The sequence below is a fragment of the Egretta garzetta genome, unplaced genomic scaffold (genome assembly GCF_000687185.1).
Source record: "Egretta garzetta isolate BGI_Z169 unplaced genomic scaffold, ASM68718v1 scaffold11, whole genome shotgun sequence".
In the NCBI taxonomy this organism is placed as follows: Eukaryota; Metazoa; Chordata; class Aves; order Pelecaniformes; family Ardeidae; genus Egretta; species Egretta garzetta.
The window spans coordinates 2,212,316-2,282,920 of record NW_009258621.1 but is presented as its reverse complement, the minus strand read 5'-3'; the positions used below and the strand labels follow the sequence as shown (position 1 = coordinate 2,282,920).

The following is a 70,605-nucleotide window of genomic DNA, read 5'->3' as shown; positions in this document are numbered from 1 at the left end:
TGTCTATAAATGGAGCTGTTGCAACTAAATACCACCCTCTTTGTAAAGTGAATAAATATACATCTCCTTTACCAAATACCTGTCCTGTGGTGTTTGTTGAGAGAGACCTTAGGTAGCTAAGGGTGGTGGTGAAGGTTGAAATGCTATTTGTAAAAAGCAGATTTTTAGTGGCGGAAGCCAACCTAAAGGGTTACGGGGTTCTGCAAAGCATGTACTGTTACCATTTCTTAGCTCCCTATGTTTCAGTCCTAACCACTGTTTGGGGATTGCATTGGGGTTGCAGCATTGTCTGGAAGCATAGGGGATTGTTGCTGACAAAGCTGGAAGAGACATGTTCTGCCTTCAGAGAGCTTGGAGGTAGAAGAGCAGCAGTTGGAGGCTTCCAGTCTTGGAGGGTTTTAACTGACAAGTCAATTGGTGTCTTAATAATATGTAAAGCTGGGCTTTTACTTCATTTCTGAGATGTTGTGAAAATAAATGCCAACACTTGTGCACTGTCACCAAATTAGGCTGAACTAATGTGGGTAAGTTTTTAACCAGTACCGATATTAGTCCGTGCAGGCAGGCTTCAGATAGGGCAAAAGAGGGATGTCAACAAAGGTCTGTTGCATCTCGGGTGAGTGCTGCTCTGCTGAGCTTTTGGGGTGTGGAGTAACAAAAAGAGCAGCTGTGTTGAGGTCATGCAAGGTCCTATGTGTCAGCGTTCCCAGGAGTCAAAGCAGGAGTCAGAGCAGGCCGAGTATCTTGCTGGCACTGTTTGGGTATGGCGAGTGGTAGCATTGGAAACTTGCCACCGCTCCCCATTGCACCGGTAAGGTAGGCGTTACCTGTGTCCATCCTTTCTGTGCAGCAGAAACCTGTCACAGGAGTGGAGCTGCGGGAGAACCTGGCAGCAGCAAGAGGAGGGGGATTTCAAGAATGTTTTGTTCATTTTTTCCATCTCGCCAACACTGAGATTCTGTAAATATGTTTCAATATTGGACAGCAAGCTGGCAGCAGGGGTACAAGTTCTGGTCTCCTACTCTGGTGTTACAACAGCTGGGCTGTACTGTCCTCAGAGCCCTCTGTGGGTATCATCTTCCAGCATCTGTTCTGTGTGAAAACGTTTGGGTATGGCAGCTGCAAGCAATTGGGCTGGTGGCTCTGAAAATTTCCCTTGCCTTAGAGCTGATAACTGACAGCTGTGCACTTTCTAATCCTTACAACTATTTATCTGCAAAGCCAAGGTCTCAGCCAGCTGATGACTAAACTGTTTGTGCCTTCGTCATTCAGAGATGGAGCATCATCCAGAGAAGAGGCTGGAAATGGGGTAGGTCCTCTCTTGCAGCCCTAACTTTGGTGGGTTTGGAGCAATGAAGAGATGAAGAGAGTAAGGAGGACAGACTGGCTGCTCGTTTGGAGCAGCAGAGGCTGGATGAGGGCTTCTGTAAAGAGTGCAAGGTGTGTCCAGAGCAAGCCTCTGTGGTTAAGCAGCCAACAAATCAACGGGGTGGAAACTGAGGGTGTACTTTTGTTTTTATATGCTTAACTGGTATAGTGTCCCATTTATAGGTGTGTATTTAACTTTTGTACAGGCACCACTGCACAGCATAAGGGATTTTTGTTTGCTGTTTTTCATGTAGTAGAGGCCTTATTTCCAGGTTGTAGAAGTAAATAAACTTTGCCATGTGATAAGGCGCAATACCATAGATGGCCAGGGGGTGTCACGCCAGCTCCACAAAAATTCCTCGGATTATTGGGCACCAAGAGCAGCCTGTGACTTGTGCCTTTGAGGATGGCGTGATCACATTGCTGCTGAATGCATCCTGCTGCACGATGGCTCCCATTCTCGCCTCTTGTTACGGTCCTGCTTCCAAAGGGATCAGTACTACATCAGGACTTGGTGCAAGAGGTGCTTGTTGCCTCTCTTGCTAAATATTTCAGTGTTCCATCTGATTCTCAGAAGCTTGGTAGGGGAATAAGAGCTGCCTGTGTGGGAAGTGCACCTGTGTCTGTTAAAGGTTCTGCTGTGTAAGGACTTGGAGTATGGATGTTTTGCTTTTGGTCTCCCATCATGCTATGGGAAGTGGTTTAATTGGTTTTAAAAATACAAAACTTTTTTTGGTTCATCCTCTAAATTGCCTTTCCTAATGGCTTCTCTGTCCCAAAATAACTAACTCGCTGACATTGGTTAAGAAGAAGCAAATAAAAGCAAAACATGCTGTTGGAGACAGGGTAGAGGAGGAGGAGGATGTGGCATGGGAGAAAAGAAGGAAAGATTTAGGACACATAGCTAGTTCTTAGCTGGGAACATCAGCATGTAGACATGTGAAAACTGCACATGAAAATTACGGAGGTGGCATATAGCTTGATAGCTTATAGTTTGTCCTGTGATGACACGAGGGCTTGGTACTGTATTCACCCTTCTTTGCATGGGAGGGAACCATTTGGTGATAAGGAAAACTCATTCTGTGCACAGTTTTGCCCTTTGCCCCTTTAACCTGTGCATAGACTGAGCTTAAGTCTCCTAGAAACTCATCTGTGGCCTTTGAGATGTTGGTTCCCTGCTCCCTGGGAGGAGGGGGCTAGAGAGAGATGATTATGGCAGACACTCTTCTTTCCTTGCAGGTGTGTCCAAACTCGCAGCTGTGGGATCTCGATGAACCATCCAGGAGACTCGCTGTTTCCCTGGTTTGTAGGAAAGCCAGGTATTCTGTGAATTAATTTATGGTGGAGATCCACTTCCTGTTGGGGTTGCAGAAATAACGTGTGGGAAGCCAGTGCCCTTGAGCAGAGGAAATAACTTGCCAAAATGTGTTTGGTTATTGCCAGCACAATTGTTTTTGACTCAACCGCTACCTAAAACATAGTCTCTCTCTTGGGTCTTTTCTCCAGAACTACCTTATACCCAGCCCTTGCAAAATCAAGAAGATCATAAAGAAGATCCTGCTTGGAAGAGAGCCTGGGCCTCAGCATGAAGAAAATTTTGTTCAAGTGTCTTCATCTCTGCTTCTGCTTTGGCAGGAAGATAGAAAATTGCTCAGCAAGGAGGTACGAGAGATAAATAAGATTTGTGTGAGTGAATCTCACGTTATCTAGGAGGGGAAGTGAGTCATGGTCAGACCTGGAGCCTATCCAAAGCTCTTCTAATCATGGAGATGGGGTTAACTAGGTTATTTCAAATACCTTGGCTCAGTAATGAGCACTCTAAGTTATTTAGGAATAACTTAAGGAATTAATGGTGCATTTTGTCCTTGGGAAGAAAATATTACCCTTAAGTTCCACGGGGCTTGGAGGGGAGGGCGTTGTCTCTAGGTTCCTCCCATGATGGTGACTGCACGCACAAGCTTAGGACCCCCTTGATCTCTGCATCTGTGAATTGGAGGACTGTTTGCTTTCATCCAGATCAGACAGCAGTTGTCTGTTGGTTGTTTTAGTGACTTCCCAAAGCCTCTGCAATAAAACAGTCAACAGTATTTTGGTGCCTGATGGCACGTTTCAGATGGAGTGGGCTTGTGCATTTGTCATGCTCTCTTGCACATAGTAAACTCATTCTTTATATTCAGCTGTTGGCCGATGGGGGGCAATAAATGATTTATAACCACGGCAACAGTTGCTGTGGGAAACTGGCATCAACAAGAATCTTTTTCATGTCCACATCAATGAAAGTATTAAAAATCTTCCCACTCTGAATCGGGTGAGACCATTTGTGACACTTCCCAAAAAGGTGGTGTAGAGGTAAGTCAGACTGAAATGATACAACACAGACTGTCTGGCACAGGAACCGATGACCCTTTCAGCTGCCTCAAGTTGGAAGTTCTTGTAATCAGATCAAAGAAATGTTTTCTGCCCTCAGCTGAATCTGGGTGTTCTGGGAAGGGGGGTTGGCGGCACAGGTTGGTAGAATCTGCTTTTGCTGGAGTTGCGCTGTGATTTCCTTAATGCAAAAAAATCTCATGGTGTGAACTCAGGGAACACGGGCATTTGTAGTTGCTGTTTCAGCTGACTGGCTTCCGGTACTTGTAGCTTGGAAGGAGCTTGGGTCTTCTCCAAACCTGCAGTTCTCTGAAGCTTTATCGTGTGTTCGGGCTCCTCAAAGCAAGGTGTATATCTGAAATTGAGCTTGTAGATACAATTAAGGTTCGGAAAAGGGGTACATTTAGTGAAGGAAACTAATAGAGTGAAGGGAATGCTGTTCTGGAAAATATGAACTCTGGTGGATGCTTCTAACTAAATGACTTTATCTTTAAATAAAGGGATTTTCAAAGTGACAATTCCTTTTCTACAGTCTTCTCGTTTCCAGGAGGAGGGGTTTTCCCCTCTATGTAAATAAATTTCTAACTATGGTAATGCCACAGAGGATTCCCTCTGTAAGGCACTGAAACCTGCACTAGCTGCTGCTTCATGAAGGCGTTTGATAACAATTTTGGAGCTTGATTGGTGCTTCCAGGAGTTATTGCATGTGTTGTTGTCATCGTCCCCCCCAGTTCCGTCAGTCTAACTTAGTTTGCCAATCTTTGCTTCTTGTAGATGATTTTTTCTAATGTGTATTAGTGCCATGATGACCACTGCTAGAAACTGCAAGCAGAAGAAATGCAACCGTCTGCTTGGCACCCACTGTGCTTGTGAGTGAGCAGGAGGCTTTGGCTGCACACCCCTGGATCTTCCAAAGGCTGGAGTGGTGGTAAGCCAGCCTGATGCAAGATGTGTTAAACCCGTAAAAGATGGGAAAAATTAGCATTTGCCTTTCCATATAATTAAAGACTGAGTGGAACAGCACTAGGTGGCATCCGGGTCCTTCTCAGTGCTTCCAAAATGTTGCAAGTAGGAAGCCACACTGCACATGCTGGTGGGCTGATTAACATCCTCCTCCTGCATCCCAGGCAAGGCCACCCTTGCCTCCACACCACGGGTCAGAACCGTGGTCCTCGCTGATCTTCATGGATGGTCTCCTTTCAGTCTGATTGTCTTTTAGGAAAAGTGTATATTGTTACGGACCTAAGATTGCTTTCAGTTCAGAAGTGGTGTCTTGAATACTTTGCTTTTCTGGAAGCTTGAAGTTTGAAATGAGATTTCAGTTCAATGGGGAAATGGTATATTTGCAGAAGAAAAAATGAATTTTGAGCAGACTAATAGTTTGATGCACTAAAAAGGGAGAGGGTGAAGTGAATGATAAGGGAGGGAAAAATTGAAGAGAAAATTTGAAGTTTTTTGGCTGTTTTTATCGTGGAGACGCTGAAGAATTTTATTTCAGTATTCTAACAGAACTGCTGACTTTCTTTGGAAATGATTGTTATTAAACCGACTAATATTTTCGTTTAATCTCCTTTAGGTACTCCTAAACCAATCTCCAGTTACGTCAGTGGGGTTTTTTTCTGTGTTTTTGTTGGGTTTTTTTGTTTGTCTTTGTTTTTAATTCAAGTTCATTGAATTAATCCATCTTAAATTCAGATTTCAACCTGAAAATTTTGTTTCTCACTCGATCCTGGCGAGGAGAGCTGAGGTGCAGTGCAGTGGGCAGCAGTGCAAGTGAAATCCTGCTCCAGAGCCACTCACCAGATGCAATGCTCTCAGTTCTTCATTGTTCAGAACTGCTCTGGGAAGCATTGGTGTTCCTGGGACTAGTCATAGTCCAGCATTTAAAAATGCATGTGTTGATAGCGGTGTTGTAATCCAAATTATTTTGGAAAGAGGACCAAATGTCAGATTGCCTCTCTTGCTGGACCAGGCAGTGAAACAACCTAAAATACCCTCAGAAGGAAGAATGTAGCTTTTGGGGATTGGAAAGGATGAAATAACCATCTAGGCAGGTTTTTGTTCTTGTCTTCCAGTCTGCAGCTCCAAACTGTTGATTGCTTTGGAAAATGGTGGTGAAAATGCAGCTAACTCAAAACTGCTGTAGTACTCCACCTTCCTCTGTGCTGCCTGGGATCTGTCCCCAGCCTTTGTGGTCTATCACGCAGGCAAGATTCAGCGTGCGCCCCTTTGAACGTGACTTTTGGCTCTTTGCCTCATACTGCATCCGTCTGTCTTCTCTGTGGGGAAGGCTGTTGCAATGTTCTTAAAATGTTGGAATGACAGAAAAAAAAAGAAGGAACTTGGTGATCACTTTTTAAGTAAAGCAGTAATAGCACATTTGGAAATATGCAGAACTTAAGTGCACTCAGGGACCATAAAGGATGCCAATCCAGCCCTTGTGAGAAGATATCTATAGAAAAGGGAGTTAAATAAGCATGGTCTATGTGTCCAAATTAATTTGCACAGTATGTTTCTCTGGTGCATGAAGCTTTGCTAGTGTGCACAGAATCTCAGCTGTCATTGATTTTTAAGTGTACTTTTAGTTCCCATGGCTTCAAAAAGCACCTCCCAAGAGAACCAAGCCTAATTTATTGGTGAACAGGCTGAATGCGCAGGTGGTCTGAAACAGCAAGTCCCTGTTCTTCACTGGCTGGCGTGCCAGTCCTAAAACCTTGTGACGTTGCTTTGTTGTCCACACTTAGCCCTTTCCCTGCTGGTAGGGGCCAGTGTGAAAAGGGGAGGGGATCAGAGCAAAATGCTGAGGTTAAGGCAGGGATAGCCATATTTCTGGCCAGTCATTGTGTTCCTTACATGCTTGCTGCAAAAAACCTATTCTAAATCAATGCCTCCATTAGTTCCTCTGTAAAGGCCATATTTCCCCCTTGAACTCTCCACAAATCTGTTGAAGGCAGTAAAGGTTGCAGCGTGGCATTCGCCACAGTTGAAACTTCTGCACTAGATTGAAGTATGGTGTTAAATACATTGCAGAGGCTGCCCTTTTGAGATGGTCTGATACTGAGATGTCACTGACGTGCTGGGAGAAGCAGCTGGTGGAGAGAGTAGCCATGGTGCCAGAGATGCAGGGGAGTCGTAGGTGTCGTGCTGAGGCTGTTGGAGAGCTAGCAAACTGCTGGAGGGAGTTCAGCATACAATGCTGAAGCCAGGTACAGAAGCCAATGTCACTGTGTCACTCAGGAGAGGAAATGACTGATTAGACAAGGCCGCTAACTTTGAGGCCCGAGATTTATTTTTTCCCAAGGATTTAAGATTAGGCCTTAATTGCATCTGCTAAGAAATGCCCTGAACGTCAAAAATCGGGCTTGCGGAGTGGGGCTGCAAGTGTCATCGCATTATGGCTGTTGAAGGATTAGGTTAGAGTAGATTCTCCTGTGCAAATCTTCCTTCCATTAACCTCCCCAGTCAGCTCAACGCTTTCAGTTGCTGGATTAGTATCTCCTAAGAGCTCCTGCTCTTGTTCCTCTCTGCATCCTTCCGTTTGTCAGTCCTTCCTTTGGTTAACACTTCTCACTTGCCAGGGCCAAATAAACAGTGCCATTTAAAAACCAGCATTTAACACGGTTTTCTATGATAGTACTGTAGTATCTTGAAGAGAGGAGAAGCTTGGGGGTCTCATCTGCTCCAGCTATCTTAACCGCAGCATTCTGCATTTCTGTATTCTAAAAAAGTTTAAAGTATGATTTCAGAGGGAACAATTCCAGCTCAGTATGTGAAGAGAGGAAAGGCTGACAGAGCAGAAGGGAAGTGTATGTGTGTGCAAGAAATCCTCGTTCATTAGAGGCGGGGGGGAAACAAAAATGAGTGACTGTGCAAGTTCACCTCTGATGCGTGCCTTGAGGGAAGAACTCGAGTGCTGCCCTGTAATTTCCTTTTAGAAATATGAATACAGCTGCAAGCGATGCGAAGTCTTAAAACAGCTGCAGATACCTTCCCTTGCTTTCCTGGCCTTGCCAAAGGGGGCCTCTAGGAGTTATCATGGTGTTTTATACTGGTACCTCTTGCCTTTGTATCTGAGCCATCTCGTAGCAATTAGAGTAGGTTTTGTGGAGTCTGGTCACCCCATGTTTCCCTTGGAGCTTACATGGAGATCCTACGTTTTTCATCTCCTCTTGTCACTACAGTGCCAGTGCAGCAATGTCACCTGTGGTGGGTTGACCTTGGCCAGCTGCCAGACTCCCACCCGGCCACTGTTTCACTCCCCCCTCCTCAGTGGGACGGTGGGGGAGAAAGTAAGATGGAAAAAACCTCATGGGCTGAGATAAAGACAGGGAGATCACGTACCAATTGCAATCATGGGCAAAAACAGCTTTCTTCCGAAATACCTACCTCCTCCGGTGTGGGGTCCTCCACAGGCTGAGTGTGAATACCTGCTCCACCGTGGTCTCCTCTCTGGGGGCTGCAGGGATTCTGCTCCCATGCCTGCAGCACCTCCTCCCTGCCTCCTCTGACCTTGGTGCTTGCAGGGCCATTTCTTTCACTTTTTTTCCTCACACCTCTCTGTCTTTGTGGTATTTCGCCCTTCCGTAAGCACATTTTCCCCGCCGGTGCCACCACCAGGGCTGAGGGCCTGGGCTGGGCCCTGACTGGCATGGCGCAGCCCTGGCCTCTCCTCACAGAGCCTGCCCTGCAGCCCCTTGCTCCCAATGCCTCCCCACGGGCACCCAATACCTCACCAAAGCCTATGTGCTAAATGGGTGCTATTACCTCGGGAAAATTCAGGAACCACTTCAGTTTTGCTTCGTCTCACTCTTCAGAGAGTTTCCAGCCTCATTTTACGACGCTGGTTCCCACAGCTGGTTTGGGGTGTGGGTGCCTGACTGGGTAACAGGCTGATGGAGGTGAAGAACTCCCCTTTTTTTGGTGAGCACCAAACTGCTCTCATATAGTGAGTAAGGTATTGGGAGAATAGGGGTTGGGTGTGGAGCTGAGGGTCGATGATCTGACTGAAAAGAAGAAACTGCCTCCTTGACAGGGGTCCTCTCCCCTTACCTTGTGGTTTCGTGCTTACTCCTCCTTCCCCAGTTAGCCCTCAGATAGCCTCTGGGGGTGATAGTGCTTGCATCCGAACCCAAAACCTTTGCCTCTGAAAACACCTTAGCTGTATATTACTGAATTTGCTTTGCTAAGGATGGCACAGACAGGAAGGCCTGTCCACGTTGCTCTGCCTTTGGAGTGTGTACCTGATTTTTGGAGCTGTGATGACCCCCTGCCAGCACTGTGTATGAAGCTTGGGAAGGTATTTACAAATAAGCTATTCATTACGTGGCTGCAAAGGGCTGTGAAATTAGCTAGTTGAAAATTAGGCAGAGGTTAGCAAGAGGAATCAAGCTGCGGCTAACTTAACTGGCCTGTTTCACAAAGGTGAGAGATGAGGTGTGCTTATGTGGTGAATGAAGAGGTGGGATGGGGCTTAGATCACCTGTCTTGTCCAGAGTCCTGTCTCTGGCAGTCCTGGGCTTGGTATTTTAGAGCAAGGCGAGAGCCCTGCTGTGGGCAGATATAGTATTTCATCCTAATGGAGGGCATAAACCCAGACCTGATCTCTGCTTCAGAGTGCTTGATGTGTGCTGTTGGGAAATTTATGAATTAAACAAGGACTGAAGATCCCCAAGGGATCTGGTTTCCAGTCACACCTCTGTTCAGGTCCTTTGCACTTCCTAGGACCCCTCCTTGAAACTTCAGCTATTTGAGGAAACAAAGCAAATGAACCCAACTCTGACCTGTCAAGGCTCTTTTACCTCACTCTCAGTGGAGTCATCCAGAGTGCAGACTCTCTTTAAATCAACTTTATTTAAGCTCTTAATTACACAGCTTAAAAAAAATGAAGTGATGGCCAGATGTGAAAGATGTGTAAGACATTGACTCCTATTCAGAAAGAGTAGGTAGGAGGTTGTGCATGGAAATATATTTAACTATTTAAGTGCCATGCAGGAGTCTGCAGACTTTGCAGTTGTTGGTCAGGAGACTGCGGATATGTTAGACGTGTTGGAAAGATTTTGTGTGATGAACAGGCAAACCATGATGCAGCCTGGTGGCTCTTCCCCTTCTCCCACACCCTTCCCCAAAATATAATGGGTCAGTCATGTGATGCTGCTGCCTTGTGTTCAGGATCCTATCTATCTTCATGTAACCCTTCTGATGTGTCAAAGCAAAACCCAAATAATGCCATGATGGGCTGAAAGTGGTTACTGCTGCTTTCCAGCTCCATACAGTTTGCACTCACACAGCTGTCCTTCAGGAGAGGCATGTGCGATGCTTCAGTGGGGTGAAACAAGGACTGGGCTGCTAATGGACAGGCATCATTTTACTCCTTCAGCTCTACTGCTGAGATAGGCAGCTGTTTGGGGCTTGTGTGCCCTGACCTGGCCATGAGCAGAACAGTTTCCCTGTGGGGAGGTAGCAGGGGGTGGACTGGGTGCCAGGGGAAGCTTGCAGGGATTTGGGGCTGTGGAACTGTGTGGTCTCGTGTCCTTCCAGATGCTGGGGGCAGGAGAACAGAAATGCTTTCTCCAGTGTTATCCAAGCAGTTGCAGAGCCCCCGAATATCTGTCTACTAGGACATACTCATAAAAACATTTACTTTGATACAGCTATACCCTCTTTTGCAGCAATGGACTGCTTTGTCCAGAGCATCAGCCTCACTGGGAGTCCTATGATGAAAAACTAATACAGCAGGCTGAATGAGTTGAAGAAAGGTTGGTTTATATTTTTGTGAATAAAACGCATGATCACATTGTGATATCTTCCAGGAAAAGCTGCATTATGGTTGCTATTGCAGGAGGTTTTTTGCCTGGCTACTGGTTAGTTCAATGAAATATTCAGATATTGCAAAGATTCAAGGGTTTTAGTACATATAATTGCTTGCTCAAAATTCAAACTGAAAAGCAGCTGTAATTTAGGGTTCATCTTGTTTCTGTTTTTTTGCCCGCTTCGATTACTTAGGAAGCAGAAACAATGCCATATGGCTTGGGCACCCACTTGCTCATGTACCACGAGTGCAGAGGCAGCAGTGTGGCGAATTGTTCCAAGAATAATTACTCAGCTGAATGTTGCTTCTGTGAGCTCTTTGGAAAATATTTGCTAATAATCAGTTTCTGCATAAAAGTCAGTATTGGTTTGTAGATAGCAAAATGAACTATATTTGTCAGCTAATTTATTCACAAATATTTCAAGCAAAGCTTGTTTTTCTAAACAAAGAAAATATCTGTGTCAATAGGTACTGTTTTGCTTTACAACTCGAGGGCTTTATCAGCCATTATCTGGACCAGCAGCTAAGTCAAAACTTTAGCAAAGCACCTTATCTCTTTAAATATTCAGTGCTAGAATTAAATAGGTGTTGAGAGAAACAGAAGATTTTTAAAATAAAATGAGGAAATTATTAGTAGCTGTTCTGAAGTCTGGTTGCCTTGCTTTCTTTGGTGGCAGTCTCGGTAGCCTTTTCCTGGAGAAGTGGCACATGAGGACTTCCCATCCGTAAGTGCAAAGCCTAGATGAGAAATGGGAATTACTCTATTTCAGTCAGACGGTTGTGGTGGCAGGCTGTGCAGACTGCTTGGATATTGGAGGAAGGAATAAGCGCTGAGCTGCATGTGTGGTGTTGTTTTCTTGCTGGGTTCTCCAGAACCATGAGGCCGGCATTTGTGTTTATTACAGAAAAATAATCAAGAGCATTAGCTCTAGTAAGTTAAAGTAACTTGGAGAGGAGGTTAAGCACCACTATGTGCCTGCCTGTTCTTTACTTTTCATCCAGCGCCTACTGCAGCCCGCTGCAGGGGACAGCCATGGGCAAGGCAGACCCTTGGTCTGACCACTCCTACAGCCACTCTTGTTCCACGCAGGGAACTGCTGCGTTACCCTCCACCCTATAGGTGCTTTGCAGTCACATTGCAGTGAAGAATGGCAACGCACGTGGTGGGTGGCCCAAGGGAAATTTAGTTGAGCAGAATACAAATAGCTATATCCTATTTGATCAGACAACATGGATAACATTCCTATATTTAAGTATAGGTATACTTAATGTATAGGCAATACTGGTGTGGATTTTACTGATTTCTCCCCCTACCAAGGAAGGCATATTTTGCATTCATACATGAAATGTATTACTAGACTGTTCACATAGTAGTGTTTCCTAGAAGCGTGTTTCTTATGGAATCGTGTGTCCTGTGTCCTGTTGCACTTAAGGATTCTCCTCCAAGTATCTTTCCAGCCTGGTCCTGTTTAATTCGTGAGGTCTAATGAGGTCATAGCCCAAGGTTAAAGTAGTACGGTCAAGCTGCCTGCACAAGTCAAATATATGCCAATCATAATGTACTCAAGTGTCCTGCAAAACTGTAACTCTACTGATTTACGGGGCCAATAGCTATATTTATCAGTAATGAAACGTGAGTCTCCGGGAAGGACAGATGTTGGAGTCTCGCCACCTGTGACAGCTGGTCCATGTTGTGGGACGTGACAGAATTAACAGTGAAGATATGTGCCTGACACCAGCAACTGTCTCCCTTTGCACTGCTTTGGTTTGGTGGCCTCATCACTTAGGCTGTCTTACTAGGCTGGAAGAGCAGTTAATGATAAAGGTTGCAAGTCAGTACAACTGCAGAGCCAGCAGACACGTGCTCATGGATGATGAGAATTTTCCCTCAAGGTTAACCTAGAGGTGGTCTGTGTCATTCAGTCCACATGCAAGGCACAGCTAGTCCTTTGAGATTTGTTTGGGTCATGATAGTGCCACATTGTTTTTACAGTTGAAATGTCCTGTGTGCTGTGACACGTATGGAAACAGCATCATCTCTCCAGAAGGCAGAAGTAACTGATACCACCTGCTGTCTTGAAGCAAGCAGTAGGTTGTAAATTCTTCTAGTGAGGCTTTGTGGAGCTGGTACTTTCTTTCCCTCTGTTTAAGCAAGAACACTGGCAAGCTGCCTGCCCTCCCCTGAGAGCCTCATCCTCCAGGTTTGTTTGCACACTGCTTGCCAAACGCCTAAAAAAAGGAACCAATCAGATTGCATTTGCTTAATGCATTAATGAATCTGCTTAGGTGTCATCAAGTTTAATTTCTTAGTGAGCTGTGACAGCTTAATGCCTTGGGACTGAATTGCTGAGGAGAAGTTGCAGGGTGATGGATGGCCAGAGGAGTGCTGAAACCCGAGGACTTGACTATGCCCAGAGTTAAACTTCCCTGGGTACCAATGGAAGCATGTAAACAAAAAACAAAGATGAAGGTAGGTCTCCCTTCTTGTCATTTTTGCAGCAAACATGTTATTTGCTTTGTGGTTAATGCACTTTGCCAAAGGAAATTGAACTCCTTGGCTAGTTGCATGGGAGTAGATTTTACTTACTAGCGTTTGAGTCACAGTTTCAAAAAAAATTTTTTTAAAGGATCATTTGGGAATGCAGGATTATAATAGCCTTTGTTATTCCTAGCAAAATGCATGTGAAAACCAGATTCAACGCATGCTAGCTCCTTTCCTGTCTCCTGTGGTGATGCTCCGATGGCTCTGTAGCAGATATGTTTTATGTGTAAGGGCTGGTACACAAATTCTGACACTTCTGAAAATGCAGCCTGTAGCCAGTGGCACTGATCCTCAAAGAAACAGTGTCCTGCCTGTCTCTTCACACCAGAAAGGCCTCTCAGATGCTGAAATGACGGTGGTTGGCCTTTTGACTAGTATGAGGAGGATGCCTGGATCCATCCATGCAAGGGTCCACCAGAGCTTTTGGGGTGAACCTTAGCAGATGTTTGGTCCAAATAGCCTGTGTTAGAGCTCCAAGGAACGGGTCTGTGGTTTTCCTTCATGACACACAGTTAGGCTTGCCTTAAATGCCCCGTGTAACAGGCTTCAGGGCTCTGCAGCCAGCATATGTGTTCACTCCTTTGCTGGCTGAACCAGTGGCACATTTCGGTCTATCCCAGGCAAGGCTCTGTTGCTGAACGCTGTGCTGATCTGGATTGCAGGAGTGTGTGCAAGTCTTGTGTGTACCACGCCCCTTCCACTGCTCCTCTGGGACTCTCCTTAGGGCTTCTCTGGGGACCAGTGAGATCCCAGTGGGCCATTCCTTTGCTTTAGGAAAAAAATTGGCTGAGAACTTCCTCTCAGAAGCTATAGCTTCTCTGGGAAATTTCTACAACTTTAAACTTCCCACAAAAGCACTAGGCATATTAGACAAACTAGAATTATTTTATTTTTTTTTTAGTGGAAACTTAACAAGGCAAGAATTTGACATAAAGATGAGAGCTTTTTTTGTTTCAGATGTTTGCACGGCTTTGTCAAATGTTTCTGAACATGTCAACTACTGTTTAGCTGAAAATTGTTTTGATCTTTTTACCTGTTCTGTGGAAAATAAAAGATCACAACCAAACTATGTGTTTGGAGAAAATTTGTACTTTTATTGAAGAATAAATTTCCAGTGAAGGTTTTTATTGCATCTTTTAAAAAATGCACAGACAACAGGCTACATAAAGAAGCTTTATTCCGTCTTTTAGTCTGCATGCTGAAGGTTTTTTCCCTGACATTTAAAATCAGTTACAGGTTTGCTATTAGCACTGATGGAAATGAAATAAGACATAAACTGTCATCTCTTCTCATGGTTTCCTGTGGTTCATATGGTTAAAAAAAAAAAAAACCCAAAACACACCCAAACCCCAAAAACTTGAGCAGCCAGAATCAATCAGTCCTAGGGCTTATTATAATTTTATGGTCCACGTTTGCCCCACAGACCCAGAGATATTTGACAGCTGTAGAGAGGAAAATGACCCTGCCTGAGCCTCCAGCTGAGCCTGTCACAGTGTTAAGCTTGCCATTAGACCCAGATTTCAAGGACACTTCTTTGTTTGGGCGCTTATCTTGCTACTCATAGGTACAAACAATGGAACCCCTTACTGTTTTTCAGTAACTGCTCAGAAATCATCAAATGTGGCGTTAAGACATGCGCATGTTGATACGGAGCAGCACTTGATGCCCCACAGCAGAGCACAAAGCTATTCCCTGCGGGAAGCTCAGCTTTTAGTCCTCTCGTTTCTTGAGAGGCAACATGTCTTATAAAAAGCCTTGCTAAATTTTCTGAAAACATTGTGTACTAGATGATGGAGTTTTATGTTTGAGAAAGATGGTGAAGTCCTGGCTTTGCTTTAAGGTAATGGTGAAACCGCCAATATAATTGCTCTCACTGAGATGAGGAATTGAATGACACAGCGTGAGTAAGGTGTATGGAAAGAGATTTGTTTCCTTAGCAGCTGAAGCTATCACAGTGGTATCCAAAGTATCCCAGGACTGAGCGATGGTAAACCAGGGACCATCAAGGCTTAAAACTTGTATTTCCAAGCTCTGTGCCTCAGTTTCCCCATCTGTAAAGAAGGGATAATTCTACTTGGCTAGTTTAGCAAAATGCTTTCTTATTTGTGGCTGAATGCCTAGAGTTTCTTGCAGAAAAATGCGTGGTGGAGGCAAAGCACGTGCTGCTGAACTTCCCTTGTTCCTGAGGAAAACACCGCAGAAAGGATCTCCAGCCTGAGCAAGCTTGCAAGTGTAGCTGGGCAAGACTGTCAACAAGATGCTGTGAAGAACATACTGTTGCAGTTGGAGTGCAGAGAGGATATGAGAAGGTATATATGCACTGCAGAACACAGCACCCAGTTTTGCAGCTGACCCTTGCTCTTTGTGAGGCCATGTGGGATCTACTTTGCAGGGCCTTGAGGAGTGGCTGGCTTGGGATCCACAAACTGGTTAGCAGTCACCTCTACCTAGGCGCTAGATCCGCATGAAGTTTTTCTTCCTGCCTCCAAATTCTTTTTTTGGTACTCATGTGGTCTCTTCTAGGTATACTGATGTTTCAATTACCTGCCTGCCTCTAGGTGCAGTCATGAGGCCTAATTTTGCATGGAGGCTTGAATTGCCTCAAGCTCTGCCAACATGGGATTTATGGCATTTCAATACGCTCGTTGTTTGCCTCTTTTCGTGAGCAAACTCTGCTTCACACAAAACGCTCATTGCACAGCTACCAGCTTGATGAAAAAGGGCTGTCTGCTAAATGAGCTGTTCCTACCGTGCTGCCACCGCCTTGGAGCAGGCAGGGGCAATGCCGTTCCTCCTCAGTTCTCCTACTGATGCGCTGTGCCCGCAGAATTCCCCCATAGTTCATTTCTGGCATCTAGTGTAAATGATAGCTTGGCTATTTTTCATTTGTTATTATTGTCTGCTGCGGGCTAGTGACTGGAAATAATTTTCTCCCCAAGACTGACAGGGATAACGCGATTCAGAAGAGGAGACGTTTCTCAAAACGTCCACGGGCTGGGCACGGCAGCTGTTTGATTTCAGCAGGGTCAGGCTTGGTCCTCTAATTCCTACTATTTCCCCCCCCAGCAGGTTCAATGAAGGGAAAAGGAGGCAGAACTAACTGCACCCTACACAATTTCATTTCAGCAGCAGCTATATAAATGAAACAAACAAAAAAACCCCAAACCCGCCACCCCTTTCACACAAGTTAAATTCAAGGTAGCCATACAACTATTTTTTTCTCCACCAGCACAGGTGGTGTTTTTGTTTAAAATAGTGAAGTTTTTGTTTAAAATAGTGAAGATGAAAAGAGGAATATATCCATCTACCACTGCAGTCTTCTCCATTATTTCATCATGGTCTGTAAATACCTCGAGTTTGGTGTGGTGGTTTTTTTTTTTTTTTTTTTTTTTTTTGAGAAAAATCCACCAGCCCATGACTATTTTTCTTTTCTGTAGTGCTCAGGCAGCTAATTTCTGGAGCCGTAGAGGATTTGAATGGAAAGCCGTTAACAAGGAAATGGAGTGCTTCCTCATCGCATCTCGTCTCTGTGTTTATTTTGTCACGACGTCCTCCAGTACAGGAGAGTGAGGAAGAAGCTCTTACGTCACCATCTGTGTGAGAGAGGCTGTTACCTGCCTGTGAGTCTGGGTATCCTCCAGCTCGTGGTATGCACTTTGCCAAGCTCTTATCAGGGATTGATGGAAGCTGAAAGTGTTTTTCAGGACGTCTTCAAAGTTGATGGCAGGTAAAATGAGTTGCAGGCCTAATTTCGCTTGTCTCTATCACTAATTCAAGTCTCCATCATCTTTATTACATGGATGCTCAGTAGCCTGAACAAATCTTTTCATCTGCTAGCACTTTTATTTTTCCATCCAAATGATCATACTTTTTCCTCTTTCAGAAGCAAGATCTTTTCCAGCTGTTTGTAAGACTTAAAGCAAAGAAACAGCTCTGCTTCTCTGTGTCACTTTCCCATTGAATTCAAGGCTGGCTGCTGTCTGACCCATGCTGCGCTATGGGAGAACCCGAGAGCGTTTAGCAGGTCCAGCATCCCAAATGCGGTTTGGTGGCTGCCACCTGGTAAAACATGTGGAAAAACATGAGCTTCTAAACATGCCTACCCTGCACCTTCATCCTTCATGTCCATGGTGGCCTGTCTCTGTTACCATGAACGTACCTGTTGTTTTACAGGTTCTGACATTGTGTGTTCCCTGCTTGTAATCTTCGTGAGCCCTTCAAATCAGAAATGCAGTCCTGAAGCCTCAGCCCCACACCCCAAACCGTGCCAACGGATTTTTCTGCTCAGCAGATGAGTGGTGTTCAGGGGAAAAATGCAGTTCTTGGGACAAGCGCAACTAACCTTTCTGTAGGAGCAGAGGGATTTTAAAGTCTGAGGACTGAACTCTGCATCACTGGGGCTCCATTCGTGGTTCTTGCCTTGGCTTTAATGTGGTGGTGTGGGAAAGTGTTTTATTTTTTGTGCAGCTTTGATGTTGTGCAGCTGCCTCGCTGTGTACAGTAGCTCACTGAAGCACTTAAAAGCAAGTCATGAGGGCCTGTAACCCCTGCAGTTGCACTTCAAGGCAGCAGAGTGGGTGTAGCAGGGCTGCAGTTAGCACCGCGTGTTGCTCTGTAATCGTGCTCCACGGTGCAGTGTTGGTTGAGCTAATGGACTTTGCCTACCCCCTCAGAGGTGCACCAGCTCAGGTCTGCCTCCAACAGACAGGTATCCATGTTGATGTTTAGGAGACTGAACATTCAGTAAAAACCATAGCATCTGGGTTCGGTTTTCAAAATTATTTGGGCTAAATTCTGATAAACTTGATGAGAAGACTTTGGCCTTTTGAGTCATATCTAACCCTCAGGAACATGAGAACTCGTGTATTTGCATACACTGGGTTAGCAAACTGCCTCACTGGCAGGGTCTTTTTTTTTTGTTGGTTTTTTTTGTTTGTTTGTTTTTCCTGTGCCCATCTGCCCCCAGACTTTGTGTTTGCAAAGGGGGTCCTGAGGTAATGATTGGCTTTTGGTTTTGTTATGTGTCGTGTCCCCCCCCCGCCACCCCCTCCATTATATAATAGTAGCTCTTTTATGGTAAAGCAAATGAAACTCAGACTTGCACTAGACAGCAGGCGCTAGCAGCTGGTTTCTCGGCGTCCCCAGATGAGGTACAGGCTGCTGACTCTTCAGGTAGCCAGAGCAAACAGACGGCAAGATACTGCACTTGGCAGAAAGTTAAAACCTGCAATTAGCTAATATGCAGTTAACTAGATTAGCAACATGGGGAACCAAGCAGCCTTAGTTTAGAACCACATGACCCTGAATGAATTAGGTAGCAAAGCCCAGTGCGTATACAGTGCCCTGGATCACAAGAGGGTGTTAGAGGGGCTCTGGGGAACCTTAAGCTGGGCTGGTTTTCTGCTGCTTCATGGAGGCCTCTGTTCCAGTTTGTGGGTCCTCTTTGGGGACTGGCGCTATGATGTGCTTGAGTATTTGGGACACCTTGTCCTTGTCCTCTAGGGCACACTTGCAGCTCAAAGTTTCTTAGCCTGCATCCCTTTGTATCATGAGTGTCCAGGTAGCATCCTGAAGTCCTTTTATCAACCCTTATAGAAGTTAAAATATTCTCTATGACTTCCCAGGCATACAGCAATTTCTATTCCACTGCTATATTGAAGAAGCACTGGAAATAGGCTCTTGTCTCATCAGGGCCTGATCTGGAAATGTGTCTGAGGTAGGTGGTAGGTAGGTTTTCATTGCGTAGAATTAGGGTTACTCAGAATGGAGATAACTTTATAATTTCATGGAAGAATTTGAGAAAAAAATATCAGATGTTCAGGTCTAAAACTTACTTTTTCACAGAAACAGTTGAAACAAGCATGTTTTCACAGATCACATCAATTTTGTGGAATCATTGTGTTCTCCATCAAAAAAATTTGGCAAACTGTAGTCAGGATACTCTATCCATCAGTCTGAAAGCCCTTGGTCCCCACATGTAAAGCTCTGACAATGCTTAGCTGGCAGCTCTTAATAAATAATAGAAGAAAATAAAATAAATAAAACTCTGTAAATGAGAATAGTGCCCTTAAGCCCTACACTGTTTTAGACTGCTTTTTGAAACACCTCAAGAATTTTTCCCCCAAATGACCCAATCCCAATTGTTACCCTGCCACAAAAAGTTGTCACTAGATTGATCAAGAAAAGCTGTGTTTTGCTGGTCTCACTCCAATTTGTTTACTCCAAGGCCCTAAGTGATATTTGGACCTCTTTTGCCTGCCTCAGTTTCCCAGTGTATTTTAACACTGCTTGAGTCACCTCATGAAGGGGTGTTAAGTGCCACTGTGGCAATGCAAACTGCTCTGGGCTCATCAGAGGGAAGCTGCAATATAATTGTGAATCCAAAGTGTTATTGTCATAATTTTCCCTGATCTTAGTGTTTCTGAGTCTGTGTGTTTATGCTTCAAGGTGTAAAGTTGTCATTTCATTTCCCATTTTCTTCCATGAGCTTTGTTCACATCTCCTCTAAGGAAACAGAAGCACTGTTTTTCTGAGATTTTTGTTTCAGGCATTGGCCTCAGTATGCAGTGGTGTGGAAGTCTTCCACTGCAGCAGAGATTTCTGAAAACATAGATGCTGAAGCCGCAGGTTGGGGGTTTTTTTGTATCTTAACAGTTCCTCTCTGCTTGCCTTTCACGGCATTGAGGTGCATGCCCTGCACAATTCTCTTGTCACTTCTTGGATAATTTGATTTATTCTTTATGACAATACTTGGTGGAGGAAGGGTTGTAGAAGGTGGTATATCCCTCCCAAAGCCCTCAGGACCCTGCTGATTAGGGGACAGTGTCTAATGAATAACGAAAAGCCAGGGAGGTCTCGATGTTCCTCAGGGCTGGGCAAAACAGGCAGATGGAGAAAGGCAGGTACAGCAGCATCTGTACTTTTTTCTGTCTTTTCCTACTGCTGTGAATTCAGGATTGATAAAAATGAACATTTTTTAAAGGTCTGTATAAGCTCACCAGCTCCAGACTGTCTGCTGGGCTCTAATTAACATTTACTCTCTGCGCTTGAGCAGTTTCCCTCGCAGGCTTGGATGCCACACAGTATCAATCACCCTTGCCCAACACACATCGAGGTTACCATGGGGAAAGCCCAAGGGCTCCCAGTCCGGCAGAGGTTCCTGTGAACAAGGAGGCTGCCACGAAGGGCCGTGCTGCTCAGCAAGCATGCCATGTGAAAGAAAATGAGCTGAGAGGAACAGCTGAGCAGGTTCCTGGATACAAGCATGTAAAGTGGCATAATTTCCATCCCTGCAGAGGAAGGGGGGAAAAGCCCTGCTCAGCCCTGCACTCCTGCCTGTGGTGCCCTGAGGCTTCAAAGCAGAGTGCGGAGATTTAGCCAAATAAGTCCAAGGTGTGTTTGTTGAAATAGAGAGGCCATGCTTTATGTCTAGAGAAAGAGGATTTCAAGGCAATTTTTTTGTTAACTTGTGAGGGATGATTGGACTGTTCTGTCAGGGGGACTGGTGGAGGTGCTTGGGGTGCTATGGATGGATGAGAGAGAGGGTTTGACCTCCTAGCAAGGTTTATCCCATGGCTGTCTCAAGGAATCGTGTGATAGCCATCACCAGGTTCATTTCCAGGATGCATATGAGCACATGGACACAGCTCCTTCCCCGTGTAATGTAATGCATCACTACAGGGTGTGCAGGTGACATAAGAGCATGGCCACATGGGTGACGCTGCTGGAGCTGAAGTGGGTCTGACACAAGTTAGGCTCAGGAAGGAAGGTACTTTGTCCCCCAATTATGGTTGCGTTTTTTTCCCTCCTTTTAGAAAAGATGAAATAAAACTTTGGCTTACTGTTTTTAAGGCTAAGCATGTAGGCTTTCAAGTTTTTCTTTGGTTGAATCTGTCCCATCAGCCAAAGCTGGTATTACTGAGCCAAAAGAAAAGAGAGTATGAGCAGGCGCTTACAGAGGGAGACTGGACATTAGATGCTCCCGGGTGGTCTAGGTCTGACCAGCTGACCATCTTTACTTATGTCACTTTTGGTGATTTAACAAGGTTCACACTGTTCAGTGCTGTTAATGCTGTTTCCCTATAGAAGTGCTCATTTTTTGACATGCAGGAGCATAACTTTTTCACTAGGGCTGAGCTGGTAGCTTGTTGCTGGCCCCTTCATTAAAGGGAACAACTGAACACTGTATCAGGGAAAGCCCTTTGAAGAGCTATTGCCACCACTATTTTATGGTAACGTCCCTAGCTGACAGTTGGACCAGCTCTCTTAGATGATGCTCACACATGTAGGTAGGGACAACTCCCTACCTTAGAGGGTTTATTGCCTTAAAATATGGAGAAAGGTGAACAAGCAGCATTTCTGCTATGCTTGTTTTGCAGGCAGGAGCTGGAGCAGATTAGTCTTCCCTGAAGCCTGCAACACGGCTGAGGCAGAATTTTCCTTGTGTCTCCTAAGGTCTAAAGCAGTGCTGGAATCTGAGGGCAGTCCTCTGCCTCTTGTTCGTAGCAAAAGGGAGAAGCTTTTGGGGAGAGTCCTCCTGTTTCACGCAGGGGATGTGAGATTTGGAGACCCATTTGCTGCAGTCAGCTCATTTTCTGCCATTCTGCGATATACAGGGTTGTTATTTTCTCACATATCTGATTACTCAGCCTTGGAGAAGCTGAGAGAAGAATTGCGTGGTTTGAGGTGACTCACTGAAAGGCTGAATCCTTTACTCCTACAGCGCCAGTACCAACGGGGTGGCTCAGCAGTGATAGAAAGATGCTTCCCTTTGGCTTTGCAGCTGCTTTTACCAAGTGAGGTGACAGTCACCTCCCCAAATCACAACAGGGTGCATGTGCTGCCTTGGCTAGTTGGAGAAGGATTGCTAATTCCTGCAGATGGTTTTCTGTGGGTTTTTTTCCCTGTAGGAGCTGAATTATTGCATATTTTTACAGCTAAAGACCCCCTTCCCAGTTATCTGTTGGCTTGCAGGTTGGGTACAGTGGCTCAGGGCGCACTGCTTAGTGTCTGAATTCCTTTTCTCGTAGCACTCATGTGGACACTCTTCATCCAAATCATTGTACAAACAGATTGACCTGCTGTTCCTCATGGTTAACAGAGAACCTCATGTGAGCCCTTCCACTGCTGCACAGCATTTCTCTCTCTTTTTGTGTACACGAGTGTTTATTAAAACAGCCATCAGTGACCTTGTTATGGAAGATTTCCAAACTAGACATGGAAACGGTGAAAATATTATTATTTTTATATTTGAAAGTAGCCTTTGAGCATAACAACAACAAAACACATGCAGTAGCAAAGCTAAATTTCTGCTCTGCATTGCATATTACATAATTATCCACAGCACAGGGAAAAGGTATAAAATATTTGTAATGGGGGTGGTGGAGAATTCCAGTTTGGCATCATTTAGTGGAGAGTGCAGCAACTGTGGCTACGCTACACTGGAGAGGGCCAGGCTGAAGGAATTAGTTCTTTTCCTAATCTTGCCTGAGCGTGGCGCTTTCTGTAGGGCTGGTATGGATTTACACTGATCTAACTGAGAGGGGCTCCAAGCTCTGCTAGCTAAGCAATTTAACATGCAGAGATGTCATCAAATCCTACAGTGAAGGGGGTGGAAACTTTCCCCTCCCTTTTATAAGTTTCCAGTGTTTGCTTGCACGTTGTGCACAGCTTTAGGGACAATTCTCATGCAGTGGTCACGAGCAGGCAGGGAGGGACTGGGAGCATGTTGCTGTTCAGAGTGTGTCCCTGCCTGAAGGTCTGGGTGCTGCTGAGGTCCCTCTGGTGCTTGTGGCGACAGCACCCAGGGAGCTGCCTGCCAGCCCTGCAGGCAAAAGATATCCCTTCTATCTCGTGCTCAAGATTTCTTCAGAGAAGTGGTTGCTATGCAGCCTTGTTTATTCCTGGTATGTGACACTGTTTGCTTGCTGAGTTCGTACACCTGGAAAGGGGAGCCTGCTGTCTTCCTGGAGAAGGGGTCCAGCTTGAAAAATGGTTGTCCCTGCTTCCGGTTTTGGAAACAGAGGGTCTGGAGCAGAAGAAATCCTTGTTCCCTTGTGGCAGGCAACCCACAGCAGGGCTTTACTGCTCCTGGGGGAATTACAAGCTTAACAACGTGGAGCTAGATTTCCAAAGTGAAGGACACGCGTGCTTGTGAAGGAGGTTGGTGGATAGCCCTGTCTTGTGTGCTGTTGCGTTGTCAGCAAGGTGGTGCTCCAGTGGGGGCTGGCAAGGGCCAGGCAGAGGGGTTGCTTTTACCGTGCTTTGGTGGAGGTTGCTTGGTGCAAGCATTTCTTCCAGAAGCCGATAAAATCTGGGAGAAAGATTTGATGATTTTTCCTTTTATTTTTCTCTTTACAAAAAGTTGTTCTGAAAAGTCTTAAAGCCATGCAAGGGAAGCTTCTGCTGGGTGACTCCAACTGTGTGCAGGAGTGTGTGGATGTCATTTAAAAGAGACACATTCCTGGGAGGTGTGGAAGAGCAATGCTTTGGGTGGAAGGTGGGGAGAGAAGGACAGGCAGGAGCTGCAGAGCAGACGGGGTAGTTTGTTGACAGGGAAGCTCCTCTACATAAGAAGAGTGACAGCCTGGCCTCTGCCATGCCACGGGAGGCAGAGTGAGAGCTCCCACCTTGGCTCGGGTGCTGCCCTCAGGCTCCCAGGGCTCCCTTTGCTGCTGTGTGTGGGCAAACAGACAAGTCCCCGCTCAGCTCCTGCTCAAATTCCTCTTGCACTGACTGGGGCTAAAAACCAAATACTGCACCTTTGGTCCTTCCTGGGCTCACACTGTTATTTTCCAGGTAGAATCAAGGAAGGTCAAACTTGAATCAACTTTCTGAATCTGCCCCTGCTGAGGTTAGGGTCAGTGTTATAATGGCTCATGGGGGTGCTGGTTCATCCCTGCAGGATAGTAACCGAGTCTGCTCTTGCCAATGGTTTAAATTGCTGTGTTTCGCTGAGTTTAACCTTGGCACCTCACTCCAAAGGATGTGGGGGAAAAGTGGAATCATTTTACTCGAAGCAAAGAGAGGAGAAGCAAACTTCAGTGAGCTCACAGACTCTCTGATATGTAAATGCCTAGTCCCAAAGCAGTATCACTCTGACAAACAAACCTGCCTCCAGGTTAGCCTCTGTTTTCAAAGGGGTTTATTACTAGAAGTACGTATCTCTGAAAATTGGATCTGGGAAAGATGTAGGAGGATGAGGAGGGAAGATCCACAGTCTAACGCATCTTGAATTTATTTCGGGGTGCAGAGATGCTGGCCTGCTACAGCAGCAGCAGGAGGACAAACCAAACTCTCTGAAGGATTGAGATACAGGGACTTTGCTCATTATCAGAGGTGTTTGCTGGTTACTTTTCCCCTCTGTTTCTCTCTCTGCAGAGAATGCCTTTGCTTCACTTTTTTTCTTTCCCTTTCTTCATGATAATATCCATGCTCCCTCACCCCTAACAATTTAGCAAGCTGGGGCTCTGCTGCAGAGACAGCTGCTGTAATGGCAATGGTAACCACTCATATTTGTGTAATATCCATCACCCCAGGGCCTTTGAGAGCTTTGCAAAGCTTCCAAGCATCACTTACATTTTTCAGTTGGAGATATTGACCTGTAAGAAACTAAAGTTGATTTATTCAAAATCTGTGGCCTGCAGAGGTCACGTTTATATGCTCCTAACTTTTTTCTGGCCTTTTATAACTTTTAAAGTTTTATATTTCTGGCCTTAAGGTTTATATTTCTATTTCTCTGCAGGCCAGGCAATGAATTGGCAGCAGATATAGCCCTGCTTCTGCAGTCTTCCACTTCTCACACCGTTCTTCAGCTTTGTTCACTTTTGGACGCTGGAAGTGATGGCAGCTGGGAAACGTGGTGTTTGCTGTCAGGTCAGTGAGCCAAATCATTGCAAGGTTTTGTCAGGCAGCTCTATGTGTTCTGTGTTCATGTCCGGCAGCTGTTTTTTGTCCCCTTCCCTGTAAGCATTGCAGTTTGTTGCAGAGACAACCTATTACTGCTTTACCTCTTAGTGGCCTCTAGCTCACCCAAGGTAGATGCTGCCAGCTGGTAGGGATTGGAAAATAGGCTTTTGTCCACCTTGACTGAAGATCCTGTGCTGGGCCCTCTGAGCACCATGGTGTGGGGTTCTGAGCAGCAGGTCATATGGAAGACAGCTCTTGTCTTCAGCAGGCATCAGCCCATGGACACTTGGGCACTCTAGGGATTTAAATGCTCGTGGAGTTAGGTGATACCTTGTAGGTTAGGTGAATGGAGGCTTTAAATATTTCAGTGATGCTTGAATGGTGGACTTAAGCCCTGAACAAAACAGAGGTGCTTAAATACTGTAAAGACCAGGGAATAAATTCTGAGCAGTGGGAACTGTTGTATTTCAAGGTTCACACAGCACTAAGAACAGTACTGGGACTTCAGTGGAACAGATATAAGGGTAATAAAATGGACAATTAAACTGGTCTTGTTAGAGGATGTGCTCCTGCTTTCTCATGTCAGCCCTGTACCTTGTGCTCCCAATGCTTGTTACTCATAATGAAAAATTTCAATATGAAACTTGGATCCCATGTTGCAGCTGAATGAAGTTGGTTCAGATCATTGAGAATTTCCCTGCCTGATGATTACACAGGAACAGGACAGAGCCCTTAGGATGCTCACTTGGAGTTGGATTTATGCAGCTGTTTGTGGAAATCTGCTATAGTCAAGAGTGCTTGAAGTTGGTTTGTGCCTTTATGAAAGATGTGTGGAACAGTATGCAGGGCCCTACCAGGAGAAAGCTACTGGTCAGGGAATGTATTTTAGTAGCCCTTTGGGATGGCTTCACACAGGGGTATGGGGTGGGACAACCCTCTCCCTGAGCCGCTGAGAGGAAGGCACCAAGGAAGATGAGCCCAATATTTTTGAGGAAAATGCTTTTACAAGAAACTGCCATGAGCCGACAAACAGCCGGCCTAACATTTTAACACATGGGCTACTGGTTGGACTTAACTTGAGGGTATGTTAGTTCAAGGTGCTGATTGTGACTGCTTCTGTACCCAAGCCTTGAGTGTTGGGCATCTAGAGCCTTTCGTAGAGCCCTTCATGGCAAAAATCCTATGTGCCATGAAGACCTGCTCTCAGAAGAGAAGCAGCAGATGATAGTTGCATGCTTTTTCTAGCGCTAGCCCCCACAGCATTACTGTTGTCAGCTAATTTATGTTCATACAGCATTAGCACCGGGGGACCGCTCAGGGCGAGGACCTCTCTGCACGAGGTGCTCTGCAAACACCTGCATGGGCTCAGGATCTCACAGGTTCAGGGTCTTCTTCAAAGTGCCTCGATAAGGAGGGGAAACCTGTCAACGCTTTTGGTCCAGGCTGGGTTATGCTCAAGGCAAAGGTGCCTCAGTGTACTTGGCTCTTTCTTGTCTTACTGTGTCCAGCAGTCACAGGAACCCGCAGAGCAATCGATCACCCACCTTTGGGGAACGACTGCCCTTAACCACAGCTCCAATGGAGACCGTTGCAGTGCTCAGTGGGAGCATACTTGTGTACAGTACTCAAATAGCTGTGGTGTCCAGCACAACACCTCATTAGAGCTGGAATGAGGGATTGTTCAAGTGCTTTTTGAAGGAGCTAATGAGGCTTGGCATTCAGATCAGCTTATTCCTAACTCTTGATTTGCTGCCCTGGGTAAGCTGCTGCTTGTGGTAACTCTTGTTTCATGGTTGAGCTGTCCCGCTCTGCTGAGAAGCAGCCATTGCAGGAACTTTTGATAGGGGCATTGAACTTTTAAGATCTTCCAAATGAAAGCTGAGGGCAGAACTTGTAAAAAGAGCGTCACGTGGGTGATGCTTTTCACGTTATATCTTTTGTCTGTGTTCCCTGCCATGCACAGTAAATATTTGAGGAAGCAAGTTTGTTGGTTCAGAAATTCCTCAAAACAGTAAGTTCAGTGGTAAGAGAAAACAGATGTTGGATGTGTAATGTCACTTGGGTCGCTGTGCAGAAAGATACAGGAGCAATGTGTGTGAGCTGTGTGTCTAACCTGAACAGCTTTGACACCAAGAACGTAGAAAAGTGAGGAGAAATGCAATTAGTAGCACGTGGATCTGCCTTGTGATTCTCCCACAGGCCTGGGGAAACTGCCCAGTTCTACTGGGTGATGGCTTTTTACTTTACATAAAAACTTCATGCTACAGAAGCATTATGGCCTAGTAAGCTGAAATCCACTGGCCAAAAAAACCCCCAAACAACTGTCATCACTCCAATTTCTTTTTAGCTTCCCAACAAGCTTTTGGCTGGTGAGATATTGGGTTCAATCTCCACAGCAGCTCCAGTCCTGATGGGCTCTGTAGGGTTGCCGGCATCAGCATGTTTCACATGAAGATACTGTATGTTTGCTGTGCTGGGAAGCCACCAGAGAAATAGCTTGTTAGTTGGGAAAGAAAGTTATGATAGCATTAAATAATATCTGTTTTCATTTACTGGGTGTTAATGATCCAAAGAAGCTGAAAATCCCAGAGGATGCATTTCCTTTTGATTAACCCAGCAGAAAGATGACAAGGAGTACAGTTACTATCTAGTAAAACATCACTGGGGCCTGGAGATGTTCAAATGCAGCTGTGTTCCATTTTTTCCTCTTCAGAAAGCCATTTTCTAACACTTTTTTTTCACTCAGCAGTGAACCACTGCCACTGTTCTTCTCTGTACACAAAATTGTTTTCCATGTTCCTATCTAAAGTGGCAAAAGATGAATCCTGCACATCCAGCACTTCCCCCAGGCTGCAGGCAAATTGCTCTGCCATTACTGGTCTGGTTATAGTGGTTTCAGAGCAAGGGAGAAAGGGGTGGCCCTACACAGATGTATATTTGGGTGTTTCCGTATCATGTAGCTGGCCTGAATTAGGAACTATGTCCTGAATTCAAGCAATTAAAACTTTGGGGGCTGTGGAGGTACCATAAGTAATGCTCTTCCTAATTACCATTTATAGCTTGCTAGCATTTAGGTAGGACAGCCTGGCAGAGGAACAAAAATGAGGCATGGAGAGCCTGGCTTTTGTTACAGGGTGAGTCAGTGGTAGGAGGCAGCCTTCTAGCCTAGCTACAGGATACACTCATTTCTGGTACTGCTTTGTCTTGGGCATTTTTAATACCTTAAGCAATGGGTCATGCTCAGCTTCATTTAGGAGGTGATCTTAACCAGCCAAAATTGCCACTGGCGTATTTCTTAGATATTCATCCCATGCAATGAGACCAAAGAAAATATACGTTAATTGCTGCTTTATGCCTAGTCCCACTCACATTGATGCTTTCATTCCTTGTTTTAAAGTACACAGTCCAAATAGACCTACATTCGTATTTTTAAGAGTATTTAGTGCCTGACTTTCATTGAAAGTAATGGGAATTAGGCTCTAAAAACCCTCTAAGCACCTTCATTCCTTGACCTTAAGCTGTCTCTGTGAATTTATCTAGATTAACAAAAAGGGTGAAAGCCAGAAGTGGGTTAACTCTCAGCTAACTCCAGCCTTTCTGAAATCACTTGCTTTACTCCAGATGAATGATTTGACAGCTTTTGAACAGAGTTAAATCTCTTGGGTAGGGGGTGGAGCAGTGCAGGGCCTTGCTGCAGTATGAACAATTTCTATTGAAATTTGCTTGAGGATACCATTTTATCTGATTGTAAGTTTGATTGATAGTAGGGCACCCAAAGTCCTTGTACCGGCATTCTTTGTTACTTGCTTTCAGCTTACAGAACACATTAATAGGGACATGCCTTTGCTTCTTCCACTGAGTGCAGAGGCATTTTTCCTTCAGTAATAATTTAGCTGAACTGTGTCTGTGATTGATCCTTCTGGCCGCATTTAGCTACCATGTGATAGTCGTCTGTTTGCAGAGCTTTAGAGGCACCTATGAGTTGATTTTCAAAAGCAGTTGACATTGGCATCCCTCTGTACTCACTGACATTTATAGGAATTTTGCTGCTGGCTTACCATCCTGACCTCTTACCCTAAGGTATGCTCTGCAAAATCCCCTCTTACCTGCTTACTTAGGCCATAAGAAAAGGGCTAACATGTTTAAGGAACCCCCCATTTTTTTTTGGTTGTATGATACTACAGCTCTTTGTTATCAAATATGTGAAACAATGCTCCTACTGCAGTGGCAGCGCTGAGTTCAATGGGAACAACTCCAGCATGCTGCGCTGGGTCCAACAGCAGTGGGCGCGGTGGGAGACTTGCCTCTGCTGCCGTGCTCATTCAGCCATGGGGAGAGCAGCTGCAGAGGTGGAGTTACGGCAGTCTTCCTCCAGCATTTAGACTTTCTGGCCATGATTTTGACAGAATGTGGAAATGCGTAGCTTGAATATATTTTTATGTTATTTTAACACCACCTGACTCGAACAGTTTCATACACAGGAACCCCTGTAGGCAGGGCAATGCCAGGGATCGGTGGCTGTCACTGGCACTAGCAGTGTTATTTTTCCATGCAGGCTCCTGATGCTGCGGGGGACCCCCCTGGCATCTGTGTCAGGCCCAGCGACCAGCAGCACATCAAGTAGACTCTCATCTGCAAAGAGCTCATTGCCCTCCCTCCACCATGGCAACACAAGATGATTTCGCAGCAGGTAAAGGGCTGCGGCAGACTGGAGACTTCTTCAGCCAGGGCTTGTTGCAATCCTGTTCCTGCAGCCTTTGCCTGGAGGATGTTCGTCTGCAACAGCAGTGCTGGTGCCGAGGAATGCTGCCCGGCTCAGGGAGGCAGAGTGTGTACAAAAGCTGCATTCAAAGCACTGATCACGAGACCCTGGAGATGCTGGCAAGTGCAGCAGCTATTCTTCATGCTGTACAAGTGAGAGCCCAGCCTTAGAGACAGGGTAATGGGGAAGATATTGGCCAGGACAAGGGGCAGGGAAACACGCTGTGTATAATTTTGAATTTTCAGGAACTGCCAAGATCAGAATTTTTTTGAGGCAGGTCACGTTTATGTTGGTTTTGGGTGTCTCTGCAGTAAAGAAAGCAGGGAATAAACCCCTGTAACAGTGAAGCAGAACAAAGGAGGATGTTTGGATGGACAATTTGCATCCTACAGATATAGTAATAAAATAAGCCCACTGAATATCGGGGACATCTAATACAGAGTGCAAACCTTCTTTTAGTTACAAGACCTGGTGATTAATTGTTTGTGTCCTCATACTTTCTCTTTCTTGTGAAGAGAAATAAAAAACCCAACAAAATCCAACCCAAAATTGAGTGGGAATTACAGAAACAAAGGACTTTCAAAATAGCTTTGGAAAACATCTACTTACTAGGCATTGTCAAATTCTAGGGACCATTGTGGGTTGCCTACCCTTTGAAAGGAGAGGAAAGAAATCCTGTAGTCATGGATGGGCAACTAGCAAAACACATGCAAATTTGTAGAATGTTCAGCTGTCAAAGTTCTGGAATGCAAGCGCCTCACCAAGCGGAATCGTGTGAGGTCAGGCAGACCTGTGCAGGAGCCAGGACTGCAGGTCACTACTGGTGTGATACTCTTCTGTGGAGAAGGGATGTTTGTTTTTTCCTCTCCATATCAAATGCTGTAAATTTGAGTCATTTGCACTGTCCTTATTTTAAAGCTAAGTACCATGCCCCAGTTGCTGTCTACTGTGGGAGCATTCCCAAATTCAAACCCCGATACACAGCTCTGCGAGGTGGAAGCATTGATTCGAACTTGCAGTTTTGTGGCAGCAGCTGGACCGCTGAAGAAGAAGGTGAGGATGGAAAGGGGTTGAATATGCAATGGTGGCCTCAGCCAAGTGAAAAAACCAAACCCCTGATTTCAGGGAGAAATGGTCCTTGGAGGTCAGTCCTCATGTGCTGGCTCTGTGTCAGAGTAGGTGGTTGACAGAGAGCTGCAGATGATCCTGCCCTCCTCCAGTGGTGCACAGGGCATCACATCTCTCTATCATTAGTTCATTGTGCTTTCTCCTTTATCAACAGTAGCTAAATCACTACTACTGCCAGCCAGGACAGGGACTGTGGCCTACCTGGCCATAAATTGGGCATGGTAATGAGATGTTTCTGTTCTGTTTCTATCCTTGCTATCAGTGTGTGATCTCACCATAGGTAAATTCCCAGTTCTTCCTCTGCTTGTCCATCAGATCTGACCTTGAGGATGGGATGGTGCTGTAGAAACACTGGCAAGGTTTGCCTGCTTGATGAGACGTCTTTCTGCTTTCCAGAAATACCAGTAGCACTGTGTGGGTCTTTACTGGTAGTCTTTACAAAACCCAAGTCCTGAAATGGGAATCTTTTTTCCCCTCTTAGCAGTGGGGCCTTCAACCTCTCTCTCCTGGCTTGCTAGTTCAATGCTGTTCAGAAGAATTAAACTCATGCTAGTTTTATGAAAAATAAAACCAAAGTGAATTGAATGATCTTCTGAATGATTAAAAAAAACTTTGAATGACTCAATAGATGGGTTGGTCATAAAGGTGTGAGGTCAACTAACACACTTCTTCACTTTTGCCTGATCTACAGCTTCTTTTCAGTCCATATTAACAATGCATTTGAAGAAGCAGACGAGTTTATGGGATGGGGATGGAGATAGGAGATCTCCATCCCCAAGGGACACCTCTCCCTCAGATGGCTGGGCCACCAAGGCTAGTGTGCATGACCTCAGCACTAGGGATGGAGGTGATCTCTCCCACCTTTCTCGTCGAGCCTTGACCCGGGACCCTCGAGAAAGGGAGGTGAGGTTTGCTGCCCCGGAAATCATTCCGATCAAGGACAAGCTGAAGACAAGGAGGATGTCTGAGGGGCTGCTAACCTCACAGAGAGGTAAGGTGGGAGCCTGCTCACTCTCCTGAGGGAAGAAGGGTCTTTTCCCAGACTAGAGTGCTAGCACACATTCCCAGTGAATATTCTCCCCTACATCTGCTCCCCTGCGCTAACCTGCCCTGCTCTTAGTTCCTTCCATAGCCTTCCTGTTGTAGGGGTGTATAACTGTGGGGTGGGGGGAGGAGCAGGAGGGTGTATGTGCAGGCAATTTATTCTGGGTAAGCACAGGTCTGTGGGCTCCCTGTTGCCTGATGGGAGCTCAGAGCACCAGGGTGTGCTTGTCCACTGCTTCAAGTGGCTGCCAGCATGAGCATGTTTCCCCATGCAGTTATTTAGAAGTTTCCAAGAGATCTCTCCAAAGAAATATCTAGCTTTAGGTGCTTTGGGTTTGCAGTGCTGTTTCTATTATGGTTTATGTCTCTGCTTTGCAGGTCTGACTGACTGCGGTGACCCTAAGGGGGTTACCCTGAAGACAGTATTTTCCAGCTCAGCTTCCCAGAGGCTCCTGGTAACCTCCAGGCCTGTGCCTCCCATCCAGAACAGCCTTCCTTCCTCAGAGCCCAGCAGGATGAGCAACGGAGAGCAGGAGCATGGGGAAAACAGCATAGGCTGTGTTGACAGTGATGGGAATAACAAGGAGCTGATGTCAGAGGTAAAAGGATATAAAATAAGGAAAGCAAGCCAAATCATGTGTGGTGGATCCTCAGTTTATTTCCTGTAGGCAGAGCTCTGACATCTTCTTTCCCTGTGGTATGAGCCCAGGGAAGCAGCTGAGCCAAGGAAGAGTTCAGCTGGACATTGCCCTTCAGGCTGTCTTTGCAACATGCGTACTGCAGACTTCATGTCCTCAGCAAATATCAGTAGGAGAAGAGGTCTTTAAATAGTTTCTGTGCTCTCTGGTGGCTCCTGCTGTGTTTTATGACTGAGAAAACAACAGCAACCAGTCAGAGCAACTAAACGTGTCTAATCTGGTCAAGCTTATCCTTCTGCAGTTAGTAAAATACATGTATCTGTGAATCATCTGTACGTTGTGGTTACTGTTGCAGACACACCAGTGTCTTGGTGGCTTTTTATATCAGCTCTATGGTTTAGATGGAAAAAGGTGTTTGATGGAGCAGGCGGTCCTGCAAACTCAACTTCGCTTTTGAATTGTACAGCCATGTCCTTCAGCACAGTTATCTCTAATAATATTCCTAGACTTCAGCAGCCCCTGTGCAGCTTCATCTGGCAATTCTGGCCATGGGGAATGGAGTCCAGACCCCATCCACTTGATTGCTTTTGTAGGTGCAACAGAAGCTGCAGTTGTTTTGGTTTTGCTATGGTGGGTAAGAGAAGACAGATGAATAATAGCTTTTGCAAACAGGATAACCAATAAAAGGCTACCGTACTTGATTTCTGCCTTGCAGATACAGGGTCAAATGTATCCCTGACATTAACTCTGTTGGTTTGATTGGAATTTGAACAGGTCCTGATTTGGCTCTTTAGTTGTGACAAGAACGATAGGATACTAAAGAAGGGTGTGCATCTGCCCCCACTCCGTCCATCCCCCTTCCTAGACATAGCATGGGGAGCCTTAGTCATTTCAGCAGGCAAAGAGATCTTACACAGAACAGCAGGATAGGGAGCTCTGCTGAACTTGATAAATGACAGTAAGCCTGAGATGATGAATTGTGTAGGAGCTGGAGAGCACCGAGCATCCAGAGAGCACATTAGCATCTGGGCCGAAAGGCTGGTGGGGGACCGTAGGAAGGGCAGAAGCAGAAAAAATTATGGGCTTGAGAAAAGCAGGTTTTTTCAGTGTGCAAAATGGCTTTGTGGGGACTTGGAGCTCAGTAGTGGCTGGTAGGCGCTTTAGGGGCAGTGAGAGGACAGTGACCTAAGAGGTTCCTGTACTATCAGAAAGGCTAACAGAGGCAGCAACACCCCAGAACACCCTTATGCCAAGCAGATGGATGCCAGGTGGGAGTGCAGCCACTGTCAGAGAGGTGAACGAGGGAAGAGAGCTGGCAACAGTGTACGACAGTCTCTCCCTCACCACTTCCCTTTCCATTGCCCATCCTAGGCCAAGATGCTCCATCAGTTTGACTTTTCCTGCCAAGTTGTAGCTAAGAGCATGGCTAAACTTCTTGTGGCACCAAAGGGGGAAGGCTGGATGCTTGAGCTGAGCACTGTGTTCTACTATTTCCAGGCTTCCGAGCTGCCCTTGTATTGCAGTGGTGGGGATGGGAAGAAGTCACTGGGAGTAGCTTTGCTTCCTCCTATCCCCAAGTCAGCCAGACCATCTGATCGGGATCCTGGTAGCGCTGCAGTGCCTCTCCCAAGTGCTCAGCACCTGGTTTTCCACGAGACCCTGGAGATGAGGTAAGCCAAAGTGTCTGCTTCTCCAATGTGCCATTCACCTCGCATTTCTTGTCTTGTGAGGTTATTTTCCACAGGCAGCTCTCCAATATATTTATGCAAACTTCTGTTCATTCACCATTTTGCATATCCATGATGATCCAGCACAATGTCAAAACCAACATCATACACTCTAAAAGCAGGGGTGGCTGGGGGGGAGGAGGAGGCAGGACTTAAAATGACCTTAAAAGCAGGTCTGCTGCTGGACACTGATATCGACTAATTCTGTAATCTTTGCGGTGCCATTTGGGAACTGTATTGCATGGATCTGAATAGAGCATCTGGTTTTGTGTGTGACCTTTGACTGCCAATTTCTGTACCTGCAAGAATATGTTAGGGCAAATATTGGCTATTGTATAGCTATCTGCAAATTCAGATGCTGCTTCTGTCAATGTTGGTTGTAACTTCTCTGTGTCTGGGCCTTCACTGTGAAATGAAGCCCAGATAAATCTCGATTTGTAGATGTATCATCCTATAGATGTTTAATATTTACATATGGTTTTAAGATCAAAGGGGGCAAGGTGCTAGAGAACAGTTATAGGGCTGTAACTGAGGAAAGATATTTGCTTGGATATGCATGGGGAAATCTAGCTGTCAACCTTATCCTAGTTATAACAATAAATAAGGAGTCATAGAAATATAGTTCCAACTTAAAAGCTTCAGCATGGCTTTTAAAGTGCAATCTGAATATACCTACCTACCAGCTGAGGTGGAAAAACCCTTTTTCTTCTTGAAAGAGCAGGGAGGTATAATATTCTCAGGAGACAGCAGTGGTCTGTTACCATGTGTAACAAGATACTGTCATCTGTTGAAGTCACCACCAGGCGAAGTTAGGCTTCTGCAGCAGTGTAAACGTAGCTGCCCTCAATACAGACTTATGACTGGCTTAACAACTCTTGCTGATTCAGAAAGGATGTATGTAACAGTGAGAGCCACTTAGGTCCAAATGGAGAGACAGCAGAATTGGATAGTTAAGGCCAAAATTGAAGAATGACTCCTGTGTTTCAGCTGGAGCTCGATGAGCTCTGTGTGACTCCAGCAACTGAAAGTTTAATGGCAATTAATCAGCTTTGCATATTGTTGGGTTTATGGGTTGCATTTCCTCCTTCATCACAATGACCATGCTAAGAAAGTTTGCCTCCTTTAATGCTACCCTCCCTTCTCTTTTTATCTCCTCATATATTCTTTTATCCTCACTTTTCTTAAGGCCAAGAAGACCAAGCAGCAGAAGTGAAGAGAAGACCCTTAAAAATCTAGGTAGGTACAGGGCATGGCTGTCCTAAAATGACCACAGGAATCCTGACCCATGGGTGGCAATATGAAAGTTTGGTTGAAAACCATCCTGTAACTTTTTTTCAGTTCCTTGATGTGCTCAGATGGCTCCCTCAGAGCCCAGTCACTGTGAAATGTGGTCTGGTGAAAATGACTCCATCATGGGGTTATGAACCAGCAGGAGCTGGAGGGGTACGCTGGGGCCCCAGAAATGCATAGCAGGAAAAGAAAACATTCCTCTGCCTCATGCTCATACCTTTTATCTCCCTGCATGCTCTCTAATGTCACAAAGATTAGAGAAAAATGAGGCATTTTTTATGAAGTGAGAAATGTTCCCACTCCTTCCTCCTACACTTGAAGGAGAAAACCTTCCCTTGGAGCAGTTTCTGAACCGAACCCTTTGAGATCCTAAGTAGGTTCATCAACATTGCCTATTTTTGCACTGGGAGAAATAGTGAAACCTTGTGTGGTAGGAAGTCCTTGTGAATTTTCTATTTACAGGGAAATTTTTTAACAGGAAAAAAGATTTAAAAAAGGATCCAGCCTATGCAGGATCTGAGCTTTCCATCCTCTTAAAGCACAAGCCTAAATTAAATGCTGTAAAGTGAAAAGTAAAGTGAGTTTTCCTTTGTGCAACTCATTTACCTCAAACCAGATATGCTAGGTTTATGATTACAAATCATTCCCCTGCTCTATCTGCTATGTTAGTATTGCCAACTGAGGCTGGGGTAGGAGTTGCCTACTGGCTTCTCTCCCCTCCCCACCTTGCATTATCACTAGCAATAAGAGTTCTGCAAGACAAAACGCGGTGTCTGGTGTATCTGTCTCAGCCAATACTTTTAAGTTGTAAACCTCAATGACACCGTTGCTGTCCCTTTGCCATCTGTGGGTTTGTAATGATAGGAGAGATTAAAATCTAACAAATAATTCTGCTCATGCAGAAAAAGGGGTAAGATCCACTGGTCCCTCAGCTCAGTGTTAGTTCTGCCAAATGATGGGCGCACCCCATAGGAATGATTCCTTTATTGATGGTATGCAGCTAGTATGCTGAATGCAACTAGAGAGAAGTATTGCTGAGTAAGTAAGGTGACATTTTTGCTGGATACATTCTGAACTAGAAATGAGCTATACCGTTAAACAATCTCTGTCTCTATTATTGACCTGACCATTCTGCAGGGAAAAAAATCCCGATTTAAGAAAGTTATTCTTTTTTTACTGCTTTGCTGTTGCATGATTTTATCATCTGTGAAGCCATGTAAGGAATGATTAGCTCTCTGAGTTTTAACAGCTCTATTGAAGAGTATTTCAGAATGAGCTGCACTATGCTATTCCCGTTAAGAAAATCAGCCTTTAGCCAGGCTGCCCAGAAAGTGGGCTGGTCTGCTACAATTTAGAATGCAACTCCTTGGGGAAAATGAATTATCTAGGTTCAAGAACACAATTCTGGTTTTGGTAACACTCTAGCCATCCTAAGCTTTTCTTTAAATGCCCTCTAAAATATTCCAGGAGGAAATGTTGATTCTTACCTCTACAAAGGTATATAGCTATGAAAAAGCAGGAGTTCTAGTAACTGGAGAAAAGAGGATGTTTATTAACATCAAAATGGATAGGAACACATAAGAATCTTTCTGGCAAGGGCAATCTCCATCTCTGTGCTCTTCTCTGTCAAACATAGCTGCTCACCAGAAGCCAAGGGCTGAGACCTTTATCATGCAGTAGGTTTGAGACTGATGGCTGACAGAGTAATGTAATTTCTGCTGCCAGTGCAATATGCTATACCCCATCTGTTTGGAGAGGTATTATGTTCCTTGCTGTTCTCATACACAATCTATATCCATGTCTTATCAGAGCTCCAGACTCTGGAACCTGTCTTGCCTGCTCTCCAGCATCGTGTTGTTGATGGCACAAAGTCTGCTGGACATTTATGTGAACCTATGCCCCTGTTAAATGGCCTCCCACTCAGCCAGGCCAAGGAGATGGATCATCTCGTGAACCCTTGCTTTCTCAGTGATGATGACTTGAAGGACAGCAATGGAAGGGTAAGGGCTAAGGACAAGGGTGAGCTGGCTTCCTTTTCAGTGACTGTTCAGTGATTAGCACAAAATGTCACTGAAAATCATAATCTTCCTCTCTTGGGAAGCGGATTCTCTTGGGAATACATTTGACAGCTACAGAGCAATTGCTTGAGTATTTTTACTGGTACAGAAGTCACTGGTTGGGAGATGGTGCTAAGGTTACAAAAGAAGCATTCTTTATGTACGAAGGCCAATTTAGAGCAGAACTGAATGGCAGAGCAAGTTACACATCAGTGAACACATGCAAGTGCATGCTTGGAAGCACAGAAGCAAAGATTATAATGCTGAGTGTAAGCAAGGCTACAAAATAAAATGGGAGAGCTTGCTTTTCCTCAGTTACCTGTCTTGCTGTATTTCACAGCCTTCTCATTCTCAATTTTTCCATTCATTAAGACCAATGTTTCTCGAACTTGTCTTCACATGACTCCTTTTTTGGACTCCTGTGTTCTCAGAGAGCATGTGAGTCCTTCAGAAGCGAGGAAGTGAGAAGCAGCTGCAATTACTGGCCATGAGTATTAAGAAACAGCAAATTACCACCCATTGCTGGTTATTGCAGATGCTTTTTATTCCCCTGCCTTGGCCTGTAGGAACCGAATTGCCTGTTCACTGGTAATGTGAGCTCTTCATATGTCTTGGAGCACTCCTATGACTCTCTTGGTTCAAGCAGGGCTTCCTGACATAGAATGAGGCACAGTATCTTAGACCAGTGGAAGGTTATGGCAACGAAGTGTTATACATCACTGGGTGTAACTGTATGCCGAGGCAAGGAAAGGAGTAATTCTTCCAAAATTCTTGGGATGTATATGGAGCTGCATTAAAGATGATGACACTCCAGCACTCTGTTCCTGATGAGGTGTTGTGTATGGTTTATGTATCTCTCTTTATGCTTCATGATGTATTTCCATTGCAACTAGATCCATGTTATCTTGTCCAAGTCAGCTCAGAAGAAAATAAAGCAGGAGCGAATGAGACACATGGAGCTTTTACGTAGAGAGGAGAAACAAAAGGGAAAATCCTTGCAGCTCCTTGAACAAAGTGGTGACCTTGGGGATGCAGCCAAAGAAAGTAAGTGGTTGCTATAGTTGTGTGCCTTTTTGTTTACTTACTTGCTATTTGCATGGTGTTGCAAATGCCTGTGAAATCAGACTGGAAGGCTGTTACACTTGCATCGGAGTGGAAGTTAGAATAGGATTTATTTCCATTTTCCAAAGAAAAATACGAAGGCATAAAGTGCCTTGCCCGTGGTCCACTCTGAATCAGTCACAGAATGTCACCTTTCCCCCTTCTTCTATAAAGTCTTTCACACTGGATAATTCTTGTCTTGCAAGCTACATTGGGGCTTCAGACTCTCTAATTGAGAGTAGCCTCCAGGAAAGGTGAATGGGTGAGTCCAAAAGAATGCTTTTCAACTAAGGTGCAACCTGGAAGAAACAATCAAACTGTTTCTAATTAAAACACAAAAGATCTTGCTTGGGTGATGGGACAGATTATTCTGCTCGCTCCCTGCTGAGGAGCTCACATCGAAGAGCTGTACTGGAGCCCTTAGCCAGTGCTTATGCTTTACCCACAGGAGCCAGCAGCTACTGACTTAATTGCAGCTGACGGGCTCTGATTGTATTGCTGCATGCGCTACCATGAGTGCAGCAGCAGGGAACTTAAGAGTCAGCACTCAGCCCAAGGGCATCAGACAAGGTTATCTGCTCTTCTTGCTATTGTTTAGTGAAGTACTGGTGAGGAGTGCTGAGGTGGGAGCCCCAGAAATGTAACTTCCCTATCCAGCCTCTGAAACAGGAAAGCAAAAGAAAAGTAGTACTGAGTTTTCCTCATTTCTTAGGGAAAGCATCACTGTATTAGGTTTTAAGCTAAAACAGGGTATATTTAGGCTAGATATAAGGAAAAAATTTTTTATGATGAGGATGGTGAAACACTTGAACAGGTTTCCCAAAGAAGTTGTCAATGCCCCTTCATTGGAGGTGTTCAAGGTCAGGTTGGACAGGACTCTGAGCAACCTGATCTAGTTGAAGATGTCCCCCTGTTCATTGCAGGGGGTTTGTACTAGATGACCTTTAAAGGTCCCTTCTAACCCAAACTGTTCTATGATTCTGTGATCACTGCCCCATGTTAGTGTGCAACTGTTATGCTTTGAGTTGTTTGGGACAACAAAAGGATGTTACCCAGCTCCAGCAAGATTTCTAGCCCTTTCCAAGCACATAGCCAGCTTGTTCAGCACTCTCCGCTTACAAGGTCCTTTCTGGTCTCTGCAGCCTTTGGTCCACCGCCTGTCAATGGGGCAGCTTCCATTTCCGCCAGCGTGAGCAATGCACGCAAAGACACCACTGGTACTGCCTTGAGGAAGCGGGTCAACAGGCCCTCACTGCCCAGCATCCCCGTTGTCAGCAAGGGTGGCAACTTCCCACGCAAATCCTCAGGTGAGCCCGCTCCGCTGCAGTCCCTGCACCAGCTCTTTCTTTTCAGGAGGAGCACAAACTCTCACATTCCTCAGCCACAGGTAGGATCTCAGGTCCAAAGTCTGTTCTGAAGGATTGAAAGCAAACCTGCTTTGGGTCCACTCCAGCTTGGTGATACTGGAGCAGCTGGTACTTACAGATCTGTTGGAAAGCTGAGCTGAATAAAGTAGTGGTAAAGCTTTAAGCTCTAGCTTTTGCCCATACTGATAGTCCAAAATATAACACTGGCACCAGGATGCAGCTGTAACTGCAGGGCTGAGCTTCAGTACAGTCTGGCAGGGTATGCTCACTGTGCACATATGCGTACCACCATGATCAATTAGCCACTCACCGTCTTGACCCCCTGCCTATGCTGCTGTCTGGCTCTCCAGCCAGCTTTTCTACTTTTGCAGCAAGGGTTGTCTCTGCAGGGAAATTAGTGACTTGGTACAATCATGCTGTTGCACCTAGAAGTGCTTAACGGCTCCCAGCCTCTCTCATCTGTGAGGCCTGCAGTGCAAACTGAGAATAAGCAGTCACCCCACCTAAATATGGTGGCTGTGTGTAGCAGATGATGTACAGGAGAGGCTGCCTGGTGCTCCCAGGCTGTGATAAATATACAGCAGATAGTGAGTCCATAGTGATTCTCATCTCCTTTGCAGGCAGCCTACCTTGTGTTACAATCCTGAGTAGTGTGAGTTAAGAAAAGGGAGTTAGGAATGATACTTTGAATGCTGTTTTCTAGTGATGCTACTCTGATTTTCAAAATTGACCAGAACTAGCCTGATGTGGCTCTCCATTCATATTGAATGTAGATGTGTATATGTACATACTCATGCAGTGACATCAGTGATGTTAATGACTGATATTGGTGACATCCAAATTAGTCCCCATCTGAATATTTTTGATTTTACATTTTCTCCATCCTCCATACTTTGTAGAACATGCAAGGTAGCATAAAACCCCTACAGAGTCCATAGCAGTTCGTCTAGATTCTGTGCAATATTTATAGTCAATACTTTTAGACAGCTCAGGTGTTTTCATCTACACTTTAGAAAATGAGCTTTTGAGTGCAAGACATGAGATTTTTGACCTACAGTGCTTTTGATGAAAAAGAGGTTTCATAACAAATGCATTTGTCATCTGAATTTTCTTATACCTCGTATATTTATCATCAAGAGAGTGTGTTTGCCAACAATTTGCATCTATATTTACATATTTCTATTCTCAGTTCACATTTGGAAGGCTTTTTTGTCACAACTACCTAGACTAGAAATTGCATTTTTCCACAAGAGAAAGCTTAGGCATTGCACAGTTTGCAAACAAGTACATTTGATGACAAATAAATTTCACCTCAGCATCTTCAAAATACAGCTAGTAGTACCTCTGAAATAGTAAATATTCATAACGCTTGGAAAATGGCAAAATCCATAAACTACTACTTTCCCAATAGTACGCTAAAATGTATGTGGACTCAGTTGCCTGCTGTCTAGAATACTTGAAGTAAATGGAAACAGAGGCATTGTCAGATTTAGGGGGTCAGGTATCACTGTTCCCTGGTGGTTCCTCCTTGGGAATTCGCCCGAGCCCAGCAGGACTCGGTTGTTCAGGCTTGGTGCTCACTGGGGGCAGCTGGAGATGTTGCCTCAGAAAGTTAGAGGGTGCCTATGGCCCCAGTGCTCCAGGTAAGAGGGAGGTGATATGGGAGGTATGTGCACATCTCAGGAGCTTACTCCTGGGGTATCAAGTCTTGCTGGGTGGCACTGGATCCCAGTGAGCATGAGCTCTGTGGCACTATGAATCTGCAAGCTGGCTGTAGTACCTACATAGACTTGGGAGTTGGCTCTGTGTGCGCAGTTTTCAGGTTTACACAAGGAACTGTTGCCCGACTGGGGGTGACTGCGAGATGGTTGGGTGCTGGGGAAAGCAATGAACCAGACAGCAGGGAAGTCTCTGAACCAATGCCAGTTTGCATCCATATGTAATCTTGGCTGGAGATTGGGTTGCAGTCTGCTTGGTGGTGGGGTGCCTTGCCCTGGTGTATGCAATGCTGATACCTGACCCTCTCCTTACAGTGAACTCGCTGCCGGCTATTGCTCTGGACTCCATGGAGCAGACAAAGGAGCCAGGGTGTAGGGATGCCCGGGAAGCCATCCCCTTCCCTCACCCACAGCAGGAGCTGCTCAATGTGCTCACATGGCTCAGCAGTGACGACTGGTAAGAAAGTGCCCTCTTCACTCTTTTTCCCTCTCAGTGTAGGGGTAAGTTAGAAATGTTTTTTTCTAGTGCCTCTGAGCCCAGACAGCCCAGGTATCCAAAAGGAACTAGTGAAGCTACTCCAAAGCAGTCACAGTATAAAGATGTGAGAGCAGCCTTTTATTTGCCTTGGCTGTAGCAGTGCTATAGACACAGCCAGTCTGTGCTGTTTCCTAGCTTTGCCTTCTGTTCCATGTAGCTGCAAATGAAATCTTCAGGGAAGAGAGTAAGTTGTGGAACAAAATTATTTACTGGCTGAAGGCAGAAGCAGGATGGAAGTGGTCTTGAGTTTAGAGATTTGGGGGCCTTGGGTCACTGGCCCAGGTGAGACTGAGTAAGGATTTATCTCTGGTCCTGCTGCTGGCAGCAGCAGCAGGAGACAGGGCCTCCCTCTGACCTCCTGCACTTGAGTCCCAGGAACTCCCCACAGGTGCTGCTATTTCTGAGAAATGGACTGAGACATGGTGCAGAGTTGCTCAGCCTCTCAGTTCTCCTGAAGGGCTCATGGCAGAAGACAAGGAAAAAGAAAAAAAAATCCTTTAGGAATCTTGCACTTCTAGAATGAAACTTTTTCCTTCTTACTGCTTAATATGGGCCAAAGATGTTTTACTCCTAATCACAGTGTGTCCTGAAATTAGACACAGACAGGAGGAGACTCTACAAATTTCAGGTGATACTAGTTGTCTTGTTGATTTCTAGGTCAGCATACACTCACAAGGGCTCCATTCACACTGGGATAACCTTGAAAAATCTTCCATGATGCATCTCCTTGTGTGATCACTTTGTTTTGCCCCTCTCTCCTTTCTCTTCCCTGTTACTCTTTTTGGTGCCCTGTGAGGTGCAGAGAGCTGCTGCAGGTTTGGGGGGTCTAGGCTACACATGGGGACCCCAGTGGGGATGGGTCCCCAGTCCTGCCCTGCAGCCCTATTGAACCAGCGACAGCATCATGTGCCTTCACGTAGCTCAGGTCCTTTACAAAGAAAGTGCTGAAAGATGATGGGGTTTATTACTTTTAAATAAAATGTTGCTGTTATGGGTGTTATTTTAAGTAAGGATATTCTGGAAAATCCAGCATTTTGACTGTTCTTGCCCAGGTGTGGTATCTTTTAGGACATACTGCTTTTTTTTGGGTGGGAGGGGGGAAGCGGGAGATGACTAGAGTGTAGAGTGCAAACTCAGCTATGGAGTGGCAGTGCAGACTTTCACTCCTGAACTGCCCTCTGGGGATGGTGAGGAGGGACAATGCCCCAGTAACAGCCAGGCAGGACTGTATCTCAGGGACGGGGTCCAGAGAAGGTGCAAGAAACAGAAACATGGCACAGCCTCCCAGCTTCTAGGAAGCAGCAAAACAGGGACTTTGTGTGCCAAGGATTTTGGAAAGGCTGTCTTGTTTAATGGCCACAAATTAACCCATCCGCTCTGAAACCACCTATTTGCCTTTTGGTTTTATGTATGCTTTTGACTGCCACAGCATCCTGTGGCAAGGAGTTCCAACATTTAATTAAGTGCTGTATGAGAAGCACCTCCCTTTGTTTGTTTGAGTGGACACCCTGGGTAATTTCAGCGGGTGCTGCCTAGTTCTTGGGGGGTGAAAAAAATAAATCTTTTTGGTAATTGCTTTTCAGGGAGCAGAAGGCGAAGGCACTCTTCAGTGTCAAACGCCTGGCTATCTGCCACTCTGAAGTGCTTCTTGATAGACTTCATGATGTTTCCTTGGCTGTTACCAAAGAGGTAAGAACATCGTGTTTAACAGTGTCCCACATACCTCATACATGGGGCATAGAGTAGATACATTCTTACTAATTTACATATGTGCTCAGTGTCTGCCTTCGTTACTATTTTTAGACCTCATTTTTCTAATAGCTATGTCACCTACCTATATGATCTGTCTGTACATGTAGCTATATTTACTGGTATGTAGGGCATCTGTCTCCTCTTGGAGCTAGGTGTCATTATAATGCAATATATAAAAGCAGAAAATGAGACACTAATCAGGTGATTTGCCACAGCCCAAATCTCTGCCCAAGCTGTAAACACTGCAGCTTTTGCCTCCCAGCTTCCTCCCACTTCCCCCTCCTCCTCACTGTCCTGGGGGATTCACTGCAGGTATTTATTTTCCAGTGTTTCCAGATCATGTCTTCTCCTTCCTCCTTTCTGCATGCTTTTTGGTAATTTGCCCTTTCCATTGATCTGTTGCCTCTGTGCACCAGTGGAATTTTGCACTGCAGCTGCTGGGTGTTTGGAGTGGCCTGGCTGTGGCGTTTGCAGGGCATTCGCACACAGCTTCACTATCTCATTTCTCATTTAACAGAGAGGTCTCAACCTAAGCTCCTTAAAATCTGTGGCTATATTTCTAACTTGGGACTTGTCTGTGGCCTGAACCAGCTTCCTTATACCCTTACCACACAATTGCCATATATGTTAAATTTTCCTTTGCTTGCAGAAAACAGTAAGACTTAGCTCATTTCCATGAAAATCAGTCCTTCTATCCAATATTTAATTATGTTGGAGGCTTGAATGCCTCTCATGTTGCTGAACTCTTCAAACCTTTCTTTTTAGATATGCAGGACTCAGATTCTCCCACTCTGAGATCAGGGTTAGGAGAAAAAGTCCTTTTAGCTTAGCTCATCTGATTTTTATATAGCATTTATAGTTCTGAGGAAATTTCTTCCTCTTTGTTCTACACACTCATGTGCAGAGACATCTTTCACCTTTCATTTCACTCAAGTCCCAGATTTTGCTTTCACAAGCACTTCTAGCACTTATGTTGTTCATTTTTATTAACAGGCACAACTAAGTCTGGCAGAAAGAACCACTGGTCTGTCCTTCAAAGTATCTTTCAAATGAAGCACATGACTCTCAGGTGCTTCTTCCTTACCCTTGTGGGGAGAGCCTTTTGGAAGCAGGGATCACTCCAGAGCAGCATTGAATGCTGTAAACCCCTGCTGATCGCAGCTGTAGTTGCATGTGATCTCCAGGATCCCTGAGTCCAAAAGCTAGGGTTCTCGTTAGTAGGCAGAGCAGCAGATGGACTCAAGTCCCTGCTGCAAATTAGTCTGTAGATTTGAGCCCATATTTTCTGTTTCCTGGTTGAGTGCTCAAACTGCCAGCACTGCATTTTTTGACAGGAGGAAAATACTACATTTCCTCTATCTTGTCTTTATAAATTGTGGCTTTATACTTTAAAAAGCAGAAATTGCTTTAATTTTTTTTGTTTGTTTTTAATAGAAGGGCCTCAAATCAAAGCAGTGTACATTATGGGCTAAGTAGCACACTTTGTTCTAGGTGAAACAATACTTTTTAGGCCTGCAGTCTCATTAAAATTGTGTGAGTGGGCCTGAGGCCAGAGAAGAAGTTGGTATGAGAATGTGTTTCTGTGCTTGTGTTCTTCTGCTCTTACCATGCTCTTATGTTCCTCCTGGACACAGCGACAAGTCTTGTTTCCTGGGACTTCTGTTTCCTGGGAACTGATTTGCTTTACAAGGTGATTCTTATGTTTCCTCTCACGACTTCTCCAGGTGAACAATCTCCGCTCAAAGGTGTCTCGCTTTGCAATCAGCACTCTTGGAGAGCTCTTCAGGACCATGAAGAAGCACATGGACCACGAGGTGGATGAGGTTGCTCGGGTCTTGCTCCAGAGGATGGGGGACACCAGCGAGTTCATTCAGAAAGCAGCCAGTCAGTCCCTGGGGATCATGGTGGGGAATGTGACTCCTGCACGAGCAATGACTGCTCTCATGGCTAGTGGAATCCAGTATGTCATTCTGTTCTTACTGATATCCTTCACCTTCAATTGTGTGGGTAGGGGGAAGGGACAGGAGGCAGAAGGGGAATGATGGGAGGGAAGGGTCCTTTCTCCGGCATCTTCTGTGAACTCTGTGATTAGAGTCTCTGATCAACTTCGCTCCCTTCCTCTTGTCATCTGCTTCTGCCCTACTGCAGCCTATTTATTCTCATAGTCTGTCAACATTGGCTAGACGTGGTGAATGATGGGGAAGTGAAAGTCCCTGCAAAGGGTGGAGATACAGCCTTGTGGCTTTGCAGGAAGTGGGACAATGGCAATTCCAGCAGTGAGCACCCTTTGATATTTCACAACACTAACCACAGAGGCACTGGGAAAAACCATGCATCATCATTATGCCATTAACTTGAAAAACAAGCAGGTTAATTGCTGGGACACAGAGCACGAAGGGGAGAACCTGCTCAGCAGGCACAGTTCCTGCCGAGAGGAGTCTGTCTGACCGTAGTGTCTTTAGAGCTCCACTTTCTATTCAAATTGATGCTGCTTGTTAGCCTTGAGATGTTGAGTCACTTTACGGGTGCCTTCACAGGCTGACTCCCATGGGATAGCTGAAGAAAATGCTGCCTTAAAATATTAGTGCTGTGCCTGATAGTTTCAAATAGGCACGCTCTAGAAAGGACAACCTGGCTAAAATGACTGCTACCCTTTCCTCAGCTTTTGAAAAGGGTAAAACATTCAAATGTACCTCTTGCCAAGCATCAAAGAACAAACTAGCTGCATTGCTGGATATTCTGCAGCTTCGCATCCCACACGGTTTTTCCCCCCATTTGATTTTTTCAAGGGTCTGCAGATTTGGAGCCAAATAGGTGGAATAAGCCCCAATCCTGCTCCAGCTCTGTCTGCACAGGGGAGCCCTCTGATGAGTCAGCGTGAATTGTCTTTAATTTCCCTCTTTTTCAGGGTCAATTTAATGAAAAAAATGGGAGTATCGAATAGTCCAGAGAGATCAAATTCCTCCCTTTTCCTTGCAGGTAGCCCCTCTATACAATGCCAACCTTGTGTTTATCTGAGGACAGAATCTTCTACAGGTGGCTAAAATTGCAGTGAGGACACATGTCTCCTTCCCCCAGAAATGACAAGGGAGCATGCTACAACTGAGGCCTGTGCTTCTGGCCCTCCTTTTCTCTCTGCCCCAGTGTTTGTTCTCCTGTTTCCAGGCACCGCAACGTCCTGGTGCGGAAGTGTGCGGCTGAACACCTACTGACTGTGATGGAGCAAATCGGAGCCGAGAAGCTCCTGTCAGGCACACGTGACAGTACCGACCTGCTGGTGCACACGCTGGTGAAGCTTGCTCAGGACTCTCATCAGGACACAAGGTGATGATCTTCATTTCACCTCCTAAAATTTGAAAACTGTTTGATGCCTGGCTATAAATGATAAAACCACAAAAGAGTGGAAGACAAAGTAAATATTAAGAAAGTTACTTCAGAGTATCAGTAATGTTGTCTAGGGAAATGACTGTACTGGGTAACATGAGGTTGTCTGGCAAGAAGGACCATTGCCAAATTACTGTGACTTAAATGATTCTTTATTCAGATCAGTTGTACTCAGATTAGTCAGTCAAACAATTTTGTTTGGTCTTGTATGTGTAATGCAAAGCTCAAGTGTGGGCCACTGTTCATCACTGAAGGATCCCAAGCATTTATTTCTGGTAAGGTTAAGACTGTCCTAGAAAAATTCCATCTGTCTTTAACCAATGGATGCAGTCTTTCTTAAACCTCTTCTGCAGATTTAGTTGCCTATGATAGTAAAAAATTTTTCTTCCCAATCATTGTGGTTTGTGGCTGAATGACCTCCAGATTTCCTCTTGAAGATAGTTGTAGTTTCATAGTAGCAAAACCAAACCAAAAAACAAAAAAAAAAAAACCCCTGACTTTGATTATTAATTTAAATTCCCATTAAGAGATGGCAAGAACACATGAGCAACTAGCTGCCTGTGTGCATACATGTAGTATAGAATAATAAATAGTAAGCATGAGGTGATTTGTCCTAGCTTCTCTGCCAGTTAAAGAAAGGTAAATTATTGTGCAATGGCAGCAAGACAATGCAAACAAGCCACAACAGCAAATCAGGAGATGTGCTTCGCTTGTCCCATGGGATCCTGCAGTCCCACAGAAGCATACCCCTAATTTCAGAGTGAAATTGTATTTTCCTGTTGCCCTGGGTTCTCCTTTTGCCTCTTGTGCTCAGCTGGCAGCATTGTGCAGTGGCAATAAGTGGAGGTAAATATCTCTGCTGAATAGGTAATAACCTTCATGATGAGTTTAAATTCTTTAACACTTTTCCTTCGTTTATTTAAAAGGGTAGGGAGAAAAGACGGTAATAGTCTGTAGGAAAAACGGTAATTCATTTCTCTCTTTCCTATGTCAGGTGTTATGGACGGAAGATGCTGAGTATATTGATGGGTCATCGAAAATTTGATAAGTATTTGAAAAAGTCTGTCCCCTCACGTGACTTGGAAGATGTTATGGCAATAATTAAGCAGAAAGTAAGTGCTTGGCATGAGAAATGTCTCCTTTATGCAAGTACTGAGATTGCTAATATGAGATTAAACATACCTAATCTTTCTTTATCTCATTCTTCTTCTGCTGAATCATTTTGGTCCTGGGAATGAACTGTTGTTCCTTAGCCTGTTTATCTGCAGACAGCGAAGGAACTAGTACGGTTAGAAATAAAGTGGGTGTATTTTGAATATCAGCCTGAATTACAGAAAAGGGAAGTAGGAGAAAATGGCTTCACCTTCAAGCACAAAACCTCCCGCAATACCACCCCTCACCACTCCCAATAAGGCAAGGAAGTGAGAATAGTGCTTCTGAAGGTAATACGGTCTTTGCAACAGACAAAGGAAGTAGTAGTGCCAAAAAAATGTCCAAATATACAGAAGATGCACAAGGCAATCACAATTAATACATCTATTGTCTGTATTCCGGGAATACTGCCCTGATGTCATGCACTGTGGAGCTGGAAGAAGCTTTGTGAATTCAGCATCCAGTGGAAAATCATCCCTATTTTTTTTTTCATTCCTCTCGATTTACATTCTAGAAAGGAATGTGCCTTTCTGGAGGAGTAGGGAGAGTGAGTGTGAACCAAATCAACTCCCAACACAATCAGCCAACCTGCACAGAGTCCAAAAGTTTCCCACTATTCCATTTAAGAAGGCTTGTTCCCTACCAGTTTGCATTATTCCCGTTTGTGCTCAAGACTAATGAATTCAGGATTTTATGCTGCTGCCCATAATGGTAGCACCTATAACCTGCCTTGGGTTATTGGAAACAAATAGTAGACAATATGCTGAATCTCTGGCCTGTCTCCCTCTCTAAGTTATGAAGTGTTTTCCTAAGCCTTTCTTGGCAGCAGTGATCCTGGTTATAACTTGTGTTTTAAACAAGTAATTTCCTCTTTTATCTTCTATAGATTCATGCTTTTTATATATATTTTGTAGGGGATAGGAGACCGTAAATGTGAGCATCCATCTGCCAAGCACCCCAAGAAAGCTAGGAACCGCAGCTTGATGATGGCCCAGGACAACTTGCCTTCTGATGGAGGGTACTGAGCACTTCTGTTATATCTGACAAAGCACATGACAAGCTTTACATGTCTCTTCCTTAGTAAAATCTTTCTGGTGGAGATGAGCTATGCCAGTGATTTTTACCTTGCCCCACAATCTTCTATGATAAAAAATGTCTACTTCTGCATTAGGCTGAACACAAGTTCTCTGGAGGTTTTTTCACAAAAACTGAGAGAAAGGAAGAGACAACCACCGGTTGCAGCTCAGAAGATCCAGTGCAGTGGCGAGGACAGTGTTGTGGAGGCTGTGAGAGAGTCATGTCTCTGCTGTTTGACTTGGGACAAGTAATTTCAGTTGGGGTATTCTTATCTGAGTGGAGTCTTTTTTAGATGGGTGGTTTGATGAGAAGTCCTAGTCTAGAACCAACATGCCATTCCTCAAATTAGCACTTTTTCTGCATGTGTTTTGGCCTGGCTCGATCGTTGCTTTCTGGCCCTCATAACCAGTAAGACAATTCCTGAGCAGTTCTGATTGACAGACCTCTCAATGTGGACTTTTCCTGTAGCTCTTCATGTCATTCAGACCCATTACTGATTGATTGATGGACAGTATGGTTTTTTTGTCCTGTGCTGCAATCAGCATTCGAGATAGGAATTTGGTCCTTGCTGTCTCCCCATGCCAGCAGGAGAGCTACTTGTAACTGTTCTCCTCTGATAACAGGGTGGATTTATTTAGCTCTGTTGTGTTCACCAGTGGCAGGAAGGTGACTGCACGACTTGCTAGCATGGTTAGGATCTCCACATGCTCATGGCAGAGACACGTTGATCCATGAGAATTGTTGCCATTGGGTTTATTAAGTTGTGGATCCAGTCCCTAGGAAAGCAATAATGTGAGTGTAGTAGTGGGATGGCTGGCTTCTGTTTTTATCTCTGTTACTGGTCCTCTGGATCCTTTCAGATATGCCCCTTAATATCTCTGTGTAGGACTCATCTGTTCAGATGCATCTGAGCTATTTATCCAGATTCTCATGCCTGTTGTAGAGACACTTCTTCAGAGTAATTAATTTCCTTATGATACAGACACCTCCCATAAGATGAAGCATTTAAACTTTGAAGTAGTGCCTATTTTTCCCCACAAAGGGATGCTAGGTGAATACCTGGGAAGACATCTGAAGATAAATGAGTCCCATCCTTGGTGCCTTGGTTATCCTAAGTAAGCACTAGTGATAATGTTACTTGCAGATTGTCTCCTGTAATGATTGTCATCAGATCAAAGTTGCTTTTCAGATCAGGATCTAGCTGAAATCACATCATTAGGAAGTCCCCTCAAGATGTTTTCTTCACAATTAACTGAAGATATTATCAACAATAGTTCTTTGTTTTTATTTTCCAGTTCCAAGTCTGGTGCTGATGTAGTCATCTTACCCCGTCAGACAGTCCGTCGCACAATACTTCGGACTGTGGAAGAGACTGAACAACTCAGGGAGCTTTACGATCTCCTGACAGCCAAAGAGTTTCGAACACGAATAGAGGGAGTGGTGCTTCTCCTAGACCACTGCAAAAGCAACCCCCAGTTCATCTCTGCTAACATCGTCCAGGTATGTAGGGTATCTCTCTTGCTCCTTTCCTGTTAGCTCCATTCCCAAGCCTTTACCAGTAAAGTTAACTCAGTGTGTCTTGGCAATACATACTAATTTTTTGGGACAAGCTGGTCCCTTCTCACCCAAGATAACTTAATTCAGCTCCAGACTTCAGGGCAAGTAATTTCAGTCCAGATGTATTTCTCTGGCAGGTGCATATTGGTGCTGTTCATGAGATGATGACAGAATTTACTCTTGCTGTAGCTTCTGCTGTCTTCTACAAGTTAGGTTGAAATAAAGGAAATCCAGCCACTGAAAGCTTGGCAATTCCTCTCTAGAAGAAAAATGGGTTGGGATGGGGGAGAGAAGTATAAGGCTGAGTTGATTTTAAAAAAAATTTTTTTTTTTTTTAAGGATGTTCCTGTAAACTTTACCTTGTCTTGCACAGACACGACTGCCTATTCACTTCCATCCTCATCCCTTTCCTGCTTGGGAAAGACTGTTATCACCCTTCCTGAAGGTCCTTTTTTCTCTTTGGAAAGAGGAGGAAAATGGCTAGAGACAGATCGCCTCTTCCTTCTCCTCCCAGCAGCTACATTTTTCCCTTTTTCCGGAAAATGGTGACTGATAACGTGGCTGTCAAGGAACTGAACCTGCTCTAATGAGAACTGCACAGCACATTAAACTTCAGAAGTCTGCCTGTTAGCTAGACAAATAGTCTGCATCCTGAAGAGTTCAACAGATCCCGACACTCCTCCAGACGCAGTTTCTGAGACAGATAAAGCAAAACTTGGATGCCATCCAGCCACAGTTTTGGCAAAATTAGAACTATCCTCAGTACTTGAGACAACTTTATGGAAAAATGGGCATTGTAAATGCCTGTTTTCATACCTCTATACCAAAGATACTATTTTGCATTATTAAAATGGGATTAATTTAATGATTTATAGGTAAAGAGAAACATCATGTGAACTATCCTGTCCCCACCCCACCCCTCTTAATAAAATATGAAAATCTTTTCAAGCAGCTTGAGGTTGTACAACCACTACAGTGAATAGCCCACAGGAAAACAGTGAAATTGGGCTAGCAAGCGCTGACCTGACAGAAAGGATTACATTAATCTTCTACATTGCTGGGTACTTGTTTCTTTATCCCTTCTTGAAACAAAGACATTTTAATCCAGCTTTCATGTCATTTGTTTTCTTCACAGATTTTTGATGTTTTTGCCCTGAGACTTCAGGATTGCAACAAGAAAGTGAACCAGCAGGCACTGGAAGCTCTGGCTTTGATGGCACCCATGCTCAAAGATGCCTTACACCCAGTGCTGGTCCTTCTGTTAGCAACAGTCACTGACAACCTGAACTCAAAGCACTCGGGGATTTATGCTGCAGCTGTGAAAGTGCTGGAAGCAGCCATTGCTCACTTAGGTAAGGCTAACTTTGGACATTGACTCTCCTCAACTGTGGCTTCTCTGTCTCTGAGTCAAGTGAACACTAATCTGTTGGTAGCTGTTGTTGTCTGATGAAATATCCAGCTGCTGCAAAATGTTTATGAAGTCCTGCCTGCATTCTTTCTGTCCCAATCTGTTGTATCATGTGATGTGCAGCTGAATGGATGCTGCTTATCACCCGGATCATTTGCCTGATTCTTAATTCAGTAGAGAGGACATTATAGGGATTATGTTAAGTTCATGCCAGAAGAGCATGAGGGAAGTGACTAGCATCTGTTGTGACTGGTTTTCCCCCTTCCTCCTGGGAAACTGTATGTGTTTTGGTTTTATGGAATTGGATTTCTCAGATGTGTGTTCTGTTTACATCCACTAAAACAAGATGAAAGGAATGTGCTTTTTCCTTGAAACACATGCTGGGAAGGGTGGTGGAGGCTTTTTGCTCATGCTGGGCTCTGTTCTATGCTCTGGCAGTGGTGGCTCTCCTGAGCAGATGTGTCTGGCCCTTGCTGACACCAATATGTAAAGCTTTGAACTCAGTTACTCATTTTGCAATTTGAGGTAGTAGTTTAGCCATGTAAAGCCCAAAGGAAAATGTCCTTTTGAATTCAAAGACTGAGACCTTGAATTTAATAAGATACTGTGTTATGAAAGATCACAGTGGAGATTAGATGAAGGACGAAATGCTTGTTCCACAGTCAGCCTGGAGGTGTCCATGCATTGTGGGGTTAGAAATGCTTTGGTTTCCTTCTTCCAGAAGGGTAAGGAGCCCATTATCGTCCCGTTGATGCCTGAGGATGGGGCCGCAAGTATGCCTGTTGATGTAAAATACGTACCTGCAGTAGGGAGAGGGTGAGGTCACGATCTGCCCTGTGTCCTGAACCACATGGCCTGCTGCAGGTTGTACAGCATGTCTTCTTCTGCCTACCAGGGTCACGCTGGAGCTCTTGGGGATGCTCAGGCTCATTTTGGCTGGGAGCACCTGCCCTGCAGAGTGCACTTCCAGCCCATCCCTTACTGCTGTCCAAAAGCTATGTGTTTGCATGCTGTGGACTGGAAAATACAGTGGCATGTTCCTTCATGGTTAACACTACAGAAGTCTATGTTGGTGTCTTTACAGTTCATCAAAACAGCCGTTAACAGCTATGTTTTGGTCAGTATATTTGGAATTATTCCCTTGTAATCTGCTTTAGAAACTGATTGTATGTGTGTGGGTAGTATGTATTTCTTAAAAGCATATGGAGATACTGTCCTGAAGTTAGCTCTCTGCTTCCCCTCACCTGGCACAGGTTTCAATTTGCCTTAATTTGGAGGCAGTAGCCTAAAAATAAGGGACTCAGAAAAGCAGAAATGACAGGATGGGAGTAAAGTAGAATGGGATTACACTGAGATTTTTTTTTCTCTCACCTCAGTTTTATGGTTGATATTAATGATTCACAACAATGGGTACAAGAATAGACAACTAGGTGGCTCTCTAAGCGAAGAAGGGGCTGGTAGGGTTGGCTGCAGCCAGAAGGACATGGTTGAAAAGCAGACCCAAGTCTGTAGCAAGTGGTGTTCTCTGTGACTCTTAGGTTATTCTTATGCAATTTATTTTAGGTAGCTGGATTGCCTGGAGGATCCAGCTGGAAGGATTTAGTGACGAGGTGTTGATGTTAGATCGCCTGGAGGATCCAGCTGGAAGGATTTAGTGACGAGGTGTTGATGTTACCCGGTTTTCTTTTTGCACACATTTTCATCAGGGAGGAAGACTCAGGTTGCTCTGTGTAGCTTGCTGGAGGTGTTTGCATCTGCCCACTGAAACCTCAGTAAAATGTTTAAAGTTTGGTGAGATGAATCCAGGCCTGAATTTCCCTCTTGATCTTCTGGTGTAGATTCAGAAGCACACTGGCAATGCTTGTGCTACCACTGTCATCACTGCAGCTACGACCAGAAGTTTCTGGTCCCTGGGGCTCTTCATCTGCTGTTTACTCCAGCTCTGACTTCTGTTGAAATGTGAGATGAGTGCTCGGGTGTGCATACTTATGCATGCAAGGAGTTTGGGTTCAGAAAGATGAATACCATCAAACCCAGATTTGTTTTACACCGATTAAAGTCTACTACAGAAAATCAGGTTCCACATAAAGTGTTTGGGTTCTATGGTTGATGCCAGGTTTGCAGATCACTCGTGTAATTTATGCCATATATCAGAGGATCTGAATTCCTGCTTAACTGGTGAACCAGAAGCTGTGGTGGTGCCGTCCTTATGCACCAGTTCCCAGACAGGATTGAATGTGTACCAGCATTTCCCCAAAGTCCCAGGAGCCTTTGGCTCTGTGCTGCTTGTCTGCTTTGGTACAGAAGGAGCCAAACAATAAATCCTGGAGTACAACTTAGCTAGAACTCGGGGACAAAGGGATTTTTGGAGGTTGTTTGGGCCCAATTTAACTTCCCAAATGAATTGCTTTGCCGTAGGTGTGAAGGGACACTGGCCCATCAGAGCTTCTGCAGAACAGCTTCCTGGAACACTCTACGTTATAGGCATTAGCTGGTCCTGTCTATTTTCCACCCTTCTTCTTTGTCTTCTTTTTTTAAAAGGGAATTTATGATTTGCCAAGTTCATTTCTTTAGAACAAACAAGTATAAATCCAGCTGTAAATGATGGCTTGTTCCACATGTTGTTCTGCATGGGGCAAGATTGCTATAGCCAATAACTACATAGCCAAGGTCTGCTGTAAATTCCCTTGCCACACAGATTTATGTCAGCTGTGAAAATGCAGCACGGGGTGAATATGCCTGAAAAATGTAGTGTTGAAGAGGCAGGTCTTAAAAGGGAATTAACAACTTTCTCCACATCAGCTGCTTTGCAAACTCAGTGAATTTGCTGACCCTGCTGCCTTTATGAGTCCCAAGTATAGGGCTGTTTCTGACCATGAAGTGGGGAGAAGGGTGAGACCTGCACTGCTTTTGGCCCTTACCCGTTTCTTGTGGTGCCTGTGAGAGGGTTGGGGAAAAGTTGCAGAATCCTGCTAACAGAGGATGCATCAGATATCAGGGTTTTGTATGGAGGTTTCTGTCATTCCCCTCTCAGCAATTCTGAAAGATCACTGTAAATTTCCCATGCTGGCAGATGTCAGAACAGGAGCAAGGCACATCTGTCTCTCATCACACTGACTGTACCTAGAGACAGGTTCAAAGAAACAAGGTGGGATATATTTTCTTGTTCTTCTCATTTTTATGGACGTTTGCAAAAATTCAAACAGGCAACTGAATCACAGATATTTCAAAATTCAACACCTAGGGCTTTGGTGGGGGAAGGAAGGTTCTGCTGGAAGAATGCATGAATGAAACCTTCCCATAGGCTTTAAAATTGTCTGCCTTTACAATTTAAAATCAAGTGGCAAATAAAACCCCCCCCCCAAACTCTAAATGATTGTGCAATGCTCCTAGCTTAGAGTAAGTGAGCATGTCTTGCCCCGTTGCTCCACTGAGTTTCATAGCTAAGAGCCCAGCTATTGGTCCAAGCCTCTGTGTTGACATGCCTCAGGTTTCAAGTTTTATGTGAGACTTCCTCATCTGTCACCTTTAGTGATCCATGAAAAAATGCAAGCTGGTTAGAAAATTGCTTGATCACTCAATGTAAAAACAAAAAAAAACCACCCCCAAAAAATTAAGAAAGAAAACCACTCCTGAGGCCAAAATTCTACCTACAAACAAACTAATTTGCTTCCAAATAATGTCTGAATTGTTTATTTAGCTTAACCCTTACATTAGCTTGGACATTCCCAGCTGAAGGCCACACACATTAATTAGCTGTGACCTGGGACCCTAATCCCACTTGAGTGAGCCACCTTGATGGAGCCACCCTAGATGAAGGCAAGTCAGCAAATCAGACCCAACTGCAATGGGACCAAGACACAGACCTTGCTCTCCTCTGACATCTGTCCTACCCTGTCCTCTGTCATGAAAGAAATGTCCTTCAGATGGCCACTGCCTGATGCCAGGGTGTAGAGTCAGGCCAGCAGCCCAAGTAACTCCTGGAGGAACTATCCCTCTGCAAGAGGGGAAGGGAAATTTTGCCTGTAGGTGTTAACATAGCAAAGATGGGACCTCAAGGAAAATGAGAGCATGGAGAAGCAGATTCTTCTTTTGCTCACATTGCAAATGCTGGGCTGCTTGTTCTGTGGCCAACAGGTTTAGCCAATATGTAGTCCACAGAATTAAAGCTGAGTTAATAAGAACTGAACTGCCTGCTGCCTTGTTTTCTCTAACAGCCATTAAAAGCTCCTGTCTTTAGGTCTCTCAAGGCAGCTAAAGTAGTGGTTGGGTAATTTTGTTATTGACTCGAGCTTTAGTGTTTCAAAATGCACAGGGCATTTGAAACCCTTAAATTGAAAGGTGAATAGTGCCTATACACTTAGCTTCCTAGAAACCAAGGCAACAAACAGTTCCCCCTCACCCACCTAAACCCCAAGCGTTCCCCTGAAAATCTGTGTGGATACCGATATTAATAATTAATTAACATTCTGTGCTCCTTCAAGACCTCCAGATCTCAGGGCATTTTTTTCAAAGCAGCAGCTGTAAGGTAACTCCCTGGGGAGGAACAGCAATTGTGGAACAGTGTCTGCCAATACTGCAAGAATGTGAGGCAGAAAGTGAAATGTCTGTTTAAAAAGGTGAATGAGAACAGTGTAATTACCAAAGCAGAAGCTTAATTAGGATAGCAGGACCAGTTCTTTACTGCACACTTCCAAGAAGATCATTAGGGACTTCCTTTTTATCTCTCATGCAAAAAGGAGCACTTGATAGCACAGTGCTACTTAAAACCTCTTTGGGATTTGGCTCTGTTCACAATGCAGCAGGTTGCCTGCTTTATCAGTGCCACTCCCGGTGACACTGCGAGGTGTCGTAGAGCATCCCACCTGCATCCTGCCTCCAAGAAAAGCTTTGCTTGGCTTATCAAAGCGGTAAGACTGGAGGCTTCCAGACCAATCCAGGCAACCGTTTATAAATTAAACCAAGACCCCAAATCAACAGGCAGCATAGGAAAAACTAAAGTATATATGACAGTCAAGTATTGGGAAATTAGTTTGTTTTCCAGTCTCTCTGCCGAGGTCTGATTTCAGAGGTGTTAAAGAGCCCCCAAGAGTGGATGGTGTTGGCAGTAATTCTGTCTTGTAAGAGTAACTTGGAGTCTTGTCCATATATCCCAACAGGTAAAGATTTAACGCCAGCTTATCCTTAAAGTGTTAATGGACGTGTGGACTTTTGAGCCTTCTCACCCTTTTCTTTAGAGCAGGGCGAAGGTCACTTCTGTGAAGCTCTGGGATGCAAAACCTTCCCACTGCTTACATGTGATTTAAATTTTGAGGGCCCTGATGCGAAATGTTTAACACAGCTCCTTGTACAGCAGTCAACTTTGGATTGACGAATGTGAAATGAGAGCTTTTCTTTTTGAATTTAAAATCCTCCTAGGTAAAGGAAAGAAGGAAGGAAAGAATAAAAGTACCCAGAAACTGGCAGAAATTTACTTTATTTTACAAAATGCAGTTACCCCTGCCCTTTCCCATCCGCACTATTTTTTTTCTTATAATCTCAGAAGACTGAGCAGAAATAAATGTTTCTCTTTCAGATAACACACTGCTGCTGCAAGCATTGGCCCCCCGCGTGCCTTTCCTCAGCGGCCAAGCTCTGCTGGATATCACAGAACATCTCTCAGGTATCACCTACTTCAGCTAATTTCCACTTCTAAGTCAAGAAGTCTTCAGAGGGAATATTTAGAGGGAATGCCTCTGAATAGACAGTGCAGTAGCTCATCAAACACTAGAAGGTCCAGAGCTTGTCCCTCCTGCAAAATATGCATACTAGGTGTATTTGGCAGGGTTTGCCTGACTGCTGCGGAGGCATGAAGTACATGAGATGAGGACGGCGCTTGGGCTCCAGCGCTGAGCTCTCACTGGGGCATCTCGGGACCCGCCTCCAGGAAAGAGAGGGGCTAAAAATACCCTGTCTGGCTCCTCTCTTTGAAGGACAGTACAGTAAAGGTCATGGAGGTCTCTTAAGAGGTCCCTGTACTAAAGCAAATGACCATTCTTTAGAAAAAATTGTGGCAAGTGGTATTTCTGAGCATCAGTTTGTTTTATCACCACGGGATTCTTGTTTCCCTGTTGGAAACTTTTGATGCTGAATCCTGCAGAGCCTGGGGGTCATAGCGTAGGTGAAAACTCAACACACATGTTACAGGGAAGGATTTTGAGCAAAGCAGGATTTGGGGGCAGAGGGGCAGAAGCGGGCAGTTCAGCTCAACCTGCTGAGGCTCCCTGCCTGCACTGCAGATATGACCTTGGACCCTGAGTATTTCAGGATGTGCAGTCTATTTCTATGTCAATGTTGTCTGACACACTACAAATGCAATTGATAATTGATTTATAATAGTAGCTTGCTAAGTCAGCAATAGCCAAGGAATGGAAAAAATTACAATCTCAGTATATACTACAGAAGACTATTTCTAGCCTTGCTTTAATTAGGGCTAAATCCACTACTAATTATACCAGCATCTTTTAATCCAGGGTTTAATACACTTTGCTTCTTCATTACGAATCTCAAAAGGGCATGTTTAGCCATAGCGCATGTAAAAGGGCCTTTAAAGATAATTTGAATAAAGTAAATCTCCATAAACATAGAATTTAGATTTACAGTTATTTTAATCTCTTTTTCAAATAAAGCATTTGAACATAAATTGGGACTACTTTAGAGAGAGCAGATGTTCTCTCCGGGATTTAGTGGGAACAGACAGCTCTTTTTCTTCTGAAGCTCCATAGTGACCGCTCTGTTTAATAGCATTTAAACTCAAAATTGACTCCCATTTTAAAATAGGTACCATAACCCTTTTCCTGCTTACTGGCATTGTTTTTAGGTACTTCCAGGAGCTGTTTAAATGCTGATGACTGATGCTAGATTAACAGCATAGAGAAAGTGAAGGTCCTTCCACTATAAGAATAAGAAATGGCTACTGCATAACACTTCCACTGAACAAAAAATCAGAACTCTGTCTCTAGACCATGTCAGATTTTGATGTCTCAGCAAAATCTGCCATGCAAGGAGCCTATTGGTAGTAAATTTTTGTTTGTATTTAGTACAGTTCAGCTCAGAAAATGAGCTGAGAGCAGACTTTAGAGAAAATGAGAGGAAACGCTTTTTTTTTTTTGTTACATTTCAGACCCCTGTGTAAGACTTTTTTATCTCTATTCCCCTATTTCAGGGAACATTGTGAGAGTAAATGCAATTAAACTTGTGAGATGCTCCAATGCCATGGCAATGGGGTCTGGGTAATTATCTAAGACATTCTGAAGTTTGAAGCAGCTGTTCATTAGAAGCCACCAAGTATGAGGGGGGGGAAGCTCAAATTAGACCATTCTGCCAAAGACATCAGTTAGTCACTGATGTTTCTAAAAACACTGTCAAGCAGCACACATCTTTTGTGGGCTGGAGTTTTGAAGCGTGGTATAATAGTGCAGTTTGCTGTGCACCACTGAGCAAAGGGAACTGCCAGATTAGACTTTTGGCATTTTTCATCAAAGGTCACAAAAAAGTAATCATCCTTTTTATTAGAAATCTTTCAATTACCTCTCTAAGCTGCATTTCAAAATCTTCAGCAGCTGGTTTAGACAACTTCTTAATGGAAATAAACAGCGATTTGACATTTTTGTCGTTTGTAAGGCAGAAGTGGATAGTGAAATGATTTATGAAATGCGTATGATTCACTTTGCTAAGTCTCTCATGGATACAAAGCTTCTGATCTGGAGAAATTAAGGTCCTTGGAGGTTGGTTGTTCTGTTCAGTGGATGATCAGCCACTGTTGCCTCTTTCTGGATCATCAGGCTCTTTGTGCTTGCTGTTATTAGCCAGAAAAGCCTTCCAAGAATCAAAAATAAAGGTAGGTACTTGTTTGCATTAAAGTTATCAAGAATCTTGTCTCTCTTGTCTTGCAGTGCTTGTGGAATCCGTTCATCCTCAGAAACCCCAAGCTGTCAAGCGCTGTGCTCTGCCTGCGCTCTGGTTCCTCCTGAGAAACGGGGCCCTGCCTGTCCGAAGCGGCAATGTCAGAGCTGTGGTCACCAAGCTTGCAAAGAGCCTCTATGAAGTGATGGGCTCCAAGCTGAAGAAGTATGCCGCCAGCCAGCCTCAGCATGTGATGAAAAACCTCTGCGACATTTTGGACCTGAATGTTGGGTGAAGCCTTGGTGTGGAAGCTGATGGGGAGGTGTTGAGTGGAATAGGTGGAGGCAAAGGTGGATGTGGTTTTATTCTTTGTGCTTGAAGAATGGGATTCACCCTACAGAGTTTAAAGATCGTAGTATATTTTGTTGTTGGCTTTTAATAAAGAATAAAAAACAAAAGGAAGTATTTTCCGGAAGTTTTATATCTTGAGCTCATTTTCCCTAAGAAGCTTGCATGGATACCAAAAAAATAAAATCCATGTGTAAATGCAATTTGTAAATGTAAAAAGGAAAAGAATATATTTATATACATACTTAGAAAGTAGGAGTTGTATGTGTGTGTGTGTATATATATATATTTACTTACAAAGTAAGAGCTGGGCTTTGGAACCATTGGGACTATAGGATTAGATAGCTTGATTTGGGAAGCAGAGAATGAGAAACCAGGACCTGCTCGCCTGGAGGATGTGCGGTGGGGTTATCGGAGGATGTGCAGCTCACTGTATGTGCCAAGGTACGCTGCAGGTGCGAAGCTACCAGGTGGCCCCTTTACAAGTCTCTGGTAGCTGCTGGTGCGATGGCAGATACCTGAGATGTCCAGGCCAAGGTCAGAGCCTCAGTCCCATGACAGCAGAAATCTCCTCAGCTGCACTGAAATTTTCTTCCCGTTTCAGGGGATGCATCTTGACAGTAGTCCCCCGTGCTCCCCTGTGCATTGGACTGATGTGGAAGGTGACCGGTGCCATCTGACTGCCTCCCAGCGCCCTGGGGTACCCCTGGGGAGGTGCAGGAGAGGGGCTCAGGGCAGGGGGCTCTGCCACCTTGCAAGGGGTGACACATGGGGGTGTGGGGCAGTGAGTGGGCTGGGGGTGTCCTACATAAGCCAAGGAGAGGTAAGCTGCGGGCAGGCATCATGGGACAAGGTATAGTTTTTAAAAATATATATATTTTCTAAATGTCTTTTTTTTTTTTTTTTTGCATCTTCTGAGAATTGAAGGGTTTGCCTTATATGCAGACCAATCAAGCACTTCTGAACCTGAGATTCAGGAAACAGAGTGAGGAAGGGATGTGCCAGTCCTCCACCATACAAAGGTTTGGAAGCACAAGGGAGAAATTATGAGAGAAGAGAAGAAGGGCTGAAAGCAGCAGATGTTGGTGCATCTGTATAATCAGATATGATCAGAGCAGCCTGATCGGTGTTCATGACATCCTCAAGATACTGGCAGAGTTTTGAAAGAAAGAAAAATGGAAGTTTTGGGGAGAAGAAAAAATAGTAAAACAAGAGCATGAAACACCCTGGGCCCATGGAAGGTTCAAAGAGCCTTGACAGGTTCTTTACGGGTACAAGGACCTTGCATGAAGCTGGGAGGCCAATTAATACTCCAGGGAGATCTGCCCATCCCAGGGGTCTTGGGGTTCTTATGTTTATTTTCTGCATTATTTGGTACATCTAAAGCTATACTGGACTACAGCTTGCCAGATACAACGTTGCATTCGGTCACCTCTTAAGGAAACTCTTTTTAGTACAGTACTAAAGCGGCGAAGTTATTTAGCAGACTCTTCTAAAATGGTTTTTTTTTTTCTTTTGCTGCTGTTTTGTGGTTTTAACTCCCAACTTTTGGTAGCAGGGAGCACTTGGGAACTCGTGTCTGTGAAGTCTTGGCATTCGATCTAGGCCAGGGACCTGGCTCTGAAACACCAGTGCCTCTGGGGGGGTCCTGCAGAGCCTGGTGGAAGCCATAGTCCTTGCAGATCTGCTAGAGCATTTTGGAGTTTAGCATCTCAAGAATTTTTTCTGACAGCTTACCAGAAAGAGGGACAGCCTGGTAGCACACAAAGCAGGCGTGACAGGGCTCCACAGAGTACACATGTGTGCACAAATGCTAGGGGTGAAATGCTGGAGAATGTTAGAAGGTGGCTAAGTTTAAATAGCAGGTCTTGAACTATGTCACTTCATTAAGCACCTGCAGTTTGCTACTGCCCAAGATCTATTTTAACAGGCAATTTTTTTTTTTTGTCTTTTTCTTTAGCGGTTGGCATCTCTAGAGGGCCTCCTGGTTTTGCTTCTTCTACCTCTAAAGTTGTTCTTGCTGTTTCCCCTCCTCTGTAGATCTCTCCCTCTGGAGTCCTGTAAATGCTGCTCTGTGCAGGCTGCTGTTGCTGGGCTGAATAAATGCTCTTTGGTTTTGCTTTCTCTTTGGCTGTCCTCGGGCCCTTGGGAATGTGGGGGAACGTTTCTGCACTGGGGAGAAAAAAAACCTTTTGTGTGTGTCATATGAGGCCTCCCAGAGCCTGTTTTCATGCATTTAGCTGTAGGACTTGCAAAGCAGGTTTGAAAAGTAATGCACGTAACTGGTTTCTTAACCCTCCATCGGCCTCGAGCGGTGCTTTCATGCACGCTGTACCCCAGAGTCGATGACAATAAAGCGTTGCCTGCCGGTACCTATTTTCTGTCTAGGTGTTTTATTTTTTTAAGTCTCCAGCTGAGACAGTTTCCCCGTGAGAGGGACACCCGTACCACAGTGAGATTAAATTTAGCTGACAGTGTGACTGTCTGCAGTGGCAAGCGGAGGGGGATTAATTTGGCTCAGGTGAGCTCTCCTGCCACAGGTTTGCACAGGTGCACCTCTCAGAAGTTTTTAAGAAGCTGCTAAAGTTTTTGGGTGATACAAACAAAAGGCAGAGCATTGTTGGACCTTCTTCCAGCACCGGTAAGAATTTTAAAATTTAATTTTTCTAACTTATTATAATTTTATTACAGAAGTCTCCTCAGAGAGGAGACTGCAAGCTGCGCTTGCAGGGCCAGTTTAATTAATTTAATTATTGCATTTAATGTGCAGTGCAGCTGCTAACCCACAGAAGTTAGTATAGCAAAAGAAACATATGGCAGTCTTGTGCATTGGTTTACTCTTCCCTATGTCCTGCCAGAGCCCCAAGATGGACCCTGGCTGTCACAGATGGTTCCTCCTGCTTGCTGAAGGTAAGAGTTGTTGTCAAGGGAAGGTGGGGGAGAAAAGGTAACATGGTTTCTGCCATAAAGGAGCAAGGAAAGCTTATGTTCACCTGCAGAGTAGGAAGAGAGTGGTCTTGTGCCATCTCCCTGTGCAAGGGGGCATTAGAGCTCTGAAGTTTATGAGCAGAGAGGCTGGCGCCCTGCACTCTGAATCCAGGCTGCAAAATTCATCATTTCCTCAAATGGGCATTTTCTTCACACCAAGAGTCAGAGCACATGCCTGGTGGTATGGCTCATCTGCTCTTCAGAGCGCTTGTGCCATGTGGATGTGTTAGCTGGGCCCTGAAACTCCCTGTGGAAACACAACCAACAAACCCCTGAGGGAACGTAAATGCCTGAACTTGGCAGTGCCAGGAAGACTTTGGGGATGGTGTGGAAAAATGAGTGGCTGGAGAAGGAGGACAAGGAAGGATGGACCTGAAGTAGTGTGTGGAGGCTGAAGGCTCCTCTTGTGAATAATGTTGATGTTGCCTCCTGGTGCTGCTGTGAGAGGTGGAGCAGAGAATTAAGGAATGCACCTGAAGGGAGTTGCTTTTGCAGAGATGCAGCTGGGTCATGGTGTGTAATAAGGTGATTCTGGTAGAATTTGCTCTTGCCAAGGTTAAAGGCGGGCTTGGGAACCAGCTGCTGAAGTGTCTCTCAAGCAGAAGGAGGGGGGGCTGTGCACTGAGGTGGCTATTTTCATCCTTGTTAAATAGCAATGATGAGAATAAAAGCGGTTGCATTGCTACCAAATCTCTGACAGCTGACACTGAATCCTGATACTGTGATACTGCCTTTGATACAGGCAGAGGTGAGAAAACCACCCCAGTTAAAATTAGAGTTGACCTGAACTTTTAAGCCTCCACTCTGCCTTGGTATCTTTAGCTGAAAAAGAGGGTAACTTTGGCCAACAAGCTGCCCCTGTGGATCCTTAAAAGCCCCCCCAGTGGCTTTTGAATGCAATTGGCAGTGGTAAAGGAGCTTGTAAAGCCTCTCTCTGTGCTGATAGCTGTGCCCCGGATAACTGGAGGCTATGCTGCTTTCACAGCTGTTTAGCACGTTTCACCTCTGCTGCATTTGAGAGCAGAAAGTAAAAACTCTGTCCCCTTTGGAGGCTGCGGTGAAGGCTGCAGGATGCGCAGGTCTGTCGCTACCCCCCCCTGGGTCCTGCAAAGGGCGCAGTGCCCAGCGGCCGGCACTGCAGTTCTGCCCAGGCTCCCAGGCACAGCTGGCAATTTCGTGTCCCTTGTGGTTTGACTGCTGCTGCTCTGGCTTCCTCTCCAGCCGCATGCACATCTATGCACACATCTATACATGGAGACACTTCCTCTACACAATAGTCCTCCTCTGTGTACGCTGTCAGTGTATATAATACATCAGGCTATAAAGCTGCTCTGTGTTGACACATTTCTGTCAGTGCAAATATTCAAATAGTAGGACATGTTATTTCAAGAAGGGAAATTGGCTATACTAATGAGATGACTTTCATAGGGGTATAGTTGTGCCAATATTAGGATCTCTATTGCTTTGACTGCCGTATTATTCTGGCAGGTTTTTATTTTCAGTATCACCCAGTGCAGACAAAACACGCTCCTGTTTCCCCAGGGACCAGCTGCCCTCCAGCTAAACCAGCCCAATGGTCAGGTAGGTGCCCTGGCAGGCTGGACTTCTGCAGCTGTGGGACCTCCCTGCGCTGTCTGGCAGCTGCTGGCAGGTACTGCTCTTTCATTCCCCAGTGATCCTGCAACTAATCCTCTGTTTGAGGGTAACAGCCGGCCTCTCTTCTGGTCCTGCCCAAGGCTGACAGGTCACGTTTCATGCCCGTAGGAAGTTATTTTTTTGCAAACTTACAGATTGCTCTTGTCCCAGTTAAGCGTTGGCCTAAAATCTTCCCTACTGTAATTCCAGTAAGGAATAAATCTGTCCCACCATACCCTTTCTTCACTGGCCTTTTCCTCCTCTTCCTCTTTTCCCAAGATTTCTTTGTGCCATCTGCTGCTGTTACTGATTATTCAGCCTTATGTTGGTGTCATGTATGTGTTTAGGGGCCAGTGTACCTGAGAGGTCCCGTATAGAATAAAGTTTTCTAACTAGCTCTTTTCCATGCTCACAATAGGCCTGAACGAAGAAAACTTGGCCCAAATCCCAAAGCTTTGCACATTTGCAATCTGAGTAATTTCTGGCTCATAGCTGTCTTCAGTCACAATTTTATCTGCAAGAAGAGGAAAGGCATTGCACTGGGAAAAGATGTACTGCTTTTAAAAAGGCATATATATGTATATTTACCCAGGACAGCAGCCAAATAGCGTGGTTTGTAACTTGTTTGCAGAAGGATGAGTTGACCGTGAGGCCACCAACAGGTGAGGAGGGTTTCTCAAATCTATTTATACTCCAGCCTGGGTGCTGTTCAGCCCAGAGCTATGTGAGGATTTATTGCCGTGGGCCAGCGCTTGCCAGTGTAACAAATTCCTGCGTGGCTGGAACAAGCGCTTTTGGGTTCAGCTCTGGCTCTTGGTGGACTGTGCGATCATTGACAATGCTGCCTTTTAAGAAATTATTTAACAGTTTCATTTCATAATAATTTGGATCTGTTGCATGTACATTTTAATTTGTAGCTGCCATTATTCCTCTGCCTGAGGGAAAAACACTTCACAGCCCAGTGCAAACTATAACATTTTGACAGCAAAGTCTGCATGGTTGCCAGTTTCTGATGTTACTGGAGAAAATGCATGTGTGATGTGTTAATTAGGCTTTCTGAAGGAAAAAATCTATTTCATGTGGCAGCGTGTGTTTGCTTAGCTATGGATCTAATCCTGGCCTCTATGTAAAGCCCAGGCAGGGTAGCACATTGCAGGGAAGAACAGAATCCCCACTTCAGTCCATGAGGTTATAGGGTTGCCATTACTGGCACAGCGAATGTGTCCTTTTGAATTTTCCTTGGAGGCAAAATTAGGGAAATAAACTGCCTGTTTGCAACCGCCATCAATATTCTCTCAGGTCTTCTTAATACATCATAGCGAGGACAGTGAGACTTTATACCTGCCTGCACAGCCACTGTTTGAAGGGTGGCATTTTTTTCTCTCCTTAAAGTCATCACTCTTTCTTAGTCTTCAAACGTGGTAATAAACAAACATGGGTGATGCATGGTCCTCCTGATGATGCTTCCAAGTACTGGTAAGTGCTTGGCTTACAAAACTAAATTTAGATATATCTTGGGTCTTAGCTCAGTTTTGTGCAAATTTAGGAGGAAAAGAAAATCTGAGATAGAAAACTTGAGATAATTGGATCCATTGGGCCCTGTGCTAGCTTTCTGTTTACCTTTTCGCAGGACTGGCTTGTCATCCCCAAACGGGTGGGTGGGTGATGGTCAGCCCCAGCGCTCCTGCTTTGTACTTCTGTAGCATATTGGTCTCCTGGGGAGCATCATACAAAGCATAGAGAAGCTCACACAATTCCTACTCTCCTTTTTGCTGCAAGGAGTCTAAATTAAACCTATCAAAGGACTCTTAAAGGTATTAGTATGCTATTTAAAGAAGTACCTTTCTATTTTTGCTGGTTTATAAACAGCCTCTGAAGAGGTTACGACAAGTTTCATCGTGTGTTGGGAGTAGACAGGCTGCAGAGCCGTTGGTCAGCAAAGGGACACTGGGAACACACCAAGCATCCACATGCCTACTGCACTGCTCGCGCTGTGGGGTTTCCACTGGCTTTTTTTTTCCTGTGGAAAAGCTTAATCTAGCTATTTGGCTGTCAAGGGAACTCTGTGGGGCTGGAAATGGGAAATCATTGACTTGCCAGGGCTAGCAGAGCTCAGAGGTGCAGTACACACTTTCTGCCCCTCTTGGGTATTGGTGGGATAAACAGTTCTGAAGTACTGAGTTTTTCAATGTGACGAATGTAGTATTGTAATTCTTTTTAATTGTCCATAGTGTTTTCCAGATTGTTTCTTTATTGTGCAGCTTAGAGAGAGACCCTGTTACCAGCCATTGTCAATGTGCTAATGTGGACTGAGACAAAATTTGTCTAAGACTCAGAATTAGGTAACTGCTTACCAGGAGTCCTGTGACTCACTGGCTCATCACATGAAAAGCTGTGCTATGGAAACCTACTTGTATGCCAGGTGTCTTATGATAATTAATGTGTGTATGTGTATGCATGTGTTTTCTCTGAAATATAAAGATGAAAGGATCTGCATGGATATCAGATTATTGATAAAGACCTCAATATTCAAAAACGTCCAGAAAGAGGCGCTGCCTTGTGCCCTGATTGCCCACATTAACTACATATACAAGCAAAGAGACACAAAGCTTTGAAGTGGAGGAAAGCATTAAAAAAATTAAAAACCAAAGCCATTGTATTGTACTGGTAGGTTTAATTTCCAGTTTGGGTGTAAGAGATATTAAACTGATATGAGTTGTAAGAGGAGGTAAAGCTGCAAGATGGAAATTGTCCTGCTATGTTGACTCCTTAGAGTCACATTTAAAAGCCAAGCAGCTAGTGAATTTTTTGGTTTAGGTTTTACCTGTGGAGTCATCTTGGCCTTGCTATGTTATCTTTGTGGGTCTGCTGGAATGCCTGGGAAGTTTTGTTCACAGCTTGACAATTACTGCTCTGGGGAAGGACAGGTCTCTGTTAGCATCCCTTAGGCTCCAGCCTTCATTCATTCATATATTAAGGACCCAGTGGTTCAGTAGTAGTAATAATAAATGAAGGGCAGCTATAACATTGAAAGCTTTCACTTTCTCTTTAATTGCTATATAATCAACTCATCTATGCCTCAAGGAAAACTTTATTAAAGCAGGAGGGATTCGTATGGAGCAGAAGAGGCTTATCGCCCCTTTCTCCTTTAAAATAACCTTGACAAAGGGTGTACTCTATACAGTCTAACTTCAGGAATCCTCACAGGGTTACTTAATGCAGTCAGAGAGTTGTATATTAGTAAAGAAAGAGAAAAGAATATGATGAGGAGAGGTAAGAAGCCAGATTTTGAAATTCAGAACGTCAGTAATGTGGAGAGCAATTAGGGACAGTGAAGGCTGTAGATAATTTTGTGCTGGCAAAGTGGGAACAGGATAGATGCAGGGTGGGCAGACGTGAGATGAATGGAAAAGAGATCAGAGGGATAACGTGGCCCTGGCTCTTGATCACCTTGCCCTGCTGAGTACTTACTGTCTGTATCTGCACATCTTTTTTCAACATTAATATTTTCATTATTCATCCAAAATGGGCAGTGTGCAAGAAATGCAAACTTGGGATCTTTGCCCCCAGTTTTCAGATGATCCAATGCACAGTTGTGATTTTGTATTAACACTCATATTTGCCTGAGGACAACATGGAAGGGAGCCCCTAATCCATACTGCAAGCGTTATGAAACATTCAGGATCTTGCACAGGAAGATCAAAATCTCGGTTTGAAGTTCATACCTGCAACATGCATCTCTACATGCTGTAGTCATGATGGCACTGAGCGTGTCTGATGCGGAAGGATTAACAATTTGCTAATCTGGAAGGATTTCTCTTCAGGAGACGTTGGCAGCTCCTTACTGATGAGATGTGACAGTAAGAACAGGTTACTTTATGCTGTGATTTATTTCCTGCCTACCTATAGCAAAGGGGGTAACTTCTCAGAATATTCCTCTTAATGATGAAACTTCATACGTGATTATGAAATGCTTTGGATGTTAAGAGGTGTGGCAGTGCAAACACTGTAATACACTGGGTTTATTGGTAACCTGCATACTCTTGTCAACTGCATTGCCAATAGCTGGGGTAGCTCTTGAAGTCAAAAGAAGTAACTGGAGTGTGTATAGTGCTCTTGTATTCTGGTCATCTTCAGATGCTGAGGGTATGAAATTACAAGTACCGTAAAGGTTTGAGATTTCCAGTGTCACTGGAAGCAAGGGCAGCTGCCAGCTTGTTAAAGGTCTGCAGATAAAGTGCAGCTCGGAGCTGCTGGCTGCTGTTTTCGCAGCTCTGAAGCCCTGGCTGGAAAACTGATACTGCTCTGTGCAAGGAGACTCCACTGCAGCGGGTGTGCTCTGGTTTTAACCCTTAGGACAAAACCGCTACTCCGTGCTCGAGTTAGCTGTGGTTGTACATAGAAGCTCTACTGCACCAAGTACAAAATCGCCAGGTAGCTCAAGCTTAACTCAGGGCAGGGAGGGCTGGAAGCACAGCCAAGATATGCTGTGGTCTGTCAGTGTCCAGGCTGGGTCTTATAGCCTAAAAAGACATATTTGCTTAATGGAAATGCAACCTAAATTAACTGATGTACCAGTAAAACATAAAACGAGACAGGCTGTGGTGGGGAGGAAGCAAATGGACTCTTTATAGCACAGGGCACTAAGTTGGTGCACTAAGGAAGGAATCAATAGTATAACATTGGGCTAAGATTTAAGCTGGTTGCATACAGAATGTAAGAGATCAAACTCATACCTTGCATATAAAAACTCTGATTTATTTACATCAGTAAAAAATAAATCTTAAAGTTGAGTATGGTCTTATAAAACAATAGTATTCCAGAAACATTGTATTCATGAAAAATCAAAGTCTTGTCCAAAAAACCTGTAAAAAAAAAAAAAAAAAACCACAACTTTTTTTTTAAAAAGTAGTCAGCCAAACTATCATTTTCCTGCATACGGTAGTCCCTCTTAATCTTATCCTTGCAATAGAAATTGAAGGTAAACACGTTATTTGTATTAGTCCTGTACATGAACGGTACTGAAGAGAACCCGTTAACTGTATGTAGCCATGAGTT

The 70,605-nt window shown here is 44.6% G+C and overlaps 1 protein-coding gene across 2 annotated transcripts; it reads left to right on the top strand.

The window, feature by feature from the left end:
* The first annotated feature begins 15,321 nt into the window (after nucleotides 1-15,321).
* On the top strand, nucleotides 15,322-60,878 carry TOGARAM2 (TOG array regulator of axonemal microtubules 2). 2 transcript variants are annotated; one of them, XM_035903645.1, is made up of 22 exons: nucleotides 15,322-15,394; nucleotides 16,523-16,812; nucleotides 24,829-24,959; nucleotides 29,548-29,682; nucleotides 30,673-30,807; nucleotides 31,574-31,873; nucleotides 32,305-32,525; nucleotides 34,062-34,234; nucleotides 35,478-35,527; nucleotides 37,391-37,581; nucleotides 38,532-38,682; nucleotides 39,882-40,046; nucleotides 42,140-42,281; nucleotides 43,946-44,051; nucleotides 45,839-46,074; nucleotides 47,280-47,438; nucleotides 48,493-48,610; nucleotides 49,565-49,668; nucleotides 51,023-51,227; nucleotides 52,420-52,636; nucleotides 58,268-58,354; nucleotides 60,627-60,878. In XM_035903645.1, exons 4-22 carry the CDS (start codon nucleotides 29,655-29,657, stop codon nucleotides 60,869-60,871), a joined length of 3,033 nt encoding a protein of 1,010 aa, XP_035759538.1. In that variant the 5' UTR covers nucleotides 15,322-15,394; nucleotides 16,523-16,812; nucleotides 24,829-24,959; nucleotides 29,548-29,654; the 3' UTR covers nucleotides 60,872-60,878. The 2 variants fall into 2 exon arrangements, with proteins under 2 accessions (XP_035759538.1, XP_035759539.1); XM_035903646.1 differs by lacking the exons at nucleotides 15,322-15,394; nucleotides 16,523-16,812; nucleotides 24,829-24,959; nucleotides 29,548-29,682 and adding an exon at nucleotides 29,905-29,931.
* The last annotated feature ends 9,727 nt before the right edge of the window (nucleotides 60,879-70,605 follow it).

Bases quoted from the DNA above. Each gene is read 5' to 3' on its own strand.
- TOGARAM2 (XM_035903645.1), top strand. From the start codon at position 29,655: ATGGCAACACAAGATGATTTCGCAGCAG. The intron at 29,683-30,672 runs GTAAAGGGCTGC...CTTATTTTAAAG, and splicing joins ACAAGATGATTTCGCAGCAG to CTAAGTACCATGCCCCAGTT. The intron at 42,282-43,945 runs GTAAGAAAGTGC...ATTGCTTTTCAG, and splicing joins TGGCTCAGCAGTGACGACTG to GGAGCAGAAGGCGAAGGCAC.